The sequence below is a fragment of the Sarcophilus harrisii genome, chromosome 1 (genome assembly GCF_902635505.1).
Source record: "Sarcophilus harrisii chromosome 1, mSarHar1.11, whole genome shotgun sequence".
In the NCBI taxonomy this organism is placed as follows: Eukaryota; Metazoa; Chordata; class Mammalia; order Dasyuromorphia; family Dasyuridae; genus Sarcophilus; species Sarcophilus harrisii.
In genome coordinates, this window is record NC_045426.1 from 242,303,997 (window position 1) to 242,364,944 (window position 60,948).

Here is a 60,948-nt window from a genome sequence, read left to right on the forward strand (position 1 = left end):
GCTAACCTGTTTAATTAAGGGAGGGAGGTGGGAGAAAGGGAGAGAATTTGAAATTCGAAGTTTTTAAAACAAATTTTAAAAATTATTTTTCATGTAATTAGAGAAAAATTGGTAATTTTTTTACTTAGTAAAATTTTTAAAATACCTGTATGCATTGTTTTTTTCCCTATAGATTTCAGTTAAATTGTATGATGATTAAAATGCCATCTATATGGAATATTGTAGGCTGAGATTCACTTTTTCCTCCTAATGCCCTTATTGAACATGGCCTTATTTCATGGCCTATTTCATAGGTAGATTATTCTTATAAAATTTTATATAGATGAGCAAATAAGAATATTAATCAGTAGGTACTTTTTTCATAATCTTCTTTTAGTATTCCAGAAAATAAAATTTCCAAGATGTTTGACAATTTATCTATCTTCAGATGCTTTGCAAACAGATCCATAACACTTGTGTTAACATTTGTGTTAGCTCTCAGCACAGTTTGACTATATGTATTTTTTGAATTATTAATGTCTATTCTTTGAGTGTGGCCATAGAACTGGTGATGGATTTCATTAGGTTGTATTATCTCCTACTCCTCTATACTCCTTACTTCCAAAAAGTAGTGTGGAATATTTTATTAAAAGTTTCACTAATATCTAGTATACAATATCTATAGAATTCTTCTGACATAAAAGTCTAGTAAACTTATTATTAATTTTTGATAAAGTCATACAAACCCATGTAAATCTTATACAAAAACATGGGGAAAGAGAAAATGTAGGTAAATATAATATAAATCAATTTCATATTTTGAAATCATGGATGTTATCATTGTATCTATTTCTATAGAATATAACTCAATTACATCTTTTTATCCTGTGAGATTCTAGTGCTGTAATTATCCATTCTTGTGGTCTTCCTTGGGTTGTTTACATTTTTTATTTGTTTGTTTGTTACTGATTTCAGTAAAGTTTGTGGGATGGCCACTCTTATTTTTCACTTTACTTCATACCATACTCATCTTTTTTTTTTTTTTAACCATACATGTATATAATGTCATTTAGATTTCTGAGAGCTTTTCTTGGGCATAATCTAATTAAAAGGTTTTTAAAGTGTGGTCTGCAGGGCCTGGAAGTCTCCTTGATTCTTCCTTCCAGAGGGTCTGTGAGGTAAAAACCATTTTTCAAAAAGATGTTATTTGTCCAATATTTTTTTTTCCTTTTTAATTGCATATCTTTGAAGGGTTGGATTTTCTTTATATGCTTCAACCAAAATAATACACTACGCTATACTATGATTTACTATGATAGAGTGAATGCAGAAGCAGATAAGAGAATCACTACCTTCTATTAATCCAGATTATAAAAAAGATTTACAAATATTTGTAAAAGAATGCTATTCTTCTAAGTTTTTTATTTTGGAAAATGTAGTTATTTTTCATAAAATAGATTTTGTTGACATATCAAAGATTCATTATTGCCATTTAAAATTAATTAGTAAATATTTTGAAATTTTATTAGTATTACTTTCTAAAGTAAATATCTATTGATAGATAGAACCATCAAAACAAAAGCTCTTTGGGAGCCTCAATAATTTGAAAGTTTATAAACTAGTCTTGAGACAAAAGAGTTTAAAAATTTTGTTCTAGCTCACAGTCTTTTAGTGGCATATCTCAAATGTTATCTTGCCATATATCAACATTAGCACAGTGTTTCCAGAAATAAATACTATCCTATCTATATCTAGATGATTTAAACTCAATAAATCATTTTGACAGTCAAGAGTCCTATTGAAAAGAAGAGGAATAGCTTTATATACAGAAGAAAAAAAAGATAGGCTTTCAAGATATGAAATAGCTATTTTTGTATTTTCCCTATTATTTTTTATTTGATTTCAATAAGATGCTCTCAAAATGTAAAATTTGACATTTTCTATATTCATTTTTTCAAAATATGGCAGCACATTAGCTAATGGTGTAGAAAGTGATTCATTTCCTTGATCATTTTAAACAAATACTAGTATTTATATTTGGGAGAAAAGAGGAGCTATGCACACAGTGGCTGGCACATAATAGGTTTTCAATTCATGCTTGTTTCTTCCCTTCCTGTGTATCAAACTAACCAAGATTTAAGAAACAGAAGGGTGAGAAAACTAATTCTATACTCTGCCCTTTAGTAATTGAGTAAATTATTAATATCTTATTTCTATATGTCTAAGTTGCTGATCCTGTGGCTAGAGTGATGATTTTCTTTATAATATCAATTCAATGTCTGCACTTGGTACATGTGAAAAAAATGGCATGAAAAATCTAGCTTCAGCCAAATATAGGTTGAACAAACATGTATTACACTCCCTAAATTGAAGTGTGCCAAGTGAAGTCATTTCAGTTCTCTCAAAATGAGAACTTGTGATTATTTATTAACATCTTAAAATCACCGGGGAAAGAAATGGGCATAATTCAAAGTAAATGGCAGAGTCTCTGCTCAGGAGAGGTCTGGGTCGAGAAAAACTAGAATCTTAACAGTGTTAAGATTATGAAAGATTGGCAAGGCTGAATGGAAATCTGCCCAGCACTTGACCACACCATAACTGACTACATAATATTTTGTATTCATTAAATCTATGTTCTTATACCTAAAAGGGAAAATAAATTGAATTTCATAAATAAATCACTTTTATGACTTGATCTAAACAGGTTGAGGGTTATTTTACTTTGAATGTAAATTTAATATGCTCTTGTGAAGTTAGAATCTCTCAATGTACTCATTTTCTGAACAGGATATGTATGGAAGATCACCAGAAAGCTGAATATTCCAGCATCTGTGGAATATCTATGAATGAGAAGGGCAGAGGAAACACTTCAAAGATTGTCTGAAACAGAATTTCAGATAGTGAGTTTCCTGACAAACCAAATAAGAGAGAACCTTGCTAGCCATAATCAGAAATGGAGTGGCTTTTTTTCTTTTAAATTCACAATTTTGAAAAAGCTATGAGATAATGTAATACTAGGCTCTGTAAACAGTTGAAAACCAAAGAATAGTTTTATTTTTATGGATGTAATGTGGAAAAAAAACTTAGTGGTCTTTTCAAGTACACAATATACAGATGAATGAATCATTATAGTAAATTGTGCTTAGGTTGACATTGTGGTCAAATGCTTTATTTAACTGTCTTCAGAAGGGGCTTTAAAAGTAGTTTATAGAAAAATTCCAAACAATTAAAATTGGAAATGAAAGAATAAACACAAGCAGTATGTCTTGGCCTTTAAAAAAATACAAATTTGTTTGTCAAAATCAGCTGACACCATTTTGACAGTGTAAATACTAACATCAAACAGCCCTTTAAACATCTCAAACTAGGTGTCCCATAGATATCTAAAACTATATGCTTCAAGAGAATTCATAATTTTTACATTCAAATTCTCCTTAGAAACTTCTGTATCATCCTTGACTCCTTAGTCTTACTCATTCTACATACATGATCAATCACCAAATCCTATCATTCCTACCTTTATAACAAAATTTGACATATAAATTTTCTCTCTCCATTCACATAGTCATCACCTCTCCCTTCAGTTGAAGCTTTCATCATATCTTGCACAGAATACGTTATAATAGTCAAATTGAATGAAATCAACAAGTGTTTTAATACTTAACAGTGTGACAGTGCTAAATTCTGAATAGCCTGCTAATTGGTTTTTCCCCATTCTGATTCATCATCTACTCAGCTGCCAAAGTGATTTTCCTAAAGTCATCCCATTCCTAATTCCTACACAAACTCCAGCAGCTCCCTATTGCCAATGAGGCAATATTATATATATATATATATATATATATATATATATATATATATATATATAATTTTATAATTGGAATTTTAAGTCGCTTCCTACATTTTTAATCTTTTTAGTGCCTTTTGTAAATTGTACAATCTAACTACACTGCAGTTTCTTGAACACAACATGCCCATTTCTCTTCTCCTTGCCTTTGTCTGTCCTTAATGTCATGCTTGCTCTCCCTCCTCACTTCTGTCTTTAAATTTCACTGGCTTCCTTCATGTCTCAGCTCAAATATGATCCATGTTGCATTAGATTAATATCTAAATAGGCATAAAATTTCAGCCAGACTAATAAATTCCCTGGATGACTTCTCAGATACTTTGCTTTCAAGTTGTTTCTCTGCTTACCTTGACTTCAATAGTAATTATAGCATCTATCACTTCCAGCTTATCTGAGACAGTTCTAAAATTAATCTTTTTTTGTTTGTCTCTTGCCTCTTTGTCTCCGGCTACCTTTGTTTTTATATGTGTGTCTGTGTCTGTGTCTGTCTCTCTATCTCTATTTCTGTCTGGCACTATCCTTGTCTCTGTCTCTTTCTCTTTCTGTCTCATATCTCCCTAGATTCAGACTAGAAATTCTGTTTGTAAACAACTCCATCTTAGCTTATGATTAGTATTGAACTTTTCTTCTTCTATTTGAAATCATGCAAGTTGTATCTCTCCAGGATAATGCAGCTTGTCACATTAAAAAAAAAATGAGTGGCAAACTGTCTCTAGATTCGAATCAGAGTAGTTGCGATAGCAATTGTTTCTCTTAGAACTCTGAGAAAAGCAGACTTGACTCAGCAACAAATCATTCCATTTGAAAGAATAGAATCTTAAAGAGATAGTACCTTGCATTTATATATTGTCTCCTGTTTTTACCTTTTTTTGTACCCAAATTTCTTAGCACAGTATTTGACACTTGTAAGTACCTAATAAAAGTTTTTTGATTGATCAACAACAACAACAAAAAAAATCCCACTCTGACATGTTCATAAGAAGAATATAAAAGAAATGGCATAACCTTCTAAAAGTAGAAACTGAATATATACTTTTCTCATTTTTCTAACACCTTTAATTAACAAGATACTGACCAGATTGTAAAGTTCTTGAGGGCAGGGATTATGACATATATCTTTGTAATTCCTGTCAGTGGCTATCACTAGTGCTTTGTACATAGGAATTATTTAATGTGTTTGTATATTTATTTTTATGGGGAGGGGATAGGAAAATAATATCTAATTAGTGAAGGTAGGGTTTCATTTGTCTTTAAGTTGCTTGTTGTATCTTCTTTGACAAGAGTCAAAAGAAAAAGACAGGGATGTGAAGTCCTGTGAGAGTAGGTGCAGGATCCAGTAATAGAGCATCATGGAATGTTGAACTGTGAAGTGCCACAACTTTCTGTCAGCATAAATTCCTGGGAACATTTTTTGACTACACAGTAATCCCTTTTTGGTTCTCCCCAGTAATCTCTTCTTCTTGGGGCCCTAAGAAGTGAATTACTTATTGCTCTTTCCAATACTATCATCTATTGTACACAACCCAAATCTCTCTCCTCTCAGGCCCAGAGCATGGTCTCACAGCTTCTCCCTTATGTTCATATTTGAGAAGTTCGTTTTTATTTTTTACAATAACTAGTACAAGCCATAGGCAAAAATAACAAGGAAATGAACATAATTCAAAAATCCATAAAATAGGAAGTACCTGTAAATATTTTATGAGGAAGAGGATGAAGAATTTAGGTTTTTTTTTTCTGTGTCTTTTCAGGACATGAGTTTTTATAGTTTAGCCTTTTCACCATTACTAAAATAGCTGGGTCAAATTCCATTAAGCATAACTTCACATAGGAAACTGCTTAACAAAACAGAAATATATTGGGCTCAAGTCTCAGCCAGATCCATGAGGTACACGACTAAATCTTCAACATTCATTCCTGATCATTAGTAAGTCTTACTAATAAAATTTTAATTTATTAGAATAGTCAGTTCTCATTTTATATTCTCCCAAAATAATAGAATAATTAATTGGTAGAGAATGAAGAAAATAATTGAGAGTTACATTCTTCAAGCCCAAATAAGGAAGTTTGATTGCAAACGTGTCAGTCTATTTGATCTATAAATTTAGATTGTCTTACCAAAATGCCAGAAACATTTTACTTCAATACTTATAAGAATCTGTGATCTCATTCCAATAGGCTTGTGTTGGAAAGAGCCATCTGCATTCAGAGAGAGGACTATGGGAATTGAATGTTGATAACAATTTAGTATTTTCATTTTTTTGTTGTTGTTTGCTTGCTTTTTTTCTCTCTCTCTCTCATTTTTTCCTTTTTGATCAAACTTTTCTTGTACAGCAAGATAAATGTGGAAATTTGTTCAGAAGAATTGCACATGTTTAACCTATATTGTACTACTTGCTGTCTAGGGAGGAAGGAGGTGAGGAGGGAAGACATGGGGAGGAAGGGAGAAAAATATCTTGCAAGGATGAATGTTTTACTGAGTCAAAGTCATACTAGGTGTAAACCTAGTAATTGTATTACTGAATCAAAGAATGTACATAGTTTAATGACTTCTTGACTTTACTTTCAAGTTCCTTTCTGGAAAGTATGGATAAATTCACACCTCCACCAAAAGTATATGAATGTCTCTGTACCCTGATGATCCTTCTAGTGGGTATGAAGGAAAACCTATAAGTTGATTCAATTTGCCTTTGTGTTTTCATTAGTGCTTGGAAGCATTCTATTATATAGTTGTTAATAACTTACATGTCTTTTGGAAATGGACCATTTATATACTTGAGCCATTTATCACTGGGAAAATGACTCTTGTTCACATATGTGTCTCACACACTTGGAGTATAATGGCAATGTAACACTTATGTATGGAACACATGTGACCAAGGCAACTCATGATTTTCTTATTTTTTTAATGCAGAACTCTCCTGTCCTAGCTCACCTTGTAAAGTCTCTTGGAAGTATCTTCTTTGTATATGGAAATATTTGTGGATTTTGGGAAGTCAATGCTATTTGTCAAGTTCAGAATAACAAAAAACAAAAATTATTTTTTGAAAAAGTTTTTATTGAGTAGTTGGAGAAATTAATTTCCTTGTACAATTTCCAAGGATTAATTCCTTATAGAAAGTAGAAATAATATAATTCAAGGGGAGAACTTTTGTTTTGAAAATTCATATTGGACAGAATTCAATTCTGTCCGGATTCAAGACAACCTGAGACCTTCCTTGCTTCATAATCCTAAAGACATTTAACCTCTCAATGTCTCAGTAAATTTTCTAAAATGTTAAGTTGCATGACAATTGCTGATTTGCATTGGTAGAAGGAATTTCCCACCTGGAGCTTGACAGACTGATAAAATCACAAATCTGATTAAAAAAAAATTTCCTTCAATTCTTAAGAGTTACTTTGAGTGTTTAACTTTGGGTGAACTTTATTTGTGGAGGGAGAGAAGAATAAATTAATCAGAGGATTAAACAGAATTCAACTTCTCTTCCCAGAAGCTTAAAGGTGCCTAAGTGTTATTTTAGGTCCTGTGCAGACATAAACAACAATAAATTGGCTTACTGGAGTCTTAAGGCATATAATTTTCTTCTTTTTTTCCTGAAGTGGGAACTCCCTTTAAAAAGTCAGAATAACTACTCATTTCAAAGTCTGAATACAAAAAAAGAGAGAGTGTTGCCTTGACCAGAGCAAAATATAATTTCTCAAGAAAGCAGTGAAATGAATAGTTCATTAGCCACAGGTGAAAACATGGTCAGAATTTGACACTGTCTTCTGTTGTTTTACCAGTTTATTAAGGTTCATTCTAAAATTCTGTGATTCATTTGAGAAGAATTTATTGATGCAATGTTATTCTCTCTGTAGCTTAAAAAAGTGCTCGAACATGAAGCAAAGACAGTCTCAAGTTCTCCAGTAAACTAATTAAATTATTGTTGCTTTTGTCTATACTGGATCTAAAATAACACAAACACCAAAGAACATAAATAACAGAAAGGACTGCATATTAATTGTGACTATGAAGTAAAACCTCTTTTTTAAAGTTATATAATAATTTCAACATATTAGTTTTAAAGCTATTCTACTTGTTGGTATCACCCCCTAAACTTTTTTTTACTATTTAACGATTCTTTTCTTCTTTTTCCTTTCTTTTGACATCACTATCACTAATCTCCTTCCCCTTCCAAATTCCCTTTCATCATTAAAAACTGAACAAAAAAACTTTATAAATAACAAATAAATATAATCAAGAATGATAAATTCACATAAAAAGTCCATCAATTGACACCTGAAGTTCATCATTCCTGTGTTAGGAGGTAAGTAGTTTGTTTATTATTAGACATTTGGTCATTTCGTTGATCAGAGTTATTAATGTTTTTCAAAATATTTTTTCTTTAAAATGTGGTAATCATTGTATAAATCATTTCTCTAGTCATGCTCACTTCATTCTTCATCAATTCATACATATCCTGATTCCAATTTTCTCTGAATCTATCCCCTTTTGCAACTCCTTTGGGCACAAAAATTTTTATTGCATTCATATACCATAATTTGTTTAGACATTTTACAGTTAATGAATTCCCATTTTTTCTTCTACTTTCTACAACTAAAGATGCTGCTATAAATATTTTTGTATAAAATGTATTCATTCCTTTTCTCTTTCTTTGCTCTCTTTTGAGCATAAACCTATTTAATACTGGGTCACAAGGTATGAACATTGTAGTGACATTTTTCAATAATATTAACTTGGAGAGAAAAACGCTTGCTCTTAATATATTTGAATCTGTTCTCTATATATCTTGGATATCTTGGATATTAGTTCTTTATCAGAATAATGTCCCAGAAGATTTTACCCAATTTAAGTATTTCTTTTAGCTATGAGTTTAATGGATATAAGCATAAATTATTTAATAAAACAAGCATTTCCATAACAGTAGAATAGAAAAAAAAAGATGATTGTATATTAAACTGCAAATCTATTATGTACAATTGGCTATTGTTTTTAAATATATTATAAAATTATCATGTAAACTTCCTTTGTTTCCCCATTCTTTTTTTCCTTTCCTACCCCCCCCCCAACCTAGAGATGGGTATCATTATACACAAATACTACTAGACATGCACAGACACACATATATATAAAAATATATATGTAATATAAGCATATACACACATATGTGTAAAACCATATTATATGTTCTTCTATTTATCAGTATTTTCTCTGGATATAGATAGTTTCTTCCCTCATATGTTATTTGTAGTTCATTTGGGTATTTATAATAGTCAAAATTGCAGTCATTCAAAGTTTTTTTTTTAATGAATATTGTCATTACTATATGCAACATTCTACATGTTGTATTCTCTATACAATATATATATATATATACATATGTATATATTCTATATACAGTATCTACATACAACTGTTCTCATTTTGTTTATTATTTCATACAAGTCAATCTATGTTTTTCTAAGATTATCAAGGTCAACCAGTTCTATGCTTTTGAGACTTTGCTTCATTTTTCATTCATCATAGACTGATGGCCATTGCCCAGAAATAAGTGAAAATGAAGATCTTCTCTATCTTATTCCTTAAGACATGTTAGTCATGCTGGAGCTCAACCAACTGGAGCATTTGCCAGAATCCCTAAGGTATCTTCTGTTATAAGGTTAAGATTTGGAAGTCAAGTTGTGTACGTCTCTCCTCAAGGGAATTGAACCCATAAGTTACCCAGGCAGGTGTTTTTCAGGAGTCAGGACCTTATACTATATAGTGACTCTGGCTTGTGTTACTCCATCCCCTAATCCCTCCTACAATTCTCTGTATACACAAAAGATTGAGCCAGCACAGAGTAGTGGGAAGGGCCATTTTCTAAGCATATACTAATAGAGTATTGTCCAATAAGTAATTAGCCTTAAGTGCTCTGTTGTCTGATTCCAGTGCACCTATTCAGAGTTTCAGCCCTTTGCACACTTAGAAAGAAAAGCCTCCTGTGCCCTACCCATCTTGCTAAAGGAACAATTTTGCATTAACCAAACCAGAGTACAAAAAGGGTAATTATGTGACCCAGTGTCATCTATTTAGTAGAAATTAAGACCCAGCAAGCAGCAAACAACTGCTTTTAAAAAGCAGTATAGTAACTGACTTCTCTAGGGAATGTCAAATTCTAGATGCCTAATGGTGGCTCATTCTGGTTTACATTTAGTACCTTCCAAAGACTCAACCCAGCCCATTTTTTTTGTAGGCAGAAACCTCCATAAACATGGGTTCTGCAGAGTCGGAAGGGCTGAAGGGGACAAATTGTTGTATGTCTTGCTTTATCTCTTACACTGATGAGATCGATTCTGGGTCCTACTTGAAAGACAGAGACTTGTAAATGATGCAGTAATAGAAGCCATGAGGATATTCAGGCAGGAATTGTGGGTCTTTTTTTGCATGCTGGGAAAGCAAATGTCAACAGTTAATTCCACATTCCAGCATTATCCCAAATTAACTTGATTGTGTTGGACCCCAGATTTTCTCGAGGTTAATAATTTCCTATCCTTTGTCCCTCATATAGGCACCTGATTATGCCAACCATTGTAGTTATGTCTCTAAAGGCAGCATCTTCTTATTTCAGGTTTGAATTTGGGATGAAATGAAGCACACATAAGTCACTAAACACTTTAAAAAAAAATTTAATATCTCTACCAGGTGCCAGCAAGCCTTCTTTTTTTAGGTTTTCTTCTCTTTTTTTTAAATTAAAGGTTTTTATTGCTGGGAAAACTGGAAACTAATATGGCAGAAACTAGGCATTGATCCACACTTAACACCATACACCAAGATAAGGTCAAAATGGGTTCATGACCTAGGCATAAAGAATGAAATTATTAATAAATTAGAGGAACACAGGATAGTTTACCTCTCAGACCTGTGGAAGGGGAAGGTCTTTAGGACCAAAGAAGAACGAGAGATCATTACTGATCACAAAATAGAAAATTTCGATTATACCAAACTGAAAAGTTTTTGTACAAACAAAACTAATGCAGACAAGATTAGAAGGGAAGCAATAAACTGGGAAAATATTTTTACAGTCAAAGGTTCTGATAAAGGCCTCATTTCCAAAATATATAGAGAATTAACTCTAATTTATAAAAAATCAAGCCATTCTCCAATTGAAAAATGGTCAAAGGATAAGAACAGATAATTCTCCGATGAAGAAATTGAAACTATTTCTAGTCATATGAAAAGATGCTCCAAGTCATTATTAATCAGAGAAATGCAAATTAAGACAACTCTAAGATACCACTATACACCTGTCAGATTGGCTAAGATGACAGGAAAAAATAATGATGAGTGTTGAAGGGGATGCGGGAAAACTGGGACATTGATGCATTGTTGGTGGAGTTGTGAACGAATCCAACCATTCTGGAGAGCAATTTGGAACTATGCTCAAAAAGTTATCAAACTGTGCATACCCTTTGATCCAGCAGTGTTACTACTGGGCTTATATCCCAAAGAGATCATAAAGAAGGGAAAGGGACCTGTATGTGCACGAATGTTTGTGGCAGCCCTCTTTGTAGTGGCTAGAAACTGGAAACTGAGTGGATGCCCATCAGTTGGAGAACGGCTGAATAAATTGTGGTATATGAATATTATGGAATATTATTGTTCTGTAAGAAATGACCAACAGGATGATTTCAGAAAGGCCTAGAGAGACTTACACGAACTGATGCTGAGTGAAATGAGCAGGACCAGGAGATCATTATATACTTCAACAACAATACTATATGATGACCAGTTCTGATGGACCTGGCCATCCTCAGCAACGAGATCAACCAAATCATTTCTAATGGAGCAGTAATGAACTGAACTAGCTATACCCAGAAAAAGAACTCTGGGAGATGACTAAAAACCATTACATTGAATTCCCAATCCCTATATTTATGCACACCTGCATTTTTGATTTCCTTCACAAGCTAATTGTACAATATTTCAGAGTCTGATTCTTTTTGTAAAGCAAAATAACAGTTTGGTCATGTATACTTATTGTGTATCTAATTTATATTTTAATATATTTAACATCTACTGGTCATCCTGCCATCTGGGGGAGGGGGTGGGGGGTAATAAGAGATGAAAAATTGGAACAAGAGGTTTGGCAATTGTTAATGCTGTAAAGTTACCTATGCATATAACCTGTAAATAAAAGGCTATTAAATAAAAAAAAAGAAAAAAAATAAATTAAAGGTTTTTATTTTCAAAACTGCAATGGATAATTTTTCAACATTGATCCTTGTACAACCTTGTGTTCCAAATTTTCCCTTCCTTCCCCCTACTTCCTCCCCTAGATGGCAATCTAATATATGTTATACATGTTAAAATATATGTTAAATCCAATATATGTAAACATATTTATATAATTATCTTGCTGCATAAGAAAAATCAGATAAAAAAGGAAAAAAATGAATAAGAAAACAAAATGCAAGCAAACAACAATAAAAAGGTGAGAATGCTATGTTGTGGCCCACACTCAGTTCCCACAGTCCTCTCTCTGGGTCTAGATGGTATTTTCATAACAAGATCATTGGAACTAGCCTCAATCATCTCATTGTTGGAAAGAGAATTGATCGTCATATAATATTGTTGTTGCTGAGTCACTAAATATTTCACAAAGAAGATTTATTTTGCACTAACCCAACAAGAATATACAATAAGAATCCTACTACAAAGAGCTGGGACTCATTGTGCCCCCAAATTAGGAAATTGAGTCAGGGAAACTGGAGCCAATCCAGTAGGAGTAATCTAAGGCTGAGGGTTGGCAAAGTATAATTAGGGATAAGATGTAAGCACTCAATTAGAGCTAAAGTTCCAAGGGAATAAAGAGGGTTTAAGAGGACAGTGTAGCATTGAAATGGCTTTCTAATGAGTGAATATGAATGGAAGAGAAGACAGTGGCTGATGCAGGGGAGATGGCCTTGGAAAGAATTGACATGTGAAGGAATTGGAGACCATGGTGAAGATGAAGAAGAAGGAAAGGTGAAAAAGCAAAAGATTATGTTCAGATAAGAGGATTTGGGAATTTTTGAATATGGAACTGGTTGGTGATAGAAAGATCAAGGATATAACGATATTTGTGTGACTGAGGTAGGAAGAATGAGTAGGTCATGAGAAGTGAACAGACTGAGAAACTGAATAATTAGGACATTTGAAGGCAAGTTAATATGTATGTTGAAGTTACTTAGTATAGGAACAAGAGTTAAGGAGAGAAAAAATTGTTAATTCATGTGCCAAACTCATTGAGGAAGGAAGAAGAGTGACCTGGAGACAATAGGTACCAGGATTTTGATTGAATGGTAAATATAAATAGCAAAGGAGCAATTATTGAGTGATGGAATTTGGGGGATGGGGAATATCATGGAAGTGGTAATGGGGAACAAGGAGTAATCCAAATCCCCTATCTCAACCAGTGAGCCAGAGGAATGAACAAAAGTCTAACTAGTCCTGTAAAAGGGTGCCAGGCAGGCTGTGTCATTAGGGAAGAACCAAGTTTCATTGAAAGCAAGTAGATGGAAGAAGTGGGAGGAGGAAAAAAGAGTTAGGATAAAAGGAAGTTTGTTGCCTATGAAACAAGCATTGCATAGGGCACAGTGAAAGTATTGAGTAGTTTTTGATACTATGCTAAGAAATTAGGTGGTGGGGTGGGGTAAGAGATTTGGATGATGACCTACAAGAATTCAGAATGACTTTGTTATGAAAGGTATGACCAATATTGTAGTTAAGAAAGACTTTTTAATATTCTGGTTTTTCTGCATTTACTTCTGTTTTGATGTTCTAGTAAATGGCTAATTTTTGTCACATTATGCACACCTAAAATATGTATATTTCTTTCAATTCTCACTCAGTAGCCCCCCAAAAAACTATCATATCTAACTTTTCTAATAATCTATTCAGATGTTTATTATTTTTTTCTTCTTTTTTGTTAGATTTTGGTCTTACTCTGAAAGGTGTGTTTTCAAGTCCTTAGCTCTCACAATTTATCTTTCTATTTCTCTCTGTAATATGAGTAATTATTTCTTTAGTTATTTAAATGCTATTTCACTTGAGGCATATATTTTAAACTGATATTATTTTTTATCTCTAGTCCTTTTAAGCATAGGTAAATCTCTCTGTTTATCCCTTTTGATCATGTCTCTTTTTATTGGTGCCTAATTCAGATTAAGCAGGTAATGATTGTCACCTCTGCTTTTTCAACTTTACTCAAAACATATTTTAACAAAGCAAAATGTATTTAATTTTACTTTTTGTCAAGTGTGTTCTTAAGTTCAATATATTATTGGATTCTGTTTTTTAATGCACTTTGCTAGTCTGTTCCTTTTTGAAAATTATTTCATCTCATGGTTATGATTGTTATGATGTTATTGATTCATTCACATATCTACAACCCCAGATGATAGAGGATCTGAGGCTAGTGGAACTCTCAAGTTTGGGAAATTTGGCCACTCTGGACACTCCTGTCTGTGCATACTAAGTGCTTAATAGATGCTTATTGACTTGATTTAGCTTGGTGGAATACTACAATCTTCAGGTGCCATTACAATGGCATGTCTCAGGCTTTGGGAAAAATCAGTACCTACAGATGGTATTTTTTAAAGCTACATATTTGCTAGTTTTTCTGTATCATGTGCACTCTATCTGTCTCTCTCTGTCTCTTTCTCTCTGCCTTTATCTCTCTCTGTCTCCTATCTCTTCTCTCTGTGTGTCTCTCTCTTTCCTTCTTTCTCTGTCTCTGTCTCTATGTCTGTATCCCTCTCTGTCTATTTGACTATCTTGTCTCTGTCTTTCTTTGTCTCTCATTTTTCTCTTTATTTAAAAATTAAATCTCACCTCACTCACTAAGACTGCAATATCAGAATTTTGACCTGCTATGCTTCTGGATCTGGTTCTGTTTAGCCCTCCTAAAGACAGTTTTGGGGGGCATTCCTTGGCTGGTGAAAGCACTAGCTTCTTTTTAAACTTCTTGATCATTTTTTGGTCTTCTGCTCTTTTTAGATTTTTGCTGGAATAATTCTAAGAGAGAGAGGCTCCTCAGCAACTATTCATGTGGTCATCTTAACAAGAAGTTTCTCTGTAAAAAAAAAACAAACAAACAAACTTGAATTATATCTATTGTCTATCCATCATCTAGAAAAATCATTATCAACAACTAGTACTTATATTTTAAGATTCTTACACATAGTAAAATGTAAATTATACTATCTCTATTGAGTCTAAATTTTGGCATATTATAGGCATGACAAAACAAATTGGCAGGGTAAATTAAGTTACTATTGTTGGAGGAAAAAAGCATCTCAGCATCCATCACAGGATAATAAGTGACTTCATTCACTTGTACTAAGTGCCCTCTACTGGTCGTTTTTGGTAACTTTTAGTTATTGTTTACTCATTTTCTCTACCATTTTTTTTTGGCAGAAACACAGAAGATTATACATACTACATAACACTCAAGTAGCATATGTGGCATGTTAATTGGTAAATACTATATAACTAACAGATATATTTTATTGGTATTGTTAACACCACAATTACTAACTAAGACATTGGGAATACAACCATTTGGCTATGAGTAATTTCTTAATAGAACCAAAATTTCAGTCAAAACAGGCTTCTGATCATGATGCAATAAAAATCAGATGCAATACAATGCCAGAAGAAAATAGACCAAAAATTGGAAATTAAATAATCTAATCCTAAAGAATGAATAGGTGAAACAGCAAATCATAGACACAATCAACAACTTCACCCAAGAGAATGACAATAATAAGACAACATACCAAAATTTGTGGAATGCAGCCAAAGTGGTTATTAGGGGAAATTTTATTATCTCTAGATGCTTACTTGTATAAAATAGAGAAAGAGAAGATCAATGAATTGGGCTTACAACTAAAAAAGCTAGAAAAAGAACAAATTAAAAATCCTTAATTAAATACCAAATTTGAAATTCTGAAAATAAAAGGAGAGATTTAAAAATTGAAAATAAGAAAAATTATTGAATTAATAAATAAAACTAAGAGTTAGTTTTATGAAAAAACCAACAAAATAGATAAACCTTTAGTTAATTTGATTAGAAAAAGGAAAGAAGAAAATCAGATTGTTAGTCTCAAAAATGAAAAGAGAATTTTCCACCAATGAAGAGGAAATTAGAGCAATAATTAGAGTTATTTTGCCCAACTATGTGGCAATAAACTTGATAATCTAAGTGAAGTGGAGGAATATCTACAAAATATAGGTTGCTCAGGTTAACAGAAGAGGAAATAAATTGTTTAAATAGTCCTATTTTAGAAAAAGAAATAGAACAAGTTATTAATCAATTCCCTAAGAAAAATCTCCAGGGCCATATGAATTTACATATGAATTCTACCAAACATTTAAAGGACAATTAATTCCAATACTATATAAACTATCTGAAAAAATAGGGAAAGAAGAAGTCCTACCAAATTTATTTTATGACACAGATATGGTGCTGATAACTAAATGAGGTAAGGTGAAAACAGAGAAAGAAAATTATAGATCTGTTTTCTAATGAATATTGAGGCAAAAATCATAAATAAAATATTAGCAATGAGAATACAGAAAGTCATCCCTGGGATAATACACTATGACTAAGTAGGATTTATATCAGGAATGCAGGGCTGGTTCAATATCAAGAAAACTATTAGCATAATTAACTATATCAATAATCAAACTGACAAAAATCACATGATTATCTCAATAGATGCAGAAAAAGCATTTAATAAAATCCAACACCCATTCCTATTAAAAACACTAGAGATTATAGGAATAAATGGATTTTTCCTAACATTATCAGTAGCATCTATTTAAAACCATCAGCAAGCATCATATGTAATGGGGACAAACTGGAACCATTCCCAAGAAGATCAGGAGTGAAACAAGGTTGCTTACTATCATTATTACTATTCAATATTTTATTTGAAATGTTAGCTTTGGTAATAAGAGAAGAAAAAGAGATTAAAGAAAATAAAGTAGGTAATGAGGAAACCAAATTATCACTCTTTGCAGATGATATGATGGTATACTTAGAGAACTTAGAGAATCAACTAAAAAACGACTAGAAACAATTCACAATTTTAGCAAAGTTACAAGATACAAAATAAATCCACATAAATCATCAGCATTTTTGTATATTACCAACAAAGTCCAACAGCAAGAAATACAAAAAGAAATTCCATTCAAAATAACTATTGATAGTGTAAAATATTTAGCAATCTATCTGCCAAGGGAAAGGCAGGAATTATATAAACACAATCACAAAATACTTTCCAGACAAATAAAGTCATATCTAATCAGTTAGAAAAATATCAAATGCTCATAGGCAGGCCTAGCAAATATAATTAAAAATGACAATACTACATAAATTAATCTACTTATTTAGTGACATACCAATGACACTCCAAGAAATTATTTCATAGATCCAGAAAAAAATAACAAACTTCATCTGAAAGAACAAAAGGTCAAGAATTTCAAGGGGAAAAAAGCCAATGAAGGTAGCCTAGCTCTCCCAGACCTAAAACTATATTATAAAGCAACAGTCATCAAAACATTTGGTACTGGCTAAGAAATAGAATAGTTGATCAATAGAATAGGTTAGGATCACAGGATGAAATAGTCAATAACTATAGCAATCTAGTATTTGACAAACCCAAAGACCCCAGCTTTTGGGATAAGAACACACTATTTGAACAAAAATTACTGGAAAAATTGGAAACCATATGGAAGAAATTAGGCACTGACCCACACCTAACACCACATAGCAAGATAAGGTCAAACTGGATTTATGATTTAGACATAAAGAGTGATAGTATAAGCAAATTAGAAGAACATAGGATTGTCCACCTCTCAGATCTGTGGAGAAGGAAGGAATTTGTGTCCAAAGAAGAACTAGAACTCATAATTGAACACAAAATAGATTATTTTGATTATATTAAATCAAAAAGGTTTTGTGCAAACAAAATTAATTCAGACAATATTAGAAGGGAAGCAATAAAACATTTTAAAGGTTCTGATAAAGGCTTCATTTCTAAAACATAGAGAATTGACTCAAATTTATAAGAATTCAAGCTATTATCTAATTGATAAATGGTCAAAGGATATGAACAGATAATTTTCAGAAGAAGAAATTAAAATCATTTCTAATCATATGAAAAGGTGTTCTAAATCACCATTGATCAGAGAAATGCAAATTAAGAGAACTCTGAGATATCACTATACACCTGTCAGATTGGCTAAGATGACAGGAAAAGATAATGATGAATGTCAGAGGGGATGTGGGGGTAACTGGGACACTGATACATTGTTGGTGGAACTATGAATGGATCCAACCATTCTGGAGAACAATTTGGAACTATGTCCAAACAGTTATCAAACTATGCATACCCTTTGATCCAGTAATGTTTCTATTGGACTTATATCCCAAAAAGATTTTAAAGGAAGGAAAGGGACCTACATGTGCAAAAATGTTTGTGGCAGCCCTTTTCATAGTGGCAGGAAACTGGAAACTGAGTGTATGCCCATCAGTTGGAGAATGGCTGAATAAGTTACGGTATATGAATGTTATGGAATATTATTGTTCTATAAGAAATGATGAGGAGGAGGATTTTAGAGAGGCCTGGAAAGACTTAATGAACTGATGCTAAGTGAAATTAGTAGAATCAGGAGATCATTGTATATGGTAACTTGAATATTATAGAACAATCAATTCTGATGAACATGACTCTTTCCAACAATGATATGATTGATGACATTTCCAATGATCTTGTAATGAAGAGAGCCATCTACACCCAGAGAGAGAACTGGGGGAACTGAATGTGGATTACAACATAGAATTCTTGCTCTTTTTGTTGTTGTTTGCTTGCATTTTGTTTTCTTACTCATTTTCTTTCCGTTTTGATCTCATTTTTTGTGCAGCAAGAGAATTGTATAAATATATTTACACATATTGAATTTAACATATATTTTAACATGCATAAAATATATTGCATTGCTTGCCATCTAGAGAAAAGGATGGGGGGAAAGAGGGGAAAATCTGAAACACAAGGCTATTCAAGGCAACATTGAAAAATTATCCATGCATATATTTTGAAAACAAAAAGCTTTAAAAAACAGTCCTTTCAAAACATAAAAGATGCAATATCCTACAAAGAAAGAGGCATAGGATAGGGAACTCAATTTTTCATCAATGGTAATAGCAATAGCATTTCTTTTGCTTTTCGTGATAGAAATAAAGGAACGCTTTGTTAATCTCACCTGAGAATAACTGACATCTGCAGAGATGTCACTGATGAAGACCAAAAGCAGAGAAGTAAGTCACAGAAACCGACTGCTTTGATAAAACTTAGAGATCATTTGGTCCAAACCCTTCATTTTATAGATGAAGAAACTGATACTTACAGAGTTTTAGTGGTTTACACAAAAGTCACACAACCAGAAAGAATTCTGGTTTCCCTACCTGTTCAGGGCTCTTTCTTATATACCATTTAATAAAATTTTATTTAAATGTTTTGATTTTATATTGCCTAAATTTCCCCCTACTTATCCCCCTCTCCAAGTACAATCAATATTATAATGAAATTCAAAAAAGAAAAAAATCAGCAAAATTGATCTATATATTGAAAAATTATGACAATATGTGCAATGTTTCACAGCTGTAGACTCCTAACTCTCTAAAGGCATTTGTCTTACTCTAAGAAAGTAGAAGGGGAAAAGAATAAGAAATACGGGGCTGGGAAAAGGAAGGGCACATTGAGGGAAGTGTTGATCAGAAACAAAACACTAGTGAGGAGGGAAAGAGTGAAAGGAAAAAGAAAAGCATAATTGGGGAAAATAGGATAGTCGGAAATACAGTTAGTAATCTTAACTGTGAATGTGAATGAGATGAACTCTTCCATAAAACAGAATCAGGTAACAGAGTGGATTAAAAGCCAGAATCCTATAATGTGTTGTTTATAAAAAACACATTTGAAGCAGAGAGATACATAGAGAGTTAAAAAAAAAAGAAAGAAAGAAAGAAAGAAAGAAAAAGGCTGCAGCAGAATCTATTATGCTTCAGCTGAAGTTAAAAAAAAAAAAAAAAAAAAGCAGGGGTAGCAACCCTGATCTGAGATCAAGCAAAAGCAAAAATAGATCTAATTAAAAGAGATAAGGAAGGAAACTACATCTTATAAAACTGTACCATAGATAATGAAGTAATATCAATACTAAACATATGCATTGAGTAGTGCAGCATCCAAATTCTTAGAAAAGAAATTAAATGAGTTGCAAGAAAAAATAGATGCCAAAACTATAATGGGGGTGGGGAGGAGCTCAACCTCCCTCTATCAGAACGCAATAAATCTAACCATAAAATAAACAAGAAAGAACTTAAGGAGCTGAATAGAATTTTAGAAAAGTTAGGTATGATAGACCTTTGGAGAAAACTGAATGTGGATAGAAATGAATATACTTTCTTCTCAATGTTATATGGCACCTACACAAAAATTGACTCAGTATTAGGACATAAAAACCTCACAATCAAATAAAGTAGTTTTTCTCTCTTAATTCCATTATTTCAATTAGCATATATGTTGTTTTCATGGCACTGCTTACTTTGCATTAGATTATACAAATGTTTCTATATTTTATATTATGCAAATGTTTTCCATTACAGTCATGTACCACAATTTGTTTAGCCATTACCCAATCTTTAAGTATCTACTTGTTTCGAATTCTTTGCTTCCATTAAAAGAAATGCTGCTATAAACATCTTAGTCAAAACAGAGACTTTCTTCTTATCAATGACCTCCTTGCAAGCCTCTGGGTATCTGAGAACTGACTAATTTGCATAATTCCAAATTGTTATCCAGAATCATTTGACTTGTTCACAACCCACCAACAATACTTTAATGTGTTTATTTTCCCATAATTCCTCTAAAATTAACTGTTTCCTTCTTTTGACATCTTTGCTCAATTTTCAGGGTAGGCAATGAAACCTCAGGGTTGTTTTTGGTTTGCATTTCTCTTATCACTGATTCTTTCATATGGTTGCTATTAGTTTGCGATTCTTCTTTTGAGAATTATATGTTTATATCCTTCATCCACTTATCTATTGGAAAGTTACAGCTTGATATCCAATGTTTTATACATTTTGTAGTTATTACAATGGATTTTCCTTTCTTTTCTCTTGAATTTTGTTTTTATTACAGAGAAATGTTGTTGATACTTGTAAGTTTATTTTATAGCCTATAACTTTGCTGAAACTCAGTATCTGTTCTAATTCCCTAGGATTTTATAAGTCATATTGTCATAAAAAAAGCAAAGTTCTATCTCATCTTTGCCTTTTTTATGGTTTTAGCAACTATCTTTTGTCTTATTGCTATTGCTAACATTTCTAGAATTATGACAAATAATAATGGATAGAATGGTCTTACTTTACTCCTGTTTTGTTTTTTTTTTTTTGGTTTTTTTGAAAAGCTAGTGTGTCGTCATTGTGTATGATTTGTTGTATTCACCTCTCAAACATTAGCATCCTTTTAGTTCATATTTGATGTGGAGACAAATAAGGCACTGGCAAATCACTGAATAGTAAACAAAAGAAGAGGTTCACTTTTCCTTAATACAGCAACCCTTGTGCAACAAAAATACAATGGTACTTAGATTATATGGTCACCTACCCCACCCTATTCTGACCCTGGACTCCATCTGGCAAAGCATTTAGTTACTCAGTTATCAGGTATTGTGACTCATATGTTCTTGGGTCAAGTCTGAGAGTTGCTTATTGCTCTGAGATCTTTAATTTCCCAGACCAGGAAGTTGAATCAGGGAAAGTGGAGCCAATTAGGTTCTGGGAGGAGAGAGGGAGAAGCTATGTCAGGGTCAGGAAAGATGCCTCAAGAAATCACTGGACCTATCACATGATTCTTACTTTTGGATTAAGATATTTATTTCTTGTGATATTTTTAGAGGGTTCTTTTTTGGGGGTGAGGGGGGTTGTTTTGTTTTGTTTTTTGTTTTTTGGCAAGGCAGTTGGGGTTGAGTGATTTGCCCAAGGTCACACAATTAGTGTTACATGTCTGAGGTCAAATTTTAATCCTCCTAATTCCAGGGTTGGTGCTCTATACACTGTGCCATCTAGCTGCTCCCTAAAGTTATATTTATTAATGTATTTGTCTATATTTTTCCTTTGTTTTATCTTTCACTGGCTTAGTTATTAGGACAATATTTGTCTCATAGAAACAGTCTGGAAGAGTACTTTCTTTTTAAATTTTTGACAATAATCTATGCTGTACTAGTACCATTTGCTATTTAAAAGTTTATTGTGTAAGTCCAGCAGAAATAGGAGATACTTCCCCACTCTTCATCTCACTTTGGTAGCACCTTAACAATTAGTTCTACTTCCTTTTCTGAGATTAGGTAATCGGCAATTTTAACTTGGGTAAAATGCTGTTATAAATATCTTGATGAACATGGGGATTTCTTTTTATCAATGACCTCCTTGCAGTCTCTGGGTCTCTGAGGATTGACATTTTAGATACTTCATTTGCATAATTCAGAATTGGTATCCAGAATCATTTTGCTTATTCAAGAACCACCAACAATGCCTTAGTGTATTTATTTTCTCATAACCCCTCTAACATTGAATCTTTCCTTCTTTTGTCATATTTGCCAATTTGCAATGTGTGAGATGAAACCTCAGTATTTTAGCAGCATTTTACTTGGTTGTTTTGCTTCTGAAGGTATTAATCTATTTCTTTTCTGTTCTCAAGTCCATAAGTATCTATCTGCTTCATAGATTTTGGCCATTCTTTTAATTTCTGATTTGTTGTGATTTCACCTTGCTCATTTTCTGTTTCATTGATTTGATTTTCTGCCCTCTTCATTTGAATTAGGTTGGCTAATGGGCTATCAGTTTGATTAGTTTTTTTTTTGAGAACTACTTTTAATTTTTTCATGATTTCTATGGTCTTTTTGATTTCTAGTTTATGTATCTTTTACTTTATTAATAGCTCTGTTTCTTTTGAGTTTCTTGTTGGCTTTCAAAATTTTTTAAGGCATACACAGTTCCTTAGTCTTTTTAAAAATTTTATTAATTGTGTTGATAGGGATAGAAATAATTCAGTAAATACTGCTTTAGTTAAATCCCCAAAATGTTGTTTTATCAACATCATTTTCACATGATTATTGTTTCTGTGATTTATTCTTTGACATACTCATTATTTAGAATTTTATTGTCATTATTTGGTTTTATTGTTTTTGTTTGTGCTGCCTAAACTGATTACTTTTACTTTTTTTGGCATTATGGTTTATTAAAGATAAAATTACTGTTTCTGCCCTTATACATATATTTTTGATATCTTTGTGCCAGGTAATGGTATATGGAGAGTATATAGTTAGCAAGCAAAGGGGTTTTAACAATTAGCAAGGGAAAAGGCAAGAGGAACTCACAATTAACCAGAAAGAAGGGAATACATCGTAAGGTTAGAATATGCCATTAATTGGCAAGCTAAATCCATAGAGAAGTTTAGCAGACTAACCTCAAAAGTTATTAGCAAAAGAAGGGGAATACACCACTTATTGGCAGGCTAACCTTAAAAGGGATTTAGCACTCTAAATGAGCTAGCTATAGCAAGGAGAAAGACACCAGGAGGCATGGGGAGAAGGAAGAAGAGAAAGACACCATGAGACAGTGCATGGCCAGCTAAAAAGGGATTCTAGCAAAGATGGCTTAGGCCATAGGTAGATTTATAGGGGAAATTTAACCTTGGGGATTTGACATCATAACTTGACTTTTTGATTAGATACAGTAATGCGATTTCCAAAGACCTCCACCAGGGTAAGACTGTAAGGCTGAGCTGATCCCCATTAGTACCCTTACCTGCTCTCCTCAGGGAGTATTATAATTTTATTAGTACTTCAGGCTTTCTCACCAACCACACCTAGTAACCCAGGATCTCATCTTTGGATGCTATAGCATCTTCATATATTCTTTATAGTTAATTTGGGTTTTCATAGTAGTTACATAACTTGTTTGTTCGAAGTCACTCAAATCAATATTGCTCTTACATATTCAATGTTCTTTGGTTCTGCTCATCTCACTCTTTATTATTTCATGCAAGTCTTTCCATGTTTTTCTAAAATCATTGAATGTAGAGGGCCAGAACTTTGTAGAAGTCTACCTGAAACAAGTTTACTTACAACAAGGTGATAATTCAGTGGAATTGATGAGATGATGGTTCTTTAGTATCCATATACTTAGTACTTAGCCCAGTGATATAATGGTTCTCTAGTTCACATTTACATGGTGTGCCATAATGATGTAATCATACCAAGGTATTTAAGGGCTGAGAAGGACTAAAAATGAGACATTCCATTTTTGACCAGCCTCATAATGGCTCTCCTGCCTCCTGCACTCCTCCATTAAGATCAAGGCTGGTCTCAAGGTCCTCCAGAAAGCTAGCCAGGACATTACAATTGAGCTCATCATTTCTTATAGCACAATAGCATTCCATCACAATTATATGCTACAACTTATTTAGTTATTTCCCAATTGATGGATATTCCTGCAATTTCCAGTTCTTTCCCAAAGTGAGCTGCCCTAGTTTCTTTCTACACTATTTTTCTATTTCTGTCTAGATTACTTTTAGTCTCTGATCCATAGTTCTCATTTATTTATTCCTTTGTTAGTTTCTTTATTCCTGGTGGAATTAAGTTCCTAACTACCTATTTTGAGTTCCCTCCTTTAAACAATTCCTATTATTGCCTTGCAGGTCTGGCCACATTCTCCCTTAAAACTGCTTATTCCTTACTCTTATAAGTATTAATTCTTGAAGGAGCTAGAGAACAGAAAAGGGTTGTCCCATTGTAGAAGTTTTCCTGTGTCCCTGATCATTAATTCTTCCTTTCCTTGTTTTCATTTTTCTTCCCAGTTTGCCATTAAATCTTTCTGAGTCACCTTTTGGGACATCAGATTTCACTAGGAACTCTGATCCCCCTTATCTTAAGGCAGGATGTTGTCAATAGAAGCACAAGATTCCCTCAGAAGTAGTAGTTTTCTGAGCAAAGAATTCTTATAGATTATACCAACTGTAAAGTCCCCATCTCCCATTACAGAATACCTCTCCTCCCACAGGAATATTTTTTGCTGGGACCTGTTACTCAATGGAAATTTGTCTTTTTCTTTCCTTCTGTTTCAGTGCCTCACTTTTATGCCTCACCCATTTCCCCAAAGTTTTTTTTTTTTTTCTTCCTGAAAAGTTATAGGAGATATTTCCAATTCATTATTTATCATTGACTTTCTTGGGTATTTCACATATTCCCATTTTCTCCTGTCTTCCCCCTGATCTTTTGTGATTTCCCTCATTGTACAATTTAGTTTCACAAACAAACATTAATTCATTTATTGATAGGATATTGTGAGGTTTAATTCACAATTTTTCCAGATGATCATCATTTTTATTTAAATTCTGCTTTCTTCACCTTTTTTGTTTTTGAGTACTTTTAGAGAGAAGTCTCTTAATTATCTCATTGTTATTTTATTATTGTTGTTTTTTTTTATTTTCAACCTAATATCTCTTTTGATTTTTCTCCATTGTAATTTATTCCATTATTTATGCTTTCCTTTATAGTATTGTTTGGTCATTGTTGTTGTTTAGTCCTGTTTGGCTCTTCATGACCACATTTGGGGTTTTCTTAGCAAAAATATTGAAAATGTTTGCCATTTCCTTCTCCAGTTCATTTTACAAAAGAGGACACTGAGATAAAACAGGTTTAAGTAACTTACCCATGTTCAGAAAGTTAATAAGTGTTTGAGGTCATATTCTAATTTAGGAAGATTTAAGAAAGAGTCCTTCTGACTCTAGTCCTTCACTCTAACCATTAAGCAACCTAACTGCCCATTTTATTTGACTTTCTTTTATTTCTTTGCTAGGAGTGTCTGCAAAGTAAATTATCACATTTGTCTTTCCTTTTTTGGTAGAAAACCTTCAAATTTACTTCTTTTATTGAATGTTCATCTCTTTCATTAATGATTAAGGTTTTCATGGTGAGCTTCTTTAATCTTTGAAATACATTATTTTATTTCTTTCCATGATTTCAGGTGGGTACAGAATAACCCTCTGTTATTTGAATTTGTTTTTCTTTATATTTTAATGTCTTTCTCTTGATCATTTAAAGCATTTGGTTTTGATCTTTAGAATTGTTGGATTTAAATATTTTGTGTCTAGTAATATACAGTATAGGTCTTTTTTTTTAGGGGTGTTTGATTCTTTTGATGGGCATACAGAAGTTCTGGGCAATTATCTTTTATTATTTCTTGCATTACAATGTTCAGATTTTTTTGAACTTGCCTGTTTTTCTGGGAGACCTATCATCCTTCTCTACACATTATATCTTAAAAAGTTTCATATTGCATATATATAGACATTATGTATTCTTTTAATATTGTAGCTTTTTCCCTTCTTTTCTTCCAGATAATCCTTCACTCCTATTTGTGTGTATTTCCAAGACGTTGTTCTCTCTGTTGTTTCTATGAAGAAATTTGCCATCATAGAATCAAGTTTTTCTATTCTACCAATTATTTATCCTTTGTAGGCCAGAAATTCTACTTCTTTGATTTTTATTTTTTTTAAATATTTGAGAACATCTTATTATGATTTCATTACTTCTTTAGAATACACAAACTATTTTCTCATCATGTGTTAATTAATTTTCCTTTCTTTTGCAATCTTTATTTTAAGATATTTGAACATTTTTATTTGATCTGGCTATCTCCACCTTTGTTTTTAACATTTTTTCTCTCTTGATTTATATGTTTGTATTCAAGATTTTCAACTGAATTTTCTTTCTTCTGAGATTGTTTAAAATTTTGCTTCTTTTTTCTTACATTTCCCTATCTTTACCTTCTGACTTCTTCACATTTGATTATGGATATCTCATGGCTGTACCTCAAAGATCTCTCAAATGCTTCCTTTGTTGTAGAATTTACTTTTCATCTACATCATCCTCTGCCTTAAAACACAACTGATTCTGACAGGATTCCAACCCCCTTTCATTCAGATATGGTAGAGTCTAACATATGTTGCCCATCTTCCTGAGTTTTCTATTTCCTTAGATCTCTGAGTGTTATAGCATTGTAGTGCACTGTTATTCTTGATTGAGAAGGGTTTTTTATATATAGACTATAGAAGGTGACTATATAGAAAAAATCTTTCTCAGATGGAGAAAATTGGGCATAGCTGTGTGAATTCATCAGGTTGTTATAGCAATAGATTTCTTGGTGTTTTTGCCTATGGAGACTATTGCAATTACTTTACTTCTTATTCATATTTCCTTTTGGGGGAAGGGAGGATTTTGAGAGTTTGGGAGGATCAAAGAAAAAGTCTAATCATTCATTTTATTGTCCACAAGACCCAGAAGTCTTTTTAAAAGAAAAGCTAGACAAACCTGACTGAGATAAGACCTTAGGAAAAACTAGCTCTAGCTATGTATTAGGGCCCTAGGAAATACAGTTCCTATCAATGATCAATCATCTATTAATTCCAAGATATTTTAAAAAGTGATCTCTGCATTATACACACTAGCAAGATTATGATCAACTTTGATGAATTTGTCTCAACTATGACGTGATTCAAGGCAATTCCAATAGATTTATGATGGAAAGTGCCATCAGCATCCAGAGAAAACTATGGAGACTGAATATGGATCAAAGCATAATATTTTCATCTTTTTTGTGTTATTTGTTTTTTTTTCCTTTCTCGTGTTTTTCCCCCTTTGATTTGATTTTTTGTACAACATAACATATATAGAAATATGTTTAGAAGGATTGCACATTTTACTTATATTGGATTACTTGCTGTCTTGGGGAGAGGGGAAGGAAGAAAAGAGAGAGAAAAATTTGGAACAAAAGATTAATATTGAAGACTACCTTTGCATGCATTTGAAAAAATAAAATACTATTTTTTTAAAAAAAGGAAAAAAAAATGTTCTCCAGAGAAAGGACTCTAACATTTGCCATGAAACTTACTATAATAGTTGCTTCTATTCCACTATCTTGGCTCTGTTCCATGAGATACTTAGACATCGTATTTGCAAAGGGAAGGAAGTTGCTTCTCTAGCAACCTCAAGTTTGATTTCCCATCTTTGAATAGAGGCTGCACAGTTGCACTAAGAGACTATATGGGACACTGCAAGAAAGTTGGGACTCATTGCAGAGAAAAATAATATCAATTATTAGGAAACTACTGTGAATTTTTTATGTATATTCATTATGTCATGTAGATAAGTATTATTACCTTGAGTATTTACATTAACACTATGACCTAATAGTCTGAGATTTCCCAAATGAAACTCCAGGTGGCAGCAAAATGAACTGATGAGAGAATGCTTTTGGGGAGCTACCCTTAAAATAGAATATACCAATTCTCCATGAAGAAAAAAAAAAGTTTTGCTTTGATATCAACATGAATTATGTTTTGCTACCAAATGAAGCTATCAAAATTTTAAAAATGTAATTGAGTTTCATAAATCTTGTAGTTCATTCCATGAACTATATAAATTCAAGCTTTTTTTTTTTTTTCCAAACAAAGAAATTTTTTTAAGTCAGTTTGAGCAATTAATGTTACTCATTTCTTTCCACTCTGGGTTTGTAGGTCTCTTAGAAGTTAAGCAGGAAAAAAAATAGATTTGTATTTTGTTTTAAATATGTTTAAAGTAGTTCCAAAGGACTACAGGTTTCTTTTGTAAGGGTATAGGAATAAGGGATTGGATTGGAGCTGGTCCTATGATTGCTTTGCTTTAGGGAAGTCCTGGGTGAAGAGACTCTGAAAGTACTTGGCTCTGTCCCAGACATTTAGCTTCACACAGAGGAACACACCCAACTTGAATGGCTCAACTATGCAAATTTGGTTCATCACAAACTTACTCTGTGAGGCTTAGATCCCAAAGGAGGTCCTTTCTACCCTGTACAAACCTATTCCTTTTTCTCCCTTATTAACATGTCTTCTCTCTCCTGTCTGTGTGTGTGTGTGTGTGTGTGTGTGTGTGTGTATCTCTATACACACTGTTTTTTATATTTAAATATTTCTCACTGCAACTTATAGTTGAAAACATTGTATTTTTTTCTAGAACACTGAAACATTGACTTGAGCAGGGTTTAGAAGCAAAATCTTCTGGCTTTAAAGCTAGTTTTCTATCCACTGCACCACACTACTTCAAAAACAGTAATAGCCAAGTGAAACAAAAAGAAAGAGAAACACTTTTCATTTAGGGGTGGGAAATAGTTTTTGGATACTTAAGGATTTGGTATTATATACTTTAAAAAATTTGGTTCTTTAAAAAAGAGAGATGGTTCAATTATAACCTTTTTCTTTCAATTAAAAGTGGTACATGGCCAGAAACAGCATTTGACTACTCAAGATATTTTATGTCTCATCATTAGGTGACTTGGAGAAATAATCATCTTAAAAAATCATCTGTTTTCTGTTTTGCATAAGTTGATGAATTTCTGATCATTGGCAGTAATTGTTGTTGTTATTTTATTGCCAGAATGTAATTGCTACTTCATCTCTGAAATTGTTGGGTTTCAGCAAGGGATGTGATTTGTGCATTGAATGAGTAGATCTCTGTGCATGAACATTGACGTCCATCTGGATAATTTGATAAAGAAAGCCTAACATCCTCTTTTTAGTCTCCTTTGTTCATGGTATAGAAAGAAAGAAAATAGTGCCACAGATAAGTAATTTCCTCAAAATTATGACACTCACTTTGAGTCTTTTTCAAGTATCTAGAGAAGCAGAGGTAAAGATAGTGGGAAAATGACATTTTGAGGACCCTGAAAAGTGTAGAACTGTAATGTTATCTATAGAAATATAAGCCAGTATATTTACCTTTCTTCATTTTATGTCAGGTTTTATTTTGTTTTTCCTGTTCATCATCTTATAATCTTAGTTCCTTTTAGTGGTTTTTGCCAGAGATATTATGATCTATTAACTATAAGGATGTCATTTAATAAATAGAATAAAGCATTCATGTAATTGTTAGAAATAAAAAAGTTGACTATATGATGATTTTTCAGAGAGAAAAAAAGCAATTTAAGTCCTAAGAAAGAAAGAATGAGCAGTGAAAATAATGTACTTTATTTTAGCATATACTAGTAGGAGCCTTTTTCATAGGTTTAGCCATTTTTTCTTTTATTATTTTTAAAAAAGTATTTTATTTTCCTCCAGTTATATGTGTCAAGAAAATTTTTATTATTCAGTTTTATAAGATTTTGAGTTTCAAAATTTTCTCCTCTTCCACACCTCTCCTTCTCCAAAATTGGTGGGCAGTTTGATATATATAGTTTATACATGTTTAGCCACTCTAAAGAAAAATAGTAACTTCTTATTTTATGAACTGTTCCAAAGAAATGAATTTCCAGATAATTGAAGTTTATTCTTATAAATGTAAGAACTTTCAATAATTTTATTTGAAAATCTTTCTAAAATGTATTACATGCTTCCTTCACTGCTTCTTGAACAGTACATGAAGGTTAATTTCACTTTTTTGGGGGAGGTGACAATTTTTCTGGACAGACACAGCATGAATAGCAGATAGATTTCTGGTCTTAGAGTCAGGAAAATATAGCTTTAAATCCTTCTTCAGATATTTAATACTTGTGTGATCCTGGAACTTAAATTCTCGGAATCTAGACCCCTTGTCTGCAAAATGAGGAGCTCTGATAACATGATGCCATCTAAAATCCCTTCTGGCTCCAAATCTGTGGTTTAGACTCATAAATCAGTTCAGCTGTTTTTTCAGTCGTGGCTGGCTCTTTGCAATCTCATTTATGATTTTCTTGGCAAAGAAGCCACTCCAAAGTGGTTTGACATTTCCTTCCCCAGTTCATTTTACAAATGAGGAACTTGAGGGAAATAAGATTAAGGGACTTGCCCAGGATCACACAGCTACTAAGTGTCTAAAGTCACATTTGAACTCGGGAAGATGAGTCTTCCTGACTTCAGGTCCAGTACTCACTTCACTGAATCACCTAGATACCCAGACTCATGATTATAAATATTAAATATCAAACCATAGCTTCCATTACTTTGAGATTTATAGGTTTATTTGACCATGAACAAAATGGCCTAGCCATGTGTGCTTTAATAGTTCCTCTGTTTGCTTTCAGTCTCTGTCTCATTCAATATTATGAATTTGTCTAACTCTAATAGCAAACCTTTACCCACTGGTGCTTCTAAATATACTGTTTCAACAGCAGAGGTAGGAAGAATTAAGTTTTCAAGGGAAACCAGCAATTAAGTTTATTAAATTAATAATCCCATTTTAAACACAGTTCTGAGTCAATAGCCTCTGGATTAAGTCCTGAAAGTGGTTTTGTGTTTTTTAAATATGGCATAAAATCTGAAAGCACCAATTTCCTGTGTGAATTTGAACTTGTGCAAGTCTTTTAATTCTGGTTTTTGATCCCTACTCTTCAGTTTTCTCACGTGACAAAGAGGTAGCTGGACTAAGTATACTCTCAAATTCCTTCCAATTTTAAGAGCCATATATGCATCAATTCATTCATTCACTTGACTAAGATTTATTAAATATTTATTTGGTACAGAACACTGAGCTGGCATTGAAAATTATACAAAATGTAAATGATGTAATTCTTGCTCTCATGAAGACTATAACATAGGATGGGCTAATACATAAACAGAAATAACTGTAGTACTAAATATTACATTATACAAAGTACTTTAGAGAATGGTAAAACCAAGCACTGGTTCAGTGAAAGCTGAAGGGGAAGCCAACTATTGATTAGAGAAGTAAAACTGAAATGATGGAAATAAATTTTATGTTTTAGGTTCTACAGTCTTAATGTAGGTGTTTTCTTTGTCATCCAGATGCCTTTAATCTTTCATTTTCAAAGCTATGTTGTTGGCTAGAAGTTTCATTACTATGTAATTTCCATGTTCCTATAATTTAATACAGGTGGGAATTAATATTCCTTTTAGATATTATATGAATGAGCTTTATAAATGAGCAACTATGAAGATTACATATAAGCTTCTTAGTTTGTGGTCATTAATCAATTTAAACTTTCCAGGCTAATCAAACATACTTAATGATATACATAATTATAATTGTGATAAATGATAATTAGACATAGTCAGCCAAGAAAAGATTTATTAAGTGCTCACTGTGCTAAATTTTGGGAGTACAAAAAAAAGGGAAAAATTCAACAGTCTTTATCCTTAAGGTATTCACATTTGAATGGGTGGCGAGAGACAATATACAAACAATAATCTATGTACAAAATATACACAGAGTAGATGGGGGAAGAAATGACCTCATGGGGAAGAAAGTAGCAGCTGGGGAGAACAGGAAAGGTCTCCAGAACAATATAACATTGGAGCTGAGTCTTGAAGGAAACCTGAGAGTTTAAGAGGGGAAGAATTGAAGAGGGAGAAATTTCAAGAATGGAGGACAACCAGTAGAATAGGCCAGGAACAACAGATGGAGTGTTGTGTTTGTGAACCTGAAAACTGACTGATATAGCTGGATTGTAGAGGGCAGAAATCTGGGAGAAGATAAAGTAAAAGTAAAAGAAAATTAGAAAACTAGGTAAAGGATATTTGATTCTAGATAGGGAATTACTGGAGTTTATTGAATAATAGGTTGACAGAGGCATGCCTAAGCTTTAGGAAAATCATTCTGGTGGTCATGTGGAGGATGAATTGGAATGAGAAGAGACTAAAGGCAGAAAGAGCACACAGAAAGCTATTGAGCAAGGTATGACTGATAAAGGCCTGCACTAGGTGGACCGCACTTAGAAGAGATACTTTGAAAGTAAAACAACAAGATTTGTCAACAGATTAGCTATATAAGATGAGTGAGTGAAGGATAACACCTGGGTTCCTGGGAAGATTGTAGTTCATATGATAGTAATGGGGAAATCTGGAAAAGGGATGAGTTTGGGAGGATCAAAGAGCTAATGAGTTTTCTTTTGGACCTATTGAGGTTATTCATTTATTTATTTATAGCTAATCCTCATTCATTGATTTGTAAACTTTTTTCTTTTTAAAAAAATCTTATTTACTATTTTATTTTTTCCCCAATCACAAATTTTAACATTTTCTTTTCAAATTTTGAGTTCTAAGTTCTCTGTCTTCTTCTTCTTCCCCATCTCATCAGGAAAGTAAGTAATACATAAGTAGTCATACAAAACACATTTCCATATAATATTTCTATGAAAGAAAATACAAAAACAAAACCAAGAAAAATAAAGAAAAAGTATCTTCCATCTTCATTTAGATTTTACCAGTTCTTTCTCTGGAGAAGGACAAAACCTTTCATCACAAGTCCTATGAAATTTTCTTGCATCATTGTATTATTGAGAACGGTCTCTCTTTTACTATTGTGCAAAAGACCTTTCTCACTGACCTTCTAAGTTGTCTTGACCTGGGAAATTGTTTCACTCTGTCTTTTTTTGTAGGTTCTATTTAGAATTTATTTAGAGATTTTTTTTAAAAGTATATGGAGGGGATGGAGGAGAGCTCAATGGAGTTCCCACCTTTAATCTGCCATCTTGATTTTGCCTCTGACCTATTAAATTTTGATGTGCCTATAAGACATGCAGTTCAAAATGTACAAAAAGCAGTTGGTGATACAAAATTAGAGCTCAGGAAAGAACAGTTATGGCTAAATAATTAGATCTGATAATCACTTGCATACAATAATATGTGGACCCAGGAAAACTGAAATCACCAAGTCACCTACGACAGCTTGATAAAAGAAAAGGTCCCAAGACAAACACAGGGATACTCATGGTTAATCGTTGTATTGAAGATAAAGCAAAGGAGGCTTTAAAAAGTAGTGGTCAAATGGTTAGGAAGAAAACTGAGAATGAGCACTATCATGAAAAACTAGAGAAGAGAAAGTATACAGGAGGAGAAAATGATGGGCAGTGTCAAAGATTACAGAAATCTTAAAACAGGTGAGAATTAAGAAAAGGACATTATATTGGATATTAAAAGATCATTGGTTATTCTAGAGAAAACAATTTCAGTTGAATAATAAAATTGGAGGCTAAATTGCAGAAAATTTACAGAGAAGTAAAGCTCTCAGTATAGAATACTTTCTCAAGACATTTAGCTGAAAAGGAGAGGAGTAGAGATAGTATTCCCAACCATAAATATTAAGATCAGGTGAGTGTTTTTTAAAGGAAATCAACATATATGTAGGCAGCGGAAAAAGAGACAGGAGATAGAGACAGAAAAAAAAAAGCTGAAAAGGGAGTGGGGGTGATAAAGGGAACAGTCTTCTGGAAAAGACAGAAAGTCAGAAAAAAGGGAGAAAATTGGGAAGCAAATGTTATAGATAGTTTCTCCAATAAAAGTCTCATATCTTAAACATATAAAAAACTTTGTCAGATTTATAAGAACATGAATCATTCTCTATTGATAAATGGTCAAAGGATATGAATAGGAAGATTTTTGATGAAGAAATAACATCTATATATAGTCATATGAAAAAATGCTCTAAATCATTATTGCTAGAAACATGTAAATTAAAACAACTTTAAGGTATCATTTTATACCTATTGAAGGAATGTGGAAAAATTGAAATACTAATTCATTATGGGAGGGACTGTGAACTGAACTAATCATTTTAGAAAGCAATTTGGAATTTTGCCCAAAGAGTTATAAAACTCTCTATATCCTTTACCTTAGCAATACCACTAAGTATTAGATCTATTTTCCAAGATTATTAGGAACAAAGGAAAAGAAATAAAACTAAAGAACTAAAATTTGTATAGCAGTTCTTTTTGTGATAGCAAAGAACTGGAAATTGCGGGAATGCCTACCAATTGGAGAATCACTGAACAAATTATGTATATGATTCTGTGCTGTAAGAAATAATAAGCAGGTTGATTTAAAAAAAAAAAACATGGGAAGATTTGTGTGAAATAATGAAGAGAAAATGAGCAGAACCAAGAGAATCTCATATACAGTAACAGCAATATTATTCTAAAAGCAACTTTGAATGACTAAGTCATTTTGAGTATTATAAATTCTCAAATCAACTACAAAGGACCTATGAAGGAAGATGCCTTCAAAGAAAGAATTGATAAATAGAAATATGTATAGTACAGTTTTACATATATGTATATGTATATATACATACATAGACTTGGCAAAAAGGACCACCTTTTCATGATAGCAGAATTGCATAGGATCATAGGTTAAGAGCTAAAAAGTATCTTTGGAAGCCATCTAATGAGGTGTTCAGGGAGAATTAGCATCTCTGATATGAGGACCAGCTGAGTCCTTTTCAGGACTGCTCATCCCACCTGTTCTTTAATTCTCACCTGTAGCTCTAAGAAGGTATTGCACGCATTGTGGCCATGCCCCAGTGATAACTAGCATGCCTCAAACCTGTTAATGAGTTAGAAAAATGCCTTTTGCAAGCATTTGAAGCCTTCCCCTAGTTGAATGGGTGAATAGCATTTGTTTTAATGACCATAAAGTTTATCAATAGAACAGGCTTTGGGGATTGTTAGAGTTTGGTCAAACAATAAAGACCCCAAGATCATCCAATGCATCACTAGTTAATCTGACTTTTGTCTTGCTACTGCCCTTCAATGACTCTAGACGAGAAAATGAAATATTTAAATCCAATTCACATGCAAATCAAGACATTACCCTATTACATCTTTGGTCTGCTTCAAAAACAGAAAACAATAACAACAATCCAACTCTCTTCATTTTACAGAAAAAGAAATCGAGATCCATTGACGTTAGATGACTTGTACAATATCACACAGGTAGTGAGAGATGCTGGATTTTTACTCTAAAGCTTCCTGTCTCCAGAGCCAACATCCGTCCACTGTGCTACCTACCTGACTAAAAGAATGCTAGCCTTTGAGTTAGAAGACCTGAGTTTATATATTTGACATAAATCATCTTAGGATACTTAGATAAGGTTCTTATATCAAGCCTTTATAGTAGACCTTGAACTTTAATGTATCATTCACTAATTAGTCATGAGACTTACTTGCACAACTGTAAGAATACTGCCAAAAATACCTTCATCTTGGTTTGCTCAAATTCCATGTCCAAGTCTAGGAGGGGTGGTATGGTATGGAAAGTCCCCCAATTTGTTTTTGGTATCTTTGTACCAACCATATTACTTCCTTTTGATTAACATAAGGAAGAACCCATCTATCCTATGACCAATTAATGGAGATATCCTGTGCTTTACCAAATCCGTTATGCTGATACATAATTTTGGGTCCTCAAAACAAGATTTTTCAACCAATTGGTTTTTGTATTTTGCTTTAGACTCTCTTGTCTCCCTCCCTCCCTTCCTCCTTCCTTTCTCCCTCCTTCCCTTTCTTCTTTCCTTTTCTTCCTTCCCTCCCTCATTTCCTCCCTCTGTCCACATAGAATATCATATCCTTACCTATAGATCCCAAGATGGGATTTGAGTCTCCTACATGTAAGGCCTTGGTATGGATTCTTCTCACTTGTGTCCAAATGAATTCTCCATAGTTCCTATTGGAAAAGATTTAGAAAGTGTCTTCACACTTGTAAATTATCCAAAGATTGAGGCTAGGGAGCACTTGAGGCAAAGAACCTCCTCTTTCACCTAGTTAACTCCCCACCCCCAAATCTAAATAAATAAATCCGGGAGAGGAAGACCCTCAGGATTTCTAACCAAAGCCTAACTGATTACTATTTATATTCAATCTGAATCAATCCGGGACTAAACAATGACCAAATGAGGCTTGGCCTAGGACCCGTTGGGGGCCAATGAGGATCGGAATGGACTTGGTTTAAGGCCTCAGTCAAACTGAAACTTATCAAAGACTTTAGGTTAAAAAGGCCAAGGTCTCACGTTACATCCAGGGCCATCTCCAGTTGTCCTGATTTATATTTGGTCCCTGGACCCAGATGGCTCTGGAGAGAAAAGTGACCTTGCCCAGTCCTCCCTCACTCAAGTCCAATTCGCCTGCATGTCATGGTGTCATCTCCCTGATGTCATGGCCCTCTTCCAGAAGGAAAAACAAACAACAGCCTCTATGAGTAAAGCTGACCCACAAACTGGAGTAGTCCATTGGAACACACCTCCTTCTCACTCTTTCTTTCTTTCTTTCTCTTCTCCTTTCCTTCCTTCCTGTTCCTTTCCCTTCCTTCCTTCCTTTTCTTGTCACTTCCTAGCATCACCTCTCTGAAGTCATAAGCCTTTTTCAGAGCAAAAGACAAACAACACAGTGAGTAAATCCAAATTATTACTCTATACTTTTCTTTGCCAAATTATCTTAGCCTCTTATCACTTGAACAAATCACCATGTTAGTTGCCAATCTCAGCTCCAAAAATTCTAGCTTCCTCATAAAATTACCCATCTTTAAGTGTTTTGCCACCCAACTTCCTAAATTTTTTTTAATTAAAACTTTTGGTTTTCAAAACATATGCATGGTTAATTTTCAACATTCATCCTTGTTAAATCTTGTGTTCCAAATTTTCCCTCCCTTCCCCCATCCTCTCCCCTAGATGGCAAGTAATCCAATATATGCTAAACATGTGCTGCACCAGTAATTTCAGATCAAAAAGGAAAAAAAATGAGAAAGAAAACAAAATGCAAACAAATAACAACAGAGTGTGAGAATGCTATGTTGTGATCCACACTCAGTCCCCACAACTCTCTCTGGATGTAGATGTTTCTCTTCATCATAAGATTATTGGAACAGGCCTGGATCATCTCATTGTTGAGAAGAGCCATGTCCATCATAATTGATCATCGTATAGTCTTCTTGTTGCCATATACAATAATCTCCTGGTTCTACTCACTTCACTTATCATTATTTCATGAAAGTCTCTCCAGGCATCTCTGAAATCATCCTGCCTTAGCAACGTTTAGTGGAAAACTGTTTTGTTTTGTTTTGGTTTTTTTGCTAGTTACTGTTTTTGAAAAATCTCTCACGTACACAATGCTGATTGTTCTGAACTATTATCAAAGAGTATGTTTCCAAATGTTTTTGAGAGGTGTCAAAAGGAAAAAGAGAGTAATTTAGCCTGAAGAAAGTGTAGTCAGTAGTCTTATTTTGATATTCAGTTCCTCCAATTCAATGTGGAACCTTTAGATCAGAGTCTTAATTTTTTTGTGTCATGATCCCTCTCAACAGTGTGGTAAACTCTAAGGATACCTTCTGAGAATATTGTTTTTAAATATATAAATAAAATACTTAGGATCACAAAGGAAAAGTCATATTTAAGTATAATTCTATGTGCATGTATATATACATGTGTGTATCTATTCACACAAAAGTATTTATGTTTGTAATATACATATATGTGTGTGTGTATATATATTTGTTGGAGAAGGGAAAGTTTTCATAAATGCTATAGGAAGGGCAGCTATATGGCACAGTGGATAGAGACCTGAAATCAGGAGGACTTGAGTTCAAATCTGGTGTCAGACACTTAACACTTCCTCCCTGTGTGACCTTGGGCAAGTCACTTAACTCCAATTGCCTCAGCAAAAAAAAAAAAAAAAGAATTATTGAACTACCTGAAAAAGCCATGATTAAAAAAAAAATAAGAGCTTAGACCCACAAGTGAATGCTATAGGATTTGAGCTGGGTGTGGCTATTAAGAGTATGCCGAGCCAGCTCAAACTGGCTCAGGAGAAGTGATTATTAAATTTTTGGTGTGATCGTTTACATCTCAGAAATTTGCAAATACTACAAATCCAGACTTAGGACTGATTTAATGTCTTGTTAATTGTATAGACTTAAGAAAGTGATAGAGAAAGTCCTAATGATGGAGATTAAATTTAAAAATGTGTTGGGTACAATTTCTTTTTTTGGAGAACCAGGTATTAAAGCAATTACCAGCACCCTAAAGGTAACAATCACCAAGTGACTAGGCCCACTAGAAGACCTTATTACTTGTAGTAGTTAAATGAATCTGTGTTGAGATCCTGTACGTCTTGGGAGGGAACCCTGCCAGTAATAAGCAAGGCTTTGTTAGAGAAGATTGTCTTCCTTTAATAGTTAGTTGCCATTCTCTGTGTGGTCATTGTGAAAAAAACAAACCACATCTTATTTTATGTAGAGTTGACACTATGCAAGGTACTATTCAAAATTCTGGGAACTCTTAGGAGGTCCATGCCAGAAATAGCAAATATTTCAGTATATTTGTAGAACTCTGTGTTGAAGCACCTGTGCCCACAGCGTCGGGATATGATTATTAGTCCTGCACTTTTCTGAGGAGTAAACTTGTTCACAGATGTTATTGGAGGGAAAAAAAAATGTGTCCTATTTATTTAGTAGACTCACTCTGAAGAAACCATTATGCCCAGCCATGGAAATACCTTAGCTGCTTTGGTATTTCTTTAATTTTGGAAACTTTTATTATTTGCAGTGTGGACCAAAATAGCCCATGTCACAGGCACAAATAAACATCAAATTCCCCTTTAATACCATGGATCTTAATAGTTCTGAGAGAGAAAAAGAGGAAGGAAACTTGCATGCACAGTCAGTCTAACATCACTGGCAAAAGGAGATAAATTGGCTAACCTGAAAACTAGTGTCTTTTCCTGCATCTGCAACACAAATATTACAGGAAATGTAGTTGGAATGAAGTTTGGATTCATCCCTGAGTTATACTAGGCCTGCAAAAGGTTCATGCTCAGTATTCATACTCATTTTATACTAGGTAGTTCTGAGAGTCACAAAATGATACTAACAAGAACTTTCAGGAATTGGAATAGCTACAGACATGAACCTATATTTAAGCTCCTTTTCTGGCAACCAAGAGGGAGATTTAATTGACTGAAGGGGAGTAATGAATGAGAGTGACCATGGATTTTCTTTTCATAGAGTACTTGCTGCACTTCTGTGTAGTATAGTTCAGTAAAAGTGGGTATCTCGTGTGTAATGCCTGTTTGGTCTCCCATTGCATCTAGGGACATCTCTAATCATCCTAAGATACATTGGCCATGGGACCTAAATGGCTCTGGAAGGGAAAGTGAGGCAGGTGATCTTGCACAGCCCTCCCTCATTTAAATCTAACTCACTTGCGTGTGATGACATCAACTCCCTGATGTCATGGTCCACTTTGAGGACAAAGGACAAATAACAATAATGATATTGTAGGAAAGCATGAGGATGTTTGGCTTATAAGGGTAGTGAAGTCTCAATACCAGGAAGTACTAACACCCTGTCTGAGGCTGGTTTTACCTGGGCTCAACTCACATTTGCCTTAAGTTTATTTCTGTTAATCCTAGAGAAATATATGTGTATGTGAGTGCACACACAAACACCCCTACACACACACACACACATACACACACACACACAATGGCTATCTGCTCTTTTGCTCATGTGGAACCTTTGTTTGCCTGTGTTTGTACAGTTCCGTTCCTAAAAGTGCTTTTCTAACATCCTAGTGCTATTTTGTGCTTCCTTGTGAAAGTGGAGAGAATTTTTTTCAGCTTCCTTTTCCCAGAAGTCTCCAAAACCAAGTTCAAAGAAATATTATGAAAGTAGTAAATTCTGGAATAATATTTGTCTTGAGTCTTTTGTTTTTTAGCAACATTCAAAATCTAAGGTGTTAAGACTTACATTTACCATCTCTTTTTTCCCTTTATTTTCTTTTTCTTGGTATTACACTATGGGCATGACTTTCTATGAATTTTTCTGACTATCTGGCTTTTATGTTGCTTATTGAATTTCATGAGGTTTGTTGTTGTTATTGTTTTCCCCATAGAAATACCTCTAATACACTTCTCAATTAATATATTAGCATAAATTAGTTTATTAATTAGTTAGTAGAAACAAAGGTCTTAAAAATATTGAATGATGGATATATGAAATTAAATGGAAAACTTTAGGAGAGGGATGTTTATGAGAAATTTTGCCTATCCAGGGAGGCCTGCTTAGATGAAGAACCAATGGAGTATGATGAGATGACCAGGTAGAAGGCAGAGACCTTGTCACCATGTAAAGGGAGCAGCAAAAAGGAAGAGGAATGATCCAATAGAATTATAAATTGGTACCAAAAAGGACTTAGTTTTGCATCATGCTATCCCTGGCCAAAGTAAAGATTCTAGAGGAAAACGTCATTTACATATTAAAAATAGCTTCTTCCAACCTTTGGTTTTGAAGCCCTCTTTCTAAGTCCAGTAAGACCATAAAGTAAACAAATTAATGTTTAAAGCACCTGCCTCTCAGATGGTTAATGAGGTACCTATATGAAACCAGATTGAAGTCAGACAAAAGATTGGAAGCAGGCAAAAAGTGAATGAGAGGCTTTCAGGAGGCAGTGTAACCAGTTTGAAAAATTCGCTTTCAGTGAAAACAGGACAGTATATATTTTAAATGCATTCACTTTATGACTAAAGGGAGAATAGTACCTCCAAAGCTGACATCAGTTCTTGGTAATTTTTTTCTGTCCCTTGTCCATTTTACTTGGGAGCTATTTTTGCTGGTTCATATTTGGAGAAATTTCAACCCTTGTGGTGAGCTTATAGCAAGAGTTTTCCAGAGTTAGCTCATCTGGGCTTACAAAAGTCAATTGCTAAATTTCAGTGTGAGGATTTATACTTCAGAAATCAGCAATAGTTAGAAATTGACTTAATTTATTATCATTGATTATCTAGAATTTTTAAAGTGATGGAGAAAAATGTTTATAAAGTAGATTAAACTTAAAAGTGTATATATCTAGAAATTGAGGAAAACTACTTGTTAAACATTTACCAGCACACATCTAGCTAATGGCTACTAACCATTTCCCTGCCTCCTCCTTCAAACTTTTAAGAACAAAGTTCCAGAACCTCTGGAAGATGCATGTGGATTTTTTGTGTGTAAATGAATGTTAAGAAAATTCTAACTGCAAATTAGTTGTTTGGTAGATTGGGAACTAAAATTTACCCCCCAAAATCATTTTATTTCAAGCCCGTGTGTTTGATAAAATGTCTGTCCCTAATTTTAAAGGGAAAAATGTGTATCTGATGGAATAAATGCCATCTATCAAGACATATTATTGCCATCATTTTAATCTCCCTGAGATTACAAGAGATTCATTTTGGTACAGAAACTAGAGAACACTCTTGGAAATAATAACTGATTTATGCTTGCAGTATAAGCACATGAAATCAAGATTTCTTGTAACACATTTGGCTAAAATAAAAAGAGGTGGTATTTGAGTATTATTTTAAGGTTTGCAAAACCCTACATTCATTATCTCATTTGATTATCACCATTTTTATAGAAGACCTCAGCAGACATATAGTCCAAACCAATAGTGAAATATTCACTATAACATACCCGACAAGAGATCATGCAGCATCTCCTTGAAGACCTCTGAGAGTGAACCTGCTCTCTCTTGAAGCAGCCCATTATTATGTGGACAACTTTAATCTTTAGAAAGTTTTTTTTTTCCCCTGATACTAACCTTCAGTTTGTTTCTTCCTACCTATTCCTCCTGGTTCTTTCCTTCTGGGGAATCAGGAACTCTCTTTTTTCTAGATGTAAAGACTGAGATTCATAGTGGTTATGATTTGCCTATAGTGATGCTGCAAAGTGTTTTAGATGGGATTAAAACTTTTGTTCTTTTGTAACTCACAGCACTCAGTAAACTATACTGCTTCATAGTTCTTTATGTGAGTTATATATGTATATAATGTATATATGATATGTATATATGTATATACACATATGCATATGTAGATATATGTATATGATGTGATACGTAATATATAATAATACATATTCATGATCTATATGTGTATATGACAAAGATTGACAAAGCACTTATTTCATTTGATCTTCATTACAATCTTATTTATCAGTGGAATAGATTAGATACACAACATATAAAAATAAATGTTTCTAATGGCTGAATATTTGGTAAATACAAATAATTCAGTTACTAGGATAAGATAAAGTAGATAATTTTGATTATATAATATTAAAGAGTTTTGCACAACTACATTTAATAAAGCTAAGATCAAAAGGGAAACAAATAACTGTGGAAAAATTTTTGTATCAAGTTTCTTTGATAAAGGTCTCATTTCCAAGATAAAGAGGGAAATGGTTGAAATGTATAAGAAAAAGAGTCATCTTCCAAGTAATAAATAATCTAAAGATATAAACCAACAGTTCCCAAGGGAAGAAATGAAGTCTTTTTATAGCTATATAAAAACAAATACTACAAATCATTACTAATTAAAAAATGAAAATTATTGTTTTCATTTAATTTGTCGTCTCAGAGTAGAAGAAAAGCTGATGCTTTCTTTAGGGTTATTGAGAGGAGTTAGTGCCTTCCTGTACTACACAGATCAAAGATAATCTACCTACTTATTGTAGTAATAAATGTAGTCTAAACACATTTTACAAAAAAGAAAAAATGAGTCTTTTTTAATACCTCGACAATATGGATCACATGCATTTGATTTTGAAGAGCTCACATTATGGTGCAAATAATCAATGGGTAACTAATTAACAATTATTATTTGTTTTTAATCTGAATGATAATAATCATGTTGACAGAGCTTCACAAAAGAGCCACAAGGTCCAGAAAACTTGTATGATTGCAATATGTCTGTGAATGAATGAAATACACACTCATACACACACATGTGTACACACATATATTCAGAACTTTTTATTGAGGATTTACAAATATGACATATTGAATAGTAATATAGAGTGAAAGGGAGCAAAAAGCAGCATGGGATAAGAATTTTATATTAAGAGACAGTCTCTATTCCTGGTTCTGCTGCTAACTTTTCTTTGACAAATTACTCATCTTTTTAGTCCTTAGTTTCCTTACCTCAAAAATTAAGACTGATTAGATGATTCTTTAATCTTCTTTTTAGCATCATATCCATGATTCTCATTTGAACTGTGAATCTGTCATTTTTTTTAATAAACAGAAAAGGGGAAAAGACAATTTTATATATATATATATATATATATATATATATATATATATTATAGCTTTTTATTACAAGAATATGCATGGGTAATTTTTCAGCATCGAGAATTGCAAAACCTTTTGTTACAATTTTTTCCCTCCTCCCCACCCCCTCCCCGAGATGGCAGGTGACCAATACATATTAAATATGTTAAAGTATATGTTAAATACAATATATGCATATTTTTCCATATAGTTATTTTGCTGTACAAAAAGAATTGGACTTTGAAATAGTGTACAATTAACCTGTGAAGGAAATAAAAAATGCAGGCAGACAAAAATAGAGGGATTGGGAATCCTATGTAGTGGTTCATAGTCATCTCCCAGAGTTCTTTCGCTGGATATAGCTGATTTAGTTCATGACTGCTCTATTGGAACTGATTTGTTTCATCACATTGTTGAAAAAGGCTACGTCCATCAGAATTGATCAACATATAGTCTTATTGTTGCCATGTATAATGATCTCCTGGTTCTGCTCATTTCACTCAGCATCAGCTCATGTAAGTCTCTCCAGACCTCTCTGAAATCATCCTGTTGGTCATTTCTTACAGAACAATAATATTCCATAACATTCATATACCACGATTTTTTTCAGTCATTCTCCAACTGATGGGCATCCATTCAATTTCCAGTTTCTGGCCACTACAAAAAGGACTGCCACAAACATTCTTACAAATATGCATCCCTTTCCATCCTTCAAGATGTCTTTGGGATATAATTCCATTAGAAACACTGCTGGATCAAAAGGTATACACAGTTTGATAACTTTTTGGGCATAGTTCCCCAAACTGCTCTCCAGAATGATTGTACCTGTTCACAATTCCACCAACAATGTATCAGTGTCCCAGTTTTCCCATATCCCTTCCAACATTCATCATTATCTTTTCCTGTCATCTTAGCTAATCTCAGAGTTGTCTTAATTTGCATTTCTCTGATCAATAGTGATTTGGAGCATCTTTTCATATAACTAGAAATAGTTTCAATATCTTCATCTGAAAATTGTCTGTTCATATCCTTTGACCATTTATCAATTGTAGAATATCTTGACTTCTTATAAATTTGAGTCAATTCTCTACATATTTTGGAAATAAGGCCTTCATCAGAACCTTTGACTGTAAAAATGTTTTCCCAGTTTATTGCTTCCCTTCTAATCTTGTCTGCATTAGTTTTGTTTGTACTTAACTTACTATAATCAAAATTTTCTATTTTGTGATCAATAATGATCTCTAGTTCTACGTTAATGGATATGTCAATAAATATCTATTAAACACTTACTAGGTGGCAGACACTGTACTAAATACTGGGGATACAAAAGGAGTTGTATAATTCAATGATAATTCAATGGATCTATGATCTCATTGATGTGGGCATTCTCTCCAGTGTCTCAGATTGCTTTCTCATCCTGAAGGACTCTTGCCAGTGAGAAAACCAGAAGTAATCACAGCATAGGTCCCATCCAGTCATTTCCTAATAGCAGAAATATTCTCAGACAGGAATTAGTAAATACACAATATCTGTTGAACCTGAATCCACACCATCACTGACTACTCACAAATGGCATTTTCTGTGGGCTTTGCAGAGGCATCCCAACCTAACCACAAGCAGACAACACACATTATAGGGGAAATACTCACACTGCCTATTCATCTGGCTGCCTCTCTATGAGATTTAGGCATACAAGCAAAACATAGTAATGCATACAGAGAAGGGTGGACCTGATAAAGAATCAAATTTGATAGCAGTCAAGCTGTTCTCTAACGATCTACTTCTCCCTTGTATTCTTGAGCACCAAATAGTGAAGGGGCCAATTCACAAATTCTACCCAAATATGCTTAAAGGCAGCTATCCCATGAAAAGTAACCTGATATACTCCCCTGTTCTCTATTAATTATAGCAGTTCCCTTCCCCTTAGGGAATAGCTATAGCTCAAAAATTATCTACTCTAGTCCAACCAGTATTCTGCTATACTGATTTTCTTGCTGTACTAATACAATCCACTTATAATGGATTAATTTTCAGCAAAGAGGGAAATAGCACAGATTTTAGAAAAAACAGAAAAGATAAAATATTTCAAATCAAACAAAATCTCCAGATATTTCAACAATATATAAAGTGATAGCATGGTATAATGGAAGAGTGCTAGCAGTAGAGTCAGGAAACATTTGGATTAAATTCCTAGCTCAAATATTTACTACCTAACTCATCTGTCTGTCTATTTGTCTAACTATCTATCATCTACAGATAGCCATGGTGAGCAAGTCATGTAACTTTTCTAAATCTCAGGTTCTTTATAAAATGTAGATAATCACTTCTATAGTACAAATATCATGTGGTTGATGTAAAGATCAAATTAAATAAATGTCTGAGGTTGGATTAGAATTCATTTCTCCCTGACTCCAAGTCTAGAGTCCACTTACTGCACCAGACATCCTGGACATCCTTGGCTGACAGGACTGTGGTTTATGTTATATACCATAAACAAGATGATTTCTTCAGTCAATTAAAGCTCATACAATTTAATTTTAATTGTTTACCCATTGCCTCAAAACTTGAATACCAAAGGCTAGCTTTCACTGTTAATTTTTTTCAACAATATACTTAACTACAGTAATTTTAGTACTCTTTTGCCATGCATGATTCTATGTATGGTACAGTGAAAAGAGCACTAGACCTGGAATCAGAAGACCAGGGTTCAACCATTTAGTATCCATTTGATTTTGAACAAGTCACCTTATTTTCTGAAGACCTCAGGTTTTTCATCATATTATAAGAGGATGTGACTAATTGGTTTTTATTAATTCTGATCCTATTATCCTGTTACATTGTCTGGATAAGAAAAGAATAATAATGAACCATAAGCACCTACTATATACTAAGCACTGTGCTAAGCATTTTATAAAAATATCTCATTTAATCCTTATAACAATCTTAGAAAATCTAGTACTGTTATTATCCCCATTTAACAGTTAAAGAAACTGAGACAGATAGAAGTCAAGTAACTTGCTCAGCATAACATAGAAGTAGTCAGTGCTAAGGCTAGATTCCCCCAAGCCAGTTTGAACTGACACGAATACATTTCTGGATGAGATAGCCCACCCAGATTATTCTCTCTACTGTTCAGGAGTAGATGACTCTTTCATTCCATGGGTTGCTCTAGACATTGTGTATAATCTGTGGTATTTTAGCAGTTACTATGACCTTTTTCAGGGAAGAGGATTCAGAGACAATGGACGTATGTAGGTCACTGACTATTGGTCACTGTTTTTGACACAAAGGATGAAGTTCTATCTCATTTAACTTATCCTGAGTCCAGGGGAGTAAAGTAGAATGGGTACAAAAGATATCCTCTTCCCTTTTATAGTCAGAGAAGTTACATTTTCTTTTACACAATGGACTGTTGAACTCTGAGAATTAAATAGTCCTTGGAACTTTTTCAGAACATGAAGAGTAGACTTTGTCAGTGGTATTGTTAATGCTAGGTTGAGATTTTCTGCATGTAATTTTGGTAGAGGTTCCTGTTTATAATAATCTTGAGGTTTAAGGATTGTCTGACTCAGGGGAATTCAAAGGAAAAACATTAAAGTCAATATAATTGAAGGGAAGGTGCAGGTTGTAAAATAGAAAATTTCTGACTCAGTTCTGGTTGGTATGAAACATTTCTTTTACTGGAGCAGCTAATAAAATTCTATTTTCATGGGCAGTTTTTCTCTATTATGCATTACTTTTCCTGTTTAGTGAAACTTTATTATGAGAGCTGTTTATAAAAAAAGAAAGAAAGAAAAGAAGAAGAAATAACTTTTTAAAAAGAGTTTTGGAAGCATTTTTCAAAGTGGGAATTCTTTTCTCTTTTAGATTTGAGACAATAAAAAGCAAGGAGTTCTCATTTAATGGCATCAGAAACCAAAACTTTTAACACTGGCCAGCAGATTATTTATCTGATAGTTAACACTGTTGTAGAACTATCCTAAAATCAGAAGATTTTAGAATCATTGACAGACAAATTGTTAAAAACAAAAGTCTCCGGGAATCTCATCACTGTTGTTTCCTCTAGAAGCCTACCCCATCAAGAATAAGAACTATTTCATATTCTTCTTTGTATCCCCAACTCCTAGCACAGTGTGTGCCATAAATTTTAGCAGGCACTCGATAAATACTTATTGAACTGATTGGAATTTTTTTTGCTTTTTAATCTGCCAAATGGATAGTATCTGTCCTACAGAATTGATGCAAGGATCAAATGAGAATATGTGTAAAAAGTGCTTTATAAATGTCAATTAATATGATTTAGAATCTTCCTAAATAGGAGATCTTATTGATTCATAGAATCTTAAAAATAGAAGGGATTTTAGATACTACCTAGGCCAACTTATCATTTTAAACTTAGATAAGAAAACTGAGACTCAGAAGCCAAGGTCCCTTTATATTTCTGGGACTCTAATCCTAGACTCTTCATTCTCATCCCAGCTTTCCTTGTATTACATCACGCTTTCCAAATGGCAAGTCCAAAAGAAGATAGGGTCACACACAAAAAAATCCTCATTTAGTCTTCTTGCAGGAAGCATAGCTGCTATGCCGGGCTATCTCCCTGTATAGGATAGCCACAACCACAAAAACAATCAGAGACTCTCAGAATAAGAAAAAGCAAAAAAGTGGTTTATTATGATCTCATGAGAAATCTCTCATCTAACAAGGTGTTTGTCACCTAACCAGGTACAGAGTACAAACTGCAAAGTACAAGATTAATAGACTAGAAGTCCTCCTTTGACCTTTTCTGCCATTGTTTGGGGGAGTTCAGGCTTACACTCCAAACCCAGAAATCTGTACAAGTCAATAATAAACTCTTAATTTAAATTTCCCTAGAGAACTGCTATACAAGCAGATATCCTCAGATGAGAGAATTTGAAGGCACCATCACCTTTAAAAGAACTTAAATGCTAATCAAGAGTTAGTGGGAAACAGGAGGGGAATGTTCATTCAAGACGATCAAACACCTGCAACATTTTAGCTATGGCTCAACTTATTGCAAGTTGAGCCAATAAGTCATAATTAGAGAACAGTTTAAGGCCATATTCCCATGAGAGAGTTTTCACTCAGTTCATTCCACAATCTCTCCTCTTTATTCTTTGAAGACATCTCGCTCCATTCTTGATACATTTCTTCAACCAACTTGTTCTCAGTTTCCAATCCCTCTGGATGTGGTTTGTCCTTTTTCTCTACTGGGGCCCACCCCTTGACTGGGGCCATCTACTTTCCTCTCCAGATTGCTTAATCTTTCCTCTGTGACAATCCCAGTCATGTCCCTGAAATATAAGTTTTCCTATAAAACTTGTGGGCCATCCAGGGCTGCCACCCTCCTCTGAATCAGCCCATCATGGTATCCTGTCTTGTAGTGTCTTTTCCCTTCCCCCATACCATGTGGTATCTCTCCTAACTTCACTACACTTTCTGATCCTACTTCTTTTCCCTATGCTAATTAACTTTTTTAGGGTGCTAAGTCCCTTTTAGTCTGCTAGCTAAGGGCATGTATGCCCCAACCTCATGGGGTATTCTCTTTCTACTGGGAAATTGTGGAATTTGTAAAGTCCTTTCCTTGCTAACTATATGGTCTCTCAAATCTATAACAAGTCCAGTGCTTTTATTGTCTAGTTGGAATTATTTTAATCATGGCCTGGAGTTTAGTGAGTCTATTCAGCATACAAATTGGGGTCCCATATAAGACCATCACCCCAACCATTTGTGTCCCCACTAATTAGAGTAGATAACCTTTCACAAATAAAAATTCCTATCACAAAAGATACAAAACAGTAAAACAACAAAAATACTAAAAGACACAGACAGATATATGCATCTAGCAACAGAGAGATGACTAGATCAAATACTCAATTATTTAGGCTATAGTGACCATATATTTTCAGATTGGAAACTGCAAGATTCTACATCTACTGAACACTTGCCCTGATTAAGGAAATTTTCTTTGAGAGGAAGAAGTAGAGTTATGGTTATAATCAAAAACTGGTCCTTCAGGCCTCAGCCTGAGAGCACGTACATGATAAGTTAAAGCATCCTTAGGTCAGCTTAACAATTCCATCTTAAATCCAGTCTTAGGAATAATCAGGTTCTTATTCAAAGAAACACTACTGGGAAACTGAGTCAGAAGGATTTCACTTTAAGCAGAGGCTAATGTTATCCTCCCAACTCTTGCCCAGATACTAATCTCTACCTGTAACAATTCAGCATCACATTCATCTGAGTGACTTGTGGCATATTCTTTTCAGATGGTGTATTACTGGCTTGATGATCCATCAAACAATCATATCTGAAATAAAAAATCAGTTACAGTACCAAGAGATTTTATGTCAAATATGAAATCTTCTTAATCAAAGCTTCAGGTGAATTAGCTCTCAAGGAAGGATCACATGCTCTAAATAAGTATTGACTATACCTACTTACATTGATAACTATAAGAGATCCATCCTAAAAAGTTCACAGCTTATTTTCATATCTAAATAGATTTTAAATTTAATATTACACAAATAATTTTACTTTAAGATGTTCAATAACAAATTGATACCAAAACATGTTTAGGTATTAACCATGTTCAAAGGGACAATGACATAGACCACTGCTCTCAGAATCTCCCTAAACAATGGGAACAGCTTTAAAATGACTCAATACAACCAATTAAAACTCATATAGAATATAGAATATATTAATTTCACATTAAAGAACCTTATCAGAATTAACATTAATGATTTCTTCAGCCTAAAAAAATGTTAATTCAACTTTCTCCAATCAAGGAGTTTCTATAAACTTTTCTGGAAATATAAATACTAGGTGCAACATCAATATTGTTAAAATTCCTCTAAGCACAATCTCCCCTCCCACAAAAACATTCCTAATTGCAAAGCAAATTTTAGAGGATATAAATTGTCTTTAACAATCCATTCTTCAGGTTCCTCCAAGGTCCTTTAAACCTGGTGTTCTCAGCCTCTGGGCTTCAGTCTCAGTCATCTGTAACATTTGGTAAGGTCCTTCCCACTTTACTTCTTCCAGAACTCCTGGAACTGCGGACTCCAAAGGTGTTGTATGGATCAGCAATCCTTGTTTCCTAAGAGCTAAAGAGGGATGAGGACAGAGCCAGTATGTAATTTCTTAAAAACTTATCCTTCATTTCAAAAGAGGATATTTCCCTTTTTCCTCCCAAATGAAATAAATCAATCTCATATGGAGAAAGTCTCAAATCACTTCCCAGGAGAGTTCTAATTCTTTTAACAAAGCATAGGCAAACATTTGGTCCAAGGCAATTTTGTCTTTAACGTCAATTTTTAGTAATCTGTTTCTTAAGGATCTGATTCTTTCTTTACACTTTCCCTGATGAGAGTAGATGCTCAAGTATATGGAATTGCCACTCAATTTGCAATCTTTCCCCATTTATTCTTATAAAATCTTAGAAATAAATTATGTTCCATTATAAGAATCAATAGTCTCTACCAATCCATACTTAGATACAATGTGTTCCAATGTTATTCCACTAACCCCTCTTGAAGTAGTAGAGTCCAGGGGAAAGCTTCCACCCATTCCCATTTCATTTCATTAAAATCTAACCTGAATATTTTAGAGCCAGACTCCCTTTTCCAGCAGGAAACCACCTCAATACTTTCTTATTTATCTTTAGACATATTATACACCTTTTAGATAAACACCAAATTTTCTTGCTTTTACTTCTTTGTTAAAGGGAGAAAACAAGACAAAGCATAAGATTAATATTCTAAATATCTTTGGGCTGAATTTCATAAAATTTATATCACATATCCAGCTGTACTGACAAAATGTCAAAGCACAGCTCATAAAATCTTTACAAATTACCCAATATACAATTTAGCAAGCAACATAGTAGCTTAAAAATATATTTCATCTAATTAGGAGATATAATGTGACCTCTATAGGTTAGTTACCAGAGAACCAAAATTTTAATTTCAAATCAAATAAAAGATTTAAATTTCAAATATTCAATAACAATGCACACATATTTCTTAACTCTTATACCAGACTAAGCAAATTCACAATGTTAGTAGATACTAGTAATTATCTCATACAATTTGAGAATCAGAATTCCAATTTTAACATACATAGCCCCAAAATTTAAGGTGCCAGAAAACTGCCTTTTCAAGTCTGTCCACAGGGTTTAAAGCAATTGGCAGATTTTAGGAACCTGGGAAAGAGAGTTGGAGACCCAGGTGTTCAGCTGCAGGTCTGTGGTCTGGTAACTAGCCCACACCCCATATCAGAAATGGGGGGGGGGGGAAGGGAATAGGACATGTTAAAGATGTTGGAGCACCAGCACAGAACCCAGAAGAATTCAGGACAGCCAGAGACATGATCCTGCAGGATAGATTTCACAAACCTGAAAAGCTTGGAAAATTCCAGAAAGGGCAGTTGTTGTTGTTGTTGTTTTCTATAAGTTTCAGTTCCAACCCTCAGAAGGTTTTTAATCTGTAAATTAGTCCTACTTAAAAATACAATAGACTAACTCAATTTAGCTGATAGACAGCACCAGGCAATTTGAAAGAGTCTCAGAAACCCCAGAATCTGCTAAAATGTTTTAATGGTTCTATAACTTTAACTATTTTTGTAGACTCAAATTGGTCAATTTTAGGTCCACAGAAATGTCAGGTTTTGTTGTTGTTGTTGTTGTTTTGTTTTGTTTTTGGTGTGGCAGTTAAAAACTTTCCCTATTTCAGAACTAGTCCTTCCTCTCTCTAGCTAAAAGCGATTTGCATAAGTCCAACTATGTACAAAACAAGCACTTTTTAAATTCTAAATAGCCAGATTTTTTCCTTTGTAATTCAGCTAAGAAAAACACATTGAAGACAAACACAGGTACACACACACACACACACACACACACACACACACACACACACAAACTGCTTTTCTAAATCATTCAAGCTCCCCTTCTTGGCCCTACCTAGAAGTGGATTGAGGAGGGGAGTTCTGAAGCCCTTAGGAACTGGTTGGCTGATATTGAAGCCTCCTTTGAATTTACACCCAACCCTTTGAGGAGGGACAGTTCAAACAAAATGACAATATTTTCTCATAACTTTGGTACTTCATTCCAATTCTTCCTGAAGAGCTATCTTCCAGAACACTAGATAGATTTAGATCCAGCTACCTTCCTTCTCCAAGGTTTATAGTATTTTGTCCACAGGACTCATCTGATTTTATCAAAGGAAAATAGGAAAATCCTTACAGACTCGAACCATCTAGGATTTTCCCAACAGCAAAGGGAAATAGGAGCCTTTTACAGACTACTACCTAAATTCTCCCAGTCTCAATCCATTCCCACAGGTGGCTCACCAGTTATTGGGCAGAGGAAAGTCCTTTTACAGATAGAGTCTCTCTTCCCCTTCCACACTGAAAAATTCTTGCTCATCCGGACTATGCTACATAACTTACCTGACTGATTTCAAACTTTTCTCAGCTGGTTTATCTCCTAGGTCTAATTAATTCTCTATCTTTGCTAGTCTACTTCTGATTTTGCTTTTTCAAAGTATGCCTCTTAGGGACTTTACCCCCGGAGTTCCTGAGCTGAGTCCTAGGATCACTGGGAAACTCTCCAGAGAGTGTCTGCCCAAGGATTCGGTTATGGGAAAGACCCCTCATGAACAGGAAATATTCTTGAACAAGCCTCCAAACTGTGTGGGACAATAGTGACTGTGGTGTTCTTTTCCAAAACACAGCCAGGTGATAAAAGAGTTCAGATCTTTTATTGTGTCCTTCAATATAGCCCGGTTAGCTCAGGCCTATCTCTCTGCTTGGTTCCAAGAGCTCCTCCCAAATGTCTCCAAATCCAAAGGTTTGTCCTTCCGACTCCAGCCAGCACCAAGGTAGAAGATACGATGAATCTCTCTTTCTTTGAAGATAGGGCTTGTAGGCTTTCTTGCAGAGTGCTCCTCTCCAACTCCTGGGAATGCTCCCAAGAAAAACTCTCTCAAGTGGCTCACTGGAGCTGTATTTATGCTACTTCTCCGAGAGTGGGATTGTGGGATATCTCCCAGCATGCTCTCTGGCTCTAAGGGAGGTGTGAATTCAGATATCTTTCTAAACCCTGAAATCTCCCAAATTTGTGAACTCCATTGAGTACTTAGATACTTATGAGCTCTCTAAAGATGTGAACACAAGCATCGTGTCTATCAGTTGTACTTAGTACCTTGTTTCAAGTTCTGGCCCAAAATATCTCTTTCTAAGATCAAATCAATCATATTAAACCATGCTAAATTAGATAATTATTGTCTCTATCAACTCTAACGGCTTAACAATTTGTAGATTCCAACAAGTGACCACAAAAACAGAGTAAGAAAAAGCAAAAAGGATTTTTTTTACAATCTTGTAAAAAAGGGCATTTCCCATTTGACAAGGTGCTTGTCAGTAAAGGGGTGCACAGTACAAACTACAAAGAGCAAAATTAAATGGACCAGAAGTCCCCCTTCCCCTTGACCTCTCATTATTTGAGGGAGTACAGGCTTATACTCTAAACTTGGAGATCTATACAAATCAATAATAAAGTCTTAATTTAAACTTCCTCAGAGAATTGCTACCCAAGCAGGGAGAATTCAAAGCTATCATCACCTTTAAAAGAAGGGCTTAAATGCTAATTCAGAAAAGAAACAATAGAGGAATGTTCATAGCTTTTTAGCTATAGCTCAACTTGTTATAGCAAAAGGCTCAAGTCATAATTAGGGATTGGTTTAAGGCCATATTCCCATGAGATGGTCTTCACTCAGTTCATTCCATACATCCCTACTACTGCCCTGTCTTGATTTGATAAAATAGGTATGAGTGAGAAGCTTTCTCAAAAAGTCTGAGACTAGGCCTAAGTCACATGATCTCTCTTCCCAGAGGCCTATAGAGCTGGAAGATCAGGTCTTGGGCCCAGGTTGCAGGAAGTCACATCATCTCAAGGCCTAAAGGTTTCTAAAGGCCAAAGCCCTAGGTCAGTGATAGGAAGTGATGTAATCCACAGGAAGCAGACATAATCATTGACCATTGGTCAGTGAGGATTACTTCCTTTTAGTCTATCCAATGAAAAGACTTGGATTTTTTTTGCTAGTTTACCAGCTGTTGTTTCCTGCTGATCAGGTCGATAAGCACAGGTTGGGAGCTAGGATGCTTCCTGGATGTGCTGGGCCTTTCCCTGCAGGGATTAAATAAATGCTTTCTCTTGGTACCTGAAGATGTCTCTGATCAGTTAATTTGGGCAAGGGGGTCTAGCACCCGTCCCACACAGGTAATCCCAGAATAATTTTAAAGTTCTAAAAGGGGAATTAAATTGAACTCTAGCAATCGAGCTAGTTTATTCGTCAAATAACAGACGTTATCAGCATGTTTAATTAAATGTGGAGATGGGTTAACGGTGTGTCTGGCCAATATTATATATAGTAAGGTGAATGTGTGGGTGGAAAAAAATTAAGGTAGAGAGGGGTAAATCATGCCTTACAAGCACTCCTGACATCTTTTGAACTGTTTTACATGTACAGAGTTCTCACTGATTTGGCCAAAAAGTCCCTACTCTTCTCAGCTGGCAAACCATGGCACCATCTAAAACAACTGTGACATTCAGTAAAATCCATGGTGGGGGCCAAAACAAACGTGAAAATTGTTCACTTTTATACAGCACCAGAAAAGTCTAGAAGAGTGCTGAAATCACCATTTAAAAGAATTTCCCTAAGTGCTAAAAGAACTGTGAATTTGAATGGAGATTCTCCTAAATAGTAGAAGTATTCAGAGACAAATTTGCATTTCATATCTGGAACTAAGATTTAGACTGCTGGAGCCAGAGAAAACAATGAAGACTCCCTGCCTTGTGCTCTAAGAAAGAAATGTGAATGATAATTATAGGAATGTGGGAAGGTAATTCTTGGTCATTTGTTAAGGTTTCTTTGGGTGGTGCTTTTGTTTTAAAAAATAAAAATAAAAACACATACATGATGCAGAAAGCAAATAAGATTATTAAAATAATCTTTTTTAAATTTAGGAAACCATTTGGGGGGGGCGTGTTTTATTTCTTTCCCCCTCCTCCCCACTTCAGTTTAGGAATTCCCTTCCCTGTGAGTTTTAATAGGATAGTTTATTGTTAAATCAAAATGTCATCACTGACCTTGGCAATGTCACCTGGTAACAAGGATGAAAATTACATGGAACAATTTGTATCATAAGTGAGCAACCCAGTTTTCCTTCAACAGCAAGAATGTGTCATATGTTTTGTCATTCTTGAGCTATTGCTCAAGCAAAAGCCTATTTGCTCTTCTAAATTTAGTCCTAGGTAAATTGCAAACAATATGATTTGGAAAATTTTTATCTCCAATTCAATTAAATAATCTTTTTTTTTTTAATTATCTACTATGGGAAGAGTCAGTGTATTGTAAGAAAACAGAGACTTCCTTAGGGAATAGGTGATTTGGGTCCTAATTCCGAGTTTGTTTTGAATATTATAACATTATATAATGCAATAGGACATACATGTATATAATCACAGACACACATAACATTTATGCATGTCTGTATATATGCATACACTGCATTTATATGTACACATGTGTGTTACATGTATGTGTATATGTACATACCTGTAATTTAATCAGGGTAAGGAAATGCTAGTGAAGAGCTTCCTTTACTAATTCAAATTGACACATGCTCTGCAATTTGTGGTGTTGGAGACTTGACTGGAACACTGAGAGATTAAGGGAAATTAACCTGAGTCATATGCTAGGTTTGTGTCAGAGACAGGATTGAACTAAAGTTTTCTGATTTTTTAACTACTCTCTATCCATTACAAAAGATTTAAGAAACAGAGGGTAGGAAACCTGCTGTCAGAAGTGCTTGATATCTAGTTGGATAAACTGGACATAGCATCAAGATACAGTTAATCACATGATGCCTTGAATTATTAACTAAGTTATAACTATCAGTTCTTGTGTTCAAAAAAGGCTAAAATCGATATAGAGTGAAATGATTATAAAGATTTCTTTTAAAAGGTGGAATTTAAATAGAAATTGAATATTGGATAAGAGATATATGGGAAAATACAGGGTCACAAAACAAAAGATGAATCTTGGAAGATGGCTAACCCACTCCTCACCTTTGTTTGACAGTTGAGGACAAGATTAAGAGCTTTGCCCAAGGTCACATAAATAACAAGTAGCAAAGCCAAGAGCTGACCTCAGAATCTTCTCCATTTGTATCTAATATTAGTTCCAATGTATTACATACTGCTTTTTTTTGTTCTAGGTATAAATAAGTACGAGCATGACATATTAAGGGAACAGTTGACTAAACCACCTACATTGGAATAGAGGTTTTGTCTTGGGAATAATGAAAGATAAGATTGTGAGATGCCTTGAAAGATGTTCTGGCAGTGATCAGTTGTGATTTCATAGGGCTGCTAGGGAAGCAGACTTCTCACCATTCAGTTTAGAGAATGGTATAGATGATGGTATAGAGATGGTTTAGAGAGTATAGAATGATGGAGACATCAGATATGACTAATGTGCCATTTTATTTTATTTAACTCTGTTTCTTTGTTATGAGTAAGGGTTTTATGGTATGGGGCAGGAAGTCCTTGAAAAATCACAGGATTAAAAAATGTGACTATTAAAGTGAATTTTTTTTAAAGAAAAAAAGGTATAATCTAAGGAGTTTGAAATTTATAATGAAGAAAAGATCAGTAAGAATGATATGACAACAGAATTAAAGAATCTTTAAGTCAGAAAAGAAATCAAAGATAATCCAATTCACTTGCTCCTTAAATATGAGACAAGTCTTCAACATTTATAACTGATTGTCTTCCACTTGAAAACCAATGGAGACTGAGACCCCATAGTAATAATACTTGAATAAGAATGGTAACAAGAGGAATGGGGAGGGGGGAAGGTATGGATAACAAGAAATATTATGAAGAGAGACTTAACAGATCTTCAGGAAAGATTTGAAATGGAGATGTTAGGCAGTGATGAATTAGGGAAACAGTGATTCTGTTGACAGAAATAGACACATCAGAGGAAGAACTGATTTGAGAAGATGGAAGAAGCCTCAATTTCGATCTATTGAATTTGAGAATATGATGAGTTCTAAATATAAACATATGGCAAACAGTTGAAGATATGGAATTGTAAACCCAGAGAAAAATCAGAATTTTATTCATGCATATATGTATGTATATGAATCCATAATTTCATATACATATATACATTTGTATTATTCTTGATTCCAGTTCCTAATTATATGTAGTTTGATCTGATCAATGACAACCGATATGATGGTTAGGGACCCTACTTCTAAAAAAGTGGAACAGAAGACCCTGCCCTCCATCTTAGAGTGAGTACAGATATTTTGTGACTTTTCTGTTGCCTTACTATATGAGAATAGAAATCATTTTGTCTGTTGAATCAGAAATGAGCATACATCCAAAAAGTTGTCAAAAAGATAAATTCTTTTTCCCTTCCTGATAGTCATGAAGTATAAGGGCTCTAAGTACTGGAAGGTCAGTTACTGCCCTTCTTTCTCCAAACAGCCAACCCACGAGTACATGACTTTCTAAGAAAACCTTTGGAGTGATTCTACTTTCTCTTTGTATTTCCTTTAATACAGGGTTTTGTAAGATCACAAAATGTGGAAAGAACCACTAGAAGTCCAGCAGGCAAGCCTTGTGAGTCCAGCTCTGAGGGTTGTAACTATGTATGTGTAAGAACTGTGACCTAGCCTATCATGGGCACCTGGGTCGCTGAGATATTTCAAGGTTCTTTTTCTGTGTTAGTTCCTTTATATCATGTTCAACTGATCTTTCTTAGATTATATAATTTAAATTATTTCATATTTTTTAATATGGCTTATATGTATATATATTTTTGGTAAATATTTCATTTTATTTTGGTTGTCACTTTTGTTGTCCTATTGGGCTTATGATTAAGCACAATAGTTTCTAACAATTTCTGTTTCTTCTTCCTTTGTGAATTCTGTTTCTTTTTCAATATAAGCAATTTGGTCTTCTTCTATTTTAATCAGATTAATTTACTTTTTTTTTCTATTTTATTAGGTCTTTGTGTTTTGGAAACCAGTTCCAAATTATATTTCACAATTCAATGGTATTTTTGCTTTCAATTTACATTACATCTTTGATTTATTTTTTGAATTTTTTATTTTGGCATTTAGTAGGAGTTTTTTGCAACTTTGTCTTTCTAGTTGCCTGTTCAATTTATTGAAATTTTTTGTCTCTCATGCTTTTTTACTTATATTTATATTTAGAGATATGTTTTTATAATGATATAAAAATTATCTTTGCATCTCAAAGTTTCCCATGTTGTCTCATTGTCCTTCCCTTTAATAAAATTATCTAATTTTTCATGATGTATTCTTGTCTTCATCAAAACCCCAGAGATCTCAAATTCTTATATATTCTTCCTTAATATTGATTTTATGATCAATCTTCTGAATTCGAAGTTTGTAAGTTTGGTAAAATTTCAATGTGAAATTTTATACCTCAGAAATCAGCAAATTTTACAAATCAGGCCTTGATTTATTGGTTGACCAGACTTTAAGAAGGAGAAAATATTAATGTTGCAGATTACAACTGTACTTCAAAGCACATCATGTACACATTTCCCACCCCTCCCTCCCATACTGTCTGTCAAACATTTACCATCATGGTTTCTTCTTCCTTTCCTTTTCCTAAATTTTTTCCTTCCTAGTTTAATGGTTTTCTATATTATATTTTCTCTTTGTATTCATTCTTGTCTTTTTCAGATAAGAATGAAGAATGCTGAACTGAGAGTCAGGAAGACTTGAGTGTGATCCTGGGCAAATTACTAATCTCAGTTTTTTCTCTCTACCTTAGTTTTTTCTTCTATAAAATGGGAATAATACTATCACCCACTTCGAAGGGCTATTGTTAGGACGAAATGTGATAATATATATAAAGCACTTATCAAATCTCAGAGTGCAATATAAATGCTATTATGTTTACTAAAAAACTGTAAAATGTTTATTCCTCCTACTCCCTTTCTTCTTGTTTATGTACTCTCCCACACACATCCTTTATGTGAAATAATATTCTACTTTTATTCTTTCCCTAGTGTATTTCTTTATTCCTCCATTTTATTTCTTTTCTTAAAAAGAACAACAAAAATGTTATTTATCTTACTGAAGTTCCTCTGTCATGCTTAAAGATAACGATTCTGAAGTGTCTCTTCTCTCTACCCATTTGAATAGAAATACTCATAATCATTTACCCCCTTCTAAGGACTCAAAAAACATTTACCTTTCTACAATCTTTTTTTGGATACCTTAGTTTTTGTCTCATTTTTTTCCTCATGTCTGTTCTTTTCACCTAAAATGCTGGATAAGATTCATTATACTAAGGATTAATTTTTCCCTTACATTATTATACTCAGTGTTGCAGAGTAAGTTATTCTTGAGTGTAAATCTTTATGTTTTGACTTTTGGAATATATTACAAGATCTCCTTTGCTTTCAAGTTGTTGCTGCCACATATTTTGTGATCCTTATTGTGGTACTTGAATTCTTATTAGCTACTTACATCACTTTTTTATTTGTTCTTGTTTGCTCTGGATATTTCCATCTGGACATAACTTCTGGTCCCTAATTTTTGGAGTTTGTGCTGATTATTGTTCCCTCTTCTCAGCTATATTTATGACTTCACACTTATTTGCATGAATTCACAATAGCTTACCTAATATGACTCCTCTCCTCACCCCTAATTGCTCATGTGTATATGTATATGTGTGTGTGTATTTTTCTTGAGCTGTATAGCTGGTTTTCTTAGTGTGACAGCTCTACTAACCACTATAGTTTTTTAGCTATCTTTTGAAAGTTTTTTTTATAAGGGATTTTAATTTTGTTTAATTTTCATTTTTATTTATAATTTATATTTCTGTGATTCCTTCCAGATAGTTGTTAGGAGAATAAAATAGTTTATATAGGGAGATAAGACTTCTCCAAGAACTTTAATATATACATTTTATGCAGAAAAGATTTGTTCTATTTCTACCCTAACAGTATATCTCAAATCCATCCTCTTTTCTCTAATTACATAATCACCTACTTTAGGTTCTGATCACCTTCTGCCT

General features: G+C 33.7%; 1 long non-coding RNA gene across 1 annotated transcript; it reads right to left on the reverse strand.

Moving 5' to 3' along the window:
• Positions 1-13,587: 13,587 nt before the first annotated feature.
• On the reverse strand, positions 13,588-60,555 carry LOC116419368. Its single transcript, XR_004229662.1, has 5 exons — positions 60,399-60,555; positions 50,029-50,923; positions 43,665-43,744; positions 36,288-36,379; positions 13,588-14,919 (listed from the first exon to the last, which is right to left on the reverse strand). It is a non-coding gene; the product is annotated as an uncharacterized LOC116419368 (long non-coding RNA).
• Positions 60,556-60,948: the final 393 nt, after the last annotated feature.